General features: G+C 32.8%; 2 protein-coding genes across 3 annotated transcripts; both read left to right on the forward strand.

Annotated features, from left to right (window-relative positions):
* The first annotated feature begins 2,532 nt into the window (after positions 1-2,532).
* Positions 2,533-32,707, forward strand: LOC127704590 (chromodomain-helicase-DNA-binding protein 1-like). Of its 2 annotated transcripts, XM_052208713.1 has the most exons (25): positions 2,533-2,680; positions 7,225-7,340; positions 7,996-8,102; positions 8,935-9,052; positions 10,821-10,934; positions 12,409-12,562; positions 14,206-14,364; positions 16,055-16,159; positions 16,930-17,100; positions 18,368-18,481; positions 18,719-18,833; positions 19,332-19,491; positions 20,153-20,240; positions 20,364-20,440; positions 21,158-21,263; positions 22,038-22,180; positions 23,821-23,900; positions 24,303-24,514; positions 25,087-25,185; positions 25,791-25,861; positions 27,096-27,210; positions 28,192-28,300; positions 29,491-29,561; positions 30,241-30,467; positions 30,707-32,707. In XM_052208713.1, exons 1-25 carry the CDS (start codon positions 2,596-2,598, stop codon positions 30,812-30,814), a joined length of 3,024 nt encoding a protein of 1,007 aa, XP_052064673.1. In that variant the 5' UTR covers positions 2,533-2,595; the 3' UTR covers positions 30,815-32,707. The 2 variants fall into 2 exon arrangements, with proteins under 2 accessions (XP_052064673.1, XP_052064672.1); XM_052208712.1 differs by lacking the exon at positions 20,364-20,440 and having other exon boundaries at positions 20,153-20,317.
* Positions 32,708-42,603: 9,896 nt separating this feature from the next.
* LOC127704966 (WSC domain-containing protein 1-like) lies at positions 42,604-49,186 on the forward strand. Its single transcript, XM_052209206.1, has 3 exons — positions 42,604-43,634; positions 45,069-45,323; positions 47,972-49,186. Exons 1-3 carry the CDS (start codon positions 43,223-43,225, stop codon positions 48,379-48,381), a joined length of 1,077 nt encoding a protein of 358 aa, XP_052065166.1. The 5' UTR covers positions 42,604-43,222; the 3' UTR covers positions 48,382-49,186.
* Positions 49,187-72,089: the final 22,903 nt, after the last annotated feature.

A 72,089-nucleotide genomic window follows, 5' to 3' on the forward strand; every position in this document is an offset into this window, starting at 1 on the left:
CAGCACTTCCACCAGCACCAACTCCAAAGGTGTCGGCTGACACTCAGGTAATTGAAGAGTGGCCTGCTCTTCCAGAGGTATGTTGTCTTGTGTCTTCACTTATTAACACTTCTAATCCTTCACCTGCTCCCATCTTTAACCGATCGCATGATTCCATCTCTCACCGCTCATCTGTTTCCACTGCTAACTGCTCATCTGTTTCCACTGCTAACAGCTCACCTATTTCCACTTCTAACCGCTCACCTTCCGCTCCTAACAGTTCACCTGCTACCACTTCTAATAGTTCACATGCTTTTATTTCTAATTCTCCTTCACGAATTTTAGTAGGTGGTGGTGTGACACTTTACACCGTAACAGAGCAGCTTTATCACAATGACATTGCAAGAAGGATTGAAAGTAACTGTCAATGTGGCAAACCAGATGTTTTTGAGAACATGATAGGATGTGAGGCAAAACGTGGAAGAATCAATTGTGCTAAGTGGGTTCATCAGACATGTTCAGGAGTTTTAGAAGATTGGTACTGTGACGAGCACCGTGTTACTTGAACTTTTTATTGTATTTATAGTAGTATATTGTATCTAACTGTGTTGTAAATTTTGTTGTACATTACCGGTCATGATTTGACACGTTTGATTTACAATTATAAAGTAACAAACAATAGGTGTGAAATAAGCCATAAATAAGTTGATAAATCCAAAATAGTTTGTGATTACAGTAATTAGCATCATATATAGGTTTTTTTAATATTTTAAATTCATATCAGTAAATAGTTATTTCCGTTGACTACTTGAGGTATGCCCGAGCCTTGTGCAGGATATCTTGGTAGTTTTAAATATTTTAATAAACATAAATAAACATTTTCGCGGACTACTTGAGGTATGCCCGAGCCTTGTGCAGGATGTCTTGGTAGTTTTAATATTTTCATAAAAATAAATAAACATTTTCGCGGACTACTTGAGGTATGCCCGAGCCTTGTGCAGGATGTCTTGGTAGTTTTAATATTTTCATAAAAATAAATAAACATTTTCGCGGACTACTTGAGGTATGCCCGAGCCTTGTGCAGGATGTCTTGGTAGTTTAAAATATTTACATAAAAAATAAATAAACATTTTCGCGAACTACTTGAGGTATGCCCGAGCCTTGTGCAGGATATCTTTCATCTTTCTTAGTTTTAAATTTTCCCGAAAGTCTATAAATGTTCGTTTGTAAATATGTTTGATAATAGTTTACATGCATTACCTTTCAGTTATTTTTTAGGTAAGATAATTTCTATCACATAATTTTGATTTAAATGCTTTCAAACATAGACGTAGTTTTTTTTATTGTGATCTATAATTTAAAGTTTTCAGTTTTTATATCTTCTTTTTACAAGTACATTTTTAATTATCTATTTGCATGTGTAATCCTACTTATTTTTTCTTTATTTCAGGGTGGGGTACACTGCTAGCTAGGTCCTCGTCCTGTACCCTGGGATGACTATAAATGTCATGCAGAATGCTAGCAAAACAGTTTAAATATTATTTTACAGAATCAGTATTTAGATTATACACAAATTTGATATAGGAATTAAACTATTCTGGACTTTAGAATTGAATTTAGATTAGTCTGGACATGAAAATAATAAGAACATTGATCAGGAGGATTTTTTTTATAGTTTTTAAATTTGATAAAATGAATGGTTAAAATCTTAATATTTCGAAAAATTTGAAGTAAATACTTTTACATATAGATATGTAATTAGGCATCTTTCCTTGTCATGATAACGGTTAATTATGACACAGTCAACGTAAGTTGGTCAAGTCAAGTTTATTACCCCAAAAAAAAAATGGTTTTTCTGATTATTTAGTAATTTCTTAGTTATTAATGATCAAAATTTAACAATTTTCTAATTTTGTTATTTAAATAACAGAACATTAGGACTTTTCATCGGTCAGGTCATGTCGATATTGGTCAGGTCAATGTCAACGTTGGTCAAGTCACATTTTCGCAAGCTTTAATATTTTTTTTTCTATTTTTTTCTTATATTTATGTATTAAATGTTGAAATCTAATTAAATTTCAAATTTGAAACAAATCCTTCGAGAAATAAAAAAGTTATTAGCATTTTCATTTGGTCCTGTCATTCTCGATATTGGTCCTGTCATTGTCATCGTAGGTCAGGTCACGTTTTCGCAAGCTTTTGAAAAAAAATATAATTTTTTCTTTTTAAATTTATATATTAAATGATGAAATCTTATTATATTTTAAATTTGAAATTAATCCTATGAAAAATAAAAAAGTTATTAGCATTTTTCATTTGGTCCTGTCATTCTCGATATTGGTCCTGTCATTGTCAGCGTAGGTTAGGTCACGTTTTCGCAAGCTTTTGAAAAAAAATATAATTTTTTTTTTAAAATTTATATATTAAATGATGAAATCTTATTATATTTCAAATTTGAAATTAATCCTTTGAAAAATAAAAAAGTAATTAGCATTTTTCATTTGGTCCTGTCATTCGGTCCTGTCATTCGGTCCAGTCATTAGTGTAACCCGGGAAAATGCAAGCTCAACAAAATATAAAATTCTGAACACTAAGAGATATTTGAACACAATCAAGATGGAAATAAGCGACAGCGAGGATGAAAATGTCATAGAGAAATATATTAAATCTAATAAAGATTTGAATGCGATAGGATGGGCAGGTAAATCCAAGACATAACTGATCACCTTTTTAGAGCCTTGCACAAACACGGCACTTGTTTCATGTGTAACTGGAGAGCATGATTCTTATCAGAAAATCACATGGTCTCCTCCGAGACACGAACCCTCTGTATTACAAGTCAGGGCTTTAATTGACTGAGCTAAGAAGTACTTCCATAGGCATAGCTCAACTGCTTACCACCTTACGACAGGCTTAGTAATATACCTTATCGCTATTTGTCCGCCATTACTGGACATCACACAGGTTGCCGTAAAATTTTGACGTCATAATACAAAATAATGACGCCACAATGGAAAAGTGATTGTTGTATGACGTCAATAGTTCAAGCGGGACAGATTCTCGGGTCAGCCAGGAATAGCGATAAGGTGTATAATATCTACTACTCAAGGGAAGCAATCCCGTAACATTTCCTTCACATTAACAGTCATCATACCATTATGACTCTCACAACAAATACCCTGCTAGATATCCTCTCTAACCACCGTTGGTTTTTTAGTTGGTCGTTAAATGTAACCTTGGGAGAGCATGATTCTAATCAGAAAATCACATGGTCTCCTCCATTACAATTTACAAGTCAGCTCTTTAATAGACTGAGCTTAAGAAGTACTTCCCTTGCTCAATGGCTTTAGGCTGCCTAAGAATTTTCTTCCACACATGCTATGGTCTAGGTCCCCTTCCTATTTCATTCTAATGAAACAAGTGCCTGTAACCTTGCAGTACAATGTATCCTTATTTACTTCTTCTGCGGCTGGTGGTTAATATGTTAAATGGCCAAATTAAATAAACCGATTTTCATTCCCAAAGGAATACATGTTCACAAACACACAAACCTGTGATTCACCAAATCCCTGTTTATCTGCCATAACTTGGCATAAGATTACTACATACGTCCCAGACATTCACATTCAGGCCATATGTACTATTCAGTTACAGGGGAGATAAAATGTAAAAACTTAAAATGTTATTTTTTGCAACATCAAAATGTAACATATTGGTAAAAGATAAATTTTTCGACTGATATAAATCATTAGGCCAAATAAAAATATATGTGTGGTTCCAGTTACCCGACTAACCCTAGTTTAAACCCCGTCCCCAGAACTTTTTTTTCATTTCTGAACAATAAATTTTGAACGATCCCACTTTGTGGTATGTGAATTTCAATAATTAAATTCACAGAATTCTATCATCTAAATTTGCATTAGAAGTATCCACTACCAGTCAGGGGACTTATTGAAATAAGTGATTTTTAAATCACTTATTTAAGTAGCAAATTCGAAGTTTTGTCACAAATTGTGATTTTGTAGTTTTACCAAAATTTTAAACACATAGATTTAGATAATATCTTTTCATTAGTAAAATTGAAAAAAATGAACTTTTGCTTCTTTTAAGCAGCAAGGTTTATGCCGTTGATGCAACAATTAGCTGCAAATTCTATTTTAGTTGAAAAAATGCTATAAAAATGGCTTTACATAATGAACTGATACTTTCTTAACAGATTTTTCCCAGCAGTGGGAGTATTTTTCCTGTAAAATTCAAGGTTTCATCTTATAGATTATGTAATAAAATTCTACTGTTCGCGATCAAAATTTCACTGTTTGGGGGTGTTGAAATTTAAGTGGGGGTTATTAAAATAATGATACTTAAAGAAGTGATTTTTTGGAAGGAAATTGAGGTATGATACATAAACAAGTGATTTTTATGTCATTATCCTAGATTTAGTACAAGGTCATCACCTGACATGACCCCGTCATCCTATCAACACAGATGTTGGTTCTGATAATTTTAGCAACATAATTAGTCCCTGGATCAGTTGTATTCTATATTTAAAGCTACAATAAAATTAAATCACTTAGTCTAGTAGTTAATTTGTACTACTTAAATAGGTGATTATTACAGAAAGACAACTCTTACTTCCAACCTTTATGGACATAATGTTACTTGAATCAGTGATTTAGAAAATCACTCATTTAAGTAAGTCCCCTGACTGATTACGGCTATAAATGCAACAAATTCTTAACAGAATGCAACAAAATTAACTAAAACCGTAATGTGTGTTTGTTTACAACCAAACATATAGAAAATGGCGAACTTCTGGTAGGGGCGTGTTTAATACTGGAATCAGAAACGGTGAACATACAATTTTTCTGGATTTTTTCAATCCAAAATAAATTTTTAAAAAAATGCCGTCCTTCTGACCCTATTTTTTCCAGGATGTAACTGGAACCACACATATATTTTTCTCATCACTTGGCGTCCGTCGTCGTTAACTTTTACAAAAATCTTCTCCTCTGAAACTACTTGGCCAAATTTGACCAAACTTGGCCACAATCATCATTGGGGTATCTAGTTTAAAAAATTCGTAAGGGTTCCGCGGAACCCAGTGTCTCGCCTACTTTTGCTGTTAATCACAGGCTCAACAAAAATGAGGAAAAAAATTAATAAAAATATTTCTCTCTATACTATCTTTTGATTGTAAGTAGCTTCTGTCCAAGTTTGGTAAAAATCCAGGATAGTTTATGAATCTAATAAATGTTTTAAAAACTTAAACTGCAGACTGTATGTAATGTTAACTGGAAGAAAAACTAAGTCCATTTATAAGTAAAATACGGAAAAAATGGAACAAAATATTAACTAAATTTCCTTCTAGATACATGTTTGTACTAGCTTTTAATCATAACAAGCTTCTGTCCAAGTTTGGTACAAATCCAGGATAGTTTTAAGAAAGTTGTTAAAATTTTAAAAACTTTAACCACAGAGTGAATGTAATGTTAACTGGCAGAAAAACTAAGTCCATTTATAAGTAAAATACGGAACAAATGGAAATTTTTTTTCACAAAATTTTCTTCTGGATACTATCTTATGATCATAAACAAGCTTCTTTCCAAGTTTGCTAGAAATCCAGGATAGTTTAAGAAAGTTATTAAAATTTAAAAAACTTTAACCACAGAGTGAATATTTGTGGACGCCGCCGTAGACGACGCCGACGGAATGTAGGATCGCTATGTCTCGCTTTTTCGACAAAAGTCGAAGGCTCGACAAAAATGTGTCCGGTGACCCAGCCAACCAACCAAGATGGCCGCCATGGCTAAAAATAGAACATTAGGGTAAAATGTAGATTTTGGCTTATATCTCTGAAACCAAAGCATTTAGAGTAAATCTGACATAGGGTAAAACTGATTATCAGGTCAAGATCTATCTGTCCAGGAATTTTCAGACAACAAATCTGACAACCCGTTGTTGGGTTGCTGCCCCTGAATTGGTAATTTTAAGGAAATTTTGCAGTTTTTGGTTATTTTCTTGAATATTATTATAGATAGAGATAAACTGTAAACAGCAATAATGTTCAGCAAAGTAAGATCTACAAATAAGTCTCATGATCAAACTTGTCAGTCGACCCCTTTAGGAGTTATTGCCCTTTATAGTCAATTTTTAACAATTTTTCGTAAATTTTTGTAATCTTTTACAAAAATCTTCTTCTCTGAAACTACTGAGACAAATTTAACCATACTTGGCCATAATCATTATTGGGGTATCTAGTTTAAAAAGTTTGTCCGATGACCCTGCCTTCCAACCCTCATGGCCGACATGGTTAAAAATAGAACATAGGGGTAATATGCAGTTTTTGGTTTATATCTTTGAAACTAAAGCATTTAGAGCAAATCTGACAGGTGGCAAAAATGTTCATCAGATTTAGATTTATCTGCCCTGAAATTTCCAGACGAATCCGAAAACCCGTTGTTGGGTTGCTGCCCCTGAGTTAGTAATTTTACAGAAATTTTGCAGTTTTTTGTTATTATCTTAGATATCATTATAATATCTAATATCTAATATTATTAATTTTGATTTTAACCTTATTTTACATGATTTCCAAAGCATCAGTAAATACAGGTGAGCGACACAGGCTCTTGAGAGCCTCTAGTTTGTATTTGATTATCAAATTAATGTCTGTAATTTTTCACAAGGAATCGTATAAATGCATATGTCTATGATGTCATGCATGTCCTGTGTCAACATTTATGTATGGAAAAGATCAACAGTAATTTCTACACAAGAAAAGATCTTGCTAGTATTCTAGCTACTATTATTTCTACACAAGAAAATAACAAGAATCATACGAATAAAAAGACCAAAAAAAAAGCTCACTGGACCACCAAAAGAGTAGACATGAAGATATGAGAATAAAATAACCTGCTAGAAAAAACGCCCCCCAAAAAGGAAACCCTTTCACCCATGGACATAAATGAAGATTTTCAAAAGTTGACAGTAAAAATTATCACATATTTCCCAATTGTAAAATAGGTCTATTCTTCTAGTGGGAGACTATATATAATCTTTCTATTTTTGTACCTTCTTCTTTTTCTGATGTGGTATGATTACCAATGAGATAACTTTTCACCAGAGAACAAGTGATATAAAAGTTGTATCCAAGACTCAAATATCATCAGTACACATTCAATGGATTAAGTGTAAAGATCTGATAAACAGTGCATGAATTTGAGTATTTTTGTTTTATAATTTTTGCAGATAGTATTCCCCTGAGAATTTACCAGTTAGCAGGAGTGAACTGGTTGATTGACTGTTACAAGAAGGAGCATGGAGCTATTCTAGGAGATGAAATGGGTCTTGGTAAAACCTGTCAGGTATTAAACACAAACGATCTGCTGACTTAAGTCATTTTATTTTTAATTAAAATTTTAATACATGCCAGCCAGTTGGTTTAAACTAATTTAAAATATGTGTGAGTAAAATCGTCTCTCGCAATAATGACAATATGCTGGTAATTCAAAATGCAACAATTTATAGCTTTATGGGGATGAACATTTGATTTCCAGGGCTATGGGTTGTTTTAGTTGTGTATGAGAATTTTTTATAACTATTGATTTTCACTTGTTGCTAGAAGGACTCATTTGTATAAAATATTCTGTTCATTTTTTTTATTTTGTACACAATTATATTTTGTGGTGCAGAATATTTATTTTCATCCTGTTTTGAGCAAGATTTATTTATATCCAGTTATAACCAAGCAAGTACATGAAGTATACTCATTTCCAAAACTAAAGGGAGTTTCTCTGCTGCAATCTCATATCGAAACAACTCACAACAGGAGAAAATATTCATTCATGACAATTATATGCCAAAATTAGAATTTATTTACTGTCCAAATGTTTATTTCTTGTTAAAATTTTTGGGAAACTAAACCAAAACAATGAGATATCTTTGATTTTCCTCATCCTCATTTGTTGAGTATTTTACTACACATGTTGCACTGTTCACATGAGTTTTATTTTCTTTAAGACCATAGCTTTTATACTGTATAATCAGAGGTCAAAGAAGAAAGCTCAGCCGAGTCTAGTTGTATGTCCACGGTCCGTGTTAGAAAACTGGGATGCAGAAATTAAGAGGTAAATCAAAAATTAAAAAAGTCTAACAATAAAGACAGAGTAGATATTTACACGTTAGACAAGAACCAATGGTAGTAGAAGTTATTAAGTGATGACCTATTTCCTTATAATACATCCATCCATGCATATGATTATAAAATGGTTGTCAGAAGATCCATATGTACTGTTTACCATTTTAACTTTTGTTATTGTTATTAAACATGGTTAATAATAGGACTTTGTTCAATTAAAATAGACATACTCTATAGTTGCTTAAAAAGGTATATAATTGCTAACATCTACATCATTTGTACTCGATTGGATAGTTGCCTCATTGGCATTCATACCAAATCTCCTTATTTTATATTCTCTAATGTCGATTTTCATTTGGAGTTTCTTTCAAATTTCCACAGAGGTTTATGCCTTTTTAAACAAAATATCTGCTTCTTGAAAGTTTTTGATATAATTCAGAGGTTGATTATGAAATTTTTTGTTTTGCATACTTGTTGTCTTCAAAATTCAGTATATGGCAGTAAAATTCTAAAACAGGAAATTAAATAATATCAAACAATTCTTTTGTATCAAATAGAAAATAAACATTCTATATTAAACCTCTTATGTGTTTCTTTTATAGTATAATTAGGTTCTACAGATAAGAATAATAATTGAACATATTATAGTACAATTAGGTTCTACAGATAAGGTTTGAATATACTCTGCCATCAAAATAATTACTTGTCTGAACACCAGTACAGAATCTTATCAGTTGACTGATTGATATTTTCAGTCATTAAACAATTATGTAAAAGATTTATTTCTGAGTATGGCACAGTTGTTTTATTTTATAATGTAGGTTTGCACCAACTTTGAAGGTCCTATGTTATACAGGAGACAAAGAAAAGAGGAACGAGTTAGCTCAGAATATGAAGAATAAATCCCATAATATCAATATACTAGTCACAACATATGAGGTATTATATGACTGTTCAATGTGTTCATATGGCTTGCATTTATAAAAGGTCTTATGACTTTATATAACCATGTATTGATCCTTTTCAAACTACAAATAGATCATACAACATTAAGGGAAACTGAAAACAGAGTTTAAATACATTTACAAGTTATGTTTGGTCATTATGAAAACAAAAATGCATAATGCAGTTATATAAGGGCAGAGGGGAATTGTGTCCTTCTATTTTGGGATAGCTAAGGCATTGTCATACATTGTTTGACTTTTTGGGAAATGATCACAGAGCCAGAGATTAAGTATTTAAAGATACAACATAAAGCACCTGTTGATTAGACCTTATTAACCTGAAATATATTGAATTTTTCTTACAACCATTTAGTCATGTTTGTGTTGAAAGGTTTTTTATGAAGCAATTCAAACATTATTTTGGTTTTTATTTTAATACGTAAGTAAAAACTATAGAAAAAGGAATATATCATTGTTTATTCATAAAATTCTAACAGGCTCCAAGTTCAGGTATTTTTGCTGGTAGTTAAAACAGACCAAAAACTAATATTGTTTTGGTTTAAAAACTATTTTTTATAACACAATTAAATAAATGAATCTTATCTGGAGTAAAATAACAGCATCTGTTGGATAAGCGGAAATGTACTTGCTTCAGGCCAAAAAGAATAAAATCTTGGAATCAGATATTACAAACTTGGTACGTTGGAACCCCAGTAATAATTCAGAGTTGGCACTTTTGACAATGATAAACATGAGAATAGTATTATCATAACTATTTTAATCATTAAAAATAATTCATAAAAAAATCATAACTTTTGATGACTGAAATTCTTCTTTAGAAAAGTTATGTGTTACCTGTAAATATGAATACATTATACTGATTGACATAATAAAGAACCTAAAAGAGGGACGAAAGATACCAGAGGGACAGTCAAACTCATAGATCGAAAACAAACTGACAACGTCATGGCCAAAAATAATAGACAAACAGACAAATAATAGTACAGATGACACAACATAGAAAACTAAAGACTAAGCAACAAGAACCCCACCAAAAACTGGGGGTGATCTCAGGTGCTCCGGAAGGGTAAGCAGATCCTGCTCCACATGTGGCATCGGTCGTGTTGCTTATGTTATTACAAATCCGGTAAATAGTCTTATTTGGTAGGTCACATTCATGAAAAGGGAAGGGTATTGAAGTTACGACATAAGGAACATATCCGATATCATCTGTGAAACGGTTATTCCATAACGGTCAACCAACTCGTGATGGCGTCCATAAAATTTACGAAGGGATGATTTCAACTTCACCATTTGGAACTCTTGGTTTAATAGCTTCCTTGTGAGCAGCAATCCTCTATCAAGGAAATCATGATAGGAAATACAAGCCCGGGAATATCGTATCAATTGGAAGATATATACTCCGTATGCAGGCGCTGCTGGAATGTTGCTACATAGAAATGGAAAGTTCACAATTGGGAATCTGAAATCATCTCTTTTGTCGTAAAGTTTTGTTTTCAACCGACCCTCATTGTCAATTTCTAGATGTAAGTCAAGATATGAGGCAGACTTAATTGTATCTGTAGTATCCTTTATCTCTAGTTCGATGGGATAGATTCGTTCAACATAGTCACCAAATTTTGTATTATTAGTGAGAGAACATCTATATAGCGGGACGTTAACAGTAACAAAAAAAATTCAAACTTCAAAATGCATTTAGACAGACTATAACATTTTGATATGTTGTTTTATACACATTTTAGTTATGTCTGAAAGACAGTGGATTTTTATCGTCTATTCCTTGGACCTGTTTAGTAGTGGATGAAGCTCACAGACTAAAGAACAATGAATCACAACTTCATCTGACACTTAAAGAGGTACGTACCAGCTCATATAAGAATCATGCAAAATTTGATTCATGAGAGGAACGCTTACAAATAAAAAATATTAATATCTGATTTAGGATATATAACTATGTTGAAATTTGTATATAGTTTTTTATATGGACTCTTACAAGGTGAGATATAAATTCTATAGAATGCATTATAAAACTCATGTTGAGGGAGATAACTCCATTAATATCCTATAGAATCTATTGTAAAATGTTTGCCAATTATCTGCTCTTGTAAGTCAGCAAATAGACCATATTACTCATTCCTTTCATCTACACCCATACTACAACTGATTGACAAAAATAAACATTTGTAGTCTTTCATGAAGTGTATCACAAAATTTGGATTTTGCATGATTCTTATATGGACAATACTATTGTAAATTATAAATAGCTCAGTTGATAAGTATATATCTGAAAACAAATGATGAAAAGTAAGATTTCTTTTCTGAGATCTCACTCCTTTTTTGTAAAAAAGCAGACTCTTGTGCAATGCAGGGAGTAAATATGTGGAAATTTCAATTTAGAAAAGATACAAAGTTTGTGAAACAGTAAAAGTGGGATTTGATAACAATAACAAAAATACAAGCTGCAATGATTTCACATATAACCTCTATCAAGTTATGATGTCATGTATGTCCACAGAAAAGATGGCTCCTGCGGCATCAACGATTTGCTAAAATTTGTGAATTTGAGAACCACTAATAGTAAATCAATGGTATTTAGTATGCAGTTGTATATGCATTGGCACATCTCATTTCCATGGAGATGAGTAAGCCCTGCCCCTTCAGTCATGGTCTATTGACTTTGAAACTTTTGCATAGTATACATGTTAAAGTTTGTGATTAGGTTGACAGTTTAAGGGGAACCACTTATGATAAGTCAGTGATATTTGGTATGAAGTTGTACAAGCATTGGAACATCTCATTTGTATGGAGATTATTTGGCTTTGCCCCCGTCAGTCATGGTCTATTGACTTTGTAACTTTTGCATAGTTTAGATGTCAAAGTTGATGATAAGGTCATTTCAAAGGGAACCACCTATGAAAAGGTAATGATATTTGGTATGCAGTTGTACAAGAAGTTGTACATTTCATTTCAATGAAGATGATTTGGCCCTGTAATCTCAGTCATGGTCTGTTGATTTTGAAACTTGAGCTTAGTTTACATGTTAAAGTTTGTGATTAGGTCAATTTAAGGGAAACTTTTGGTATGCAGTTGTTTTAGCATTGGAATATGTTATTTCCACAGAAACTATTTGGCCCTGCACCAGTCATGGTTCATTAACTTTGAATATTTTTCATATTTTACATTTCAAAGTATTGCTATGTAAATTTCAAGATTTGGAATTTTCTATCGAAATAACATACAGGCGAGACATATCTCTGTGTCAGCAGTTTATTATACTTGTTGGGTTTATAATTTACATGTATATTACCATTAAACATTATGCATTTACAGTGGGATATACCACACAGTGTGTTGTTGACAGGTACACCTGTGCAGAACAACCTCCAGGAACTGTATTCACTACTGAGTTTTATAGCTCCAAGAAAATTCAGAAAATCTGGGCAAGACAAATTTGTTGATAAATTCAGTGATATGGATAAGAATGGTAAGTTTGTTGATACTTGCTTATACTGAACGCCTTTAAAAAGTGAAAGTGTTTAAGATTTAACCCTTGATAAAACATAAACTTGGCTAATCTGAACGATAAGTAAACAGATACCTGTCTAATATGGACTATAAGTAAACAGATACCTATCTAAACCAAATTTCTTTGAAAGTGAAACCTATATATGAAATGAAACCCTATAAAACTTTAAAAACAAAAAAACAGATACCTGCCTGTAATGAACACTATAAACAAATCACTGAATTATTTATAGAGAAAATGGTGTCTGATTCATCTATCATCAACTTCCTGTTTACAAATACTTTTCTATTCTAAACATTATGGCGATGTATGAATGTTTGTCATATTTTTCTAAGGAACTACAAATAATTGCTTCCTGAATTTGTTATGAAAGGAGTAGGCCTGGTAAGAACCCTTTTGGCACCAAAATATAGAGCTTTTACAAATTTGTTAAAAATGTAAACTTTTAGTTATTTATTGGAAAGTAGAATACTTTTGTTACATAAAAATGATCTGTCTTTTGACAATACGATAGACATGAATCAGGTACTAGCATCATTAGTTCATGCAAAAATACTGAAATCTTCACAATTTTAGCATTTGTGCTAATTTTAAGACGGTTTTTGTCTAAAATGGAAGTGGCCGCACTTGTGTTCAGTCTTAATATTTATATATATGTTGTATTTAATGATAATACATAACATATACAAATGTTGAGACTGAACACGAATGTGGCCACTTCCATTTTAGACAAAAACAATCTGAAAAGAGACGTTTTATGGCATACTTGATAGATTCTTTATATTTAAGCTTGAATTTGAGCATCTTTTACCAAAATCAGTTCAAATCTTTAACATGAACTAAACCTGTCCGAAGTCAGGGGTCTGTTGTTCAGTGGTTGTCGTTTGTTGGTGTGGTTCATAAGTGTTTCTCGTTTTTTGTATAGATTAGACCGTTGGTTTTCCTGTTTGAATTATTTTACACTAGTCATTTTGGGGCCCTTTATAACTTGCTGTTCGGTGTGAGCCAAGGCTCTGTTTTGAAGGCCCTACTTTGACCTATAATTGTTAACTATTTATACATTGTGACTTGGATGGAGAGTTGCCTCATTGGCACTCATACCACGTCTTCTTATTTATATATAATTGAATCGACTAAAGTAGACACTTGTGTTTAAAAAATGTCAAAAAATTTTCATCAGATGAGCTTCGAATTTTAAGTCGAAATTAGCTCTAACTGGACATTCTCTTTTATTATAAGACTTCATGCCAGCAGGCTATACTGTGTGACATGGTTTCAGATTCATTTCTCATCAACTGCCTCTTTATATTAATTTAACACATACTGGCAATTCTTGAAATATTTATCACATTTTTCTATGGAACTACACACAAGAGCTTCCTGAAGTTTGCTATCAGGCTTCATGTGAACATGTTTACCATGTAATGTGTTTTCAGATTCATTTTTCTTCAACTTCCTTTTTACCGAATACTTAAAGCTGGGGTATCATTAGCAAGCAATAGCTCACAGTTTTATCTGTTAATTAAATATATATATATATGTATATTGTCAGGATAACTTCTTTGTGGAAAATAACATTTTTATCTCAATTACACTTACAGGTATGAAGGAACTTCACAGTCTTTTAAAACCTTATCTGTTAAGGAGAACAAAAGATGAAGTTTTAAAGGATCTTCCTAAAAAGTCAGAGATTGTTATGTTTCATGGAATATCTAAATTACAGAAAAAATTGTATAAGGCAATACTTACCAAAGATATCAGTGAGTCATTTATTGTCCTTAAGCAAATGTCCAGAGATGTCTGTTTATAGAAATATATTGGTAAACAAGATGCAGTATATTAAGATTTTTATCATTAGCATTTTTGTCGAGCCTGCGCAGAAAGCTCGACATAGGGATAGTGATCCGGCGGCTGCGGCGGCGGTGGCGTTAGCTAACTTCTTAAACGCTTTATATTTTAGAGGGTGGAAGATCTGGATGCTTCATGCTTTGTATATGGATGACTCATGTTACGAAGTTTCTGTCAGTCACATGTCCAATGTCCTTGACCTCATTTTCATGGTTCAGTGACTACTTGAAAAAAAAGTTAAGATTTTTTGTAATGTTAAATTCTCTCTTATTATAAGTAATAGGATAACTATATTTGGTATGTGCGTACCTTGCAAGGTCCTCATGCTCGTCAGATAGTTTTCACTTGACCTCGACCTCATTTCATGGATCAGTGAACAAGGTTAAGTTTTGGTGGTCAAGTCCATATCTCAGATACTATAAGCAGTAGGTCTAGTATATTCCGTGTATGGAAGGACTGTAAGGTGTACATGTCAAGCTGGCAGGTGTCATCTGACTTTGACCTCATTTTCATGGTTCAGTGGTTATAGTTAAGTTTTTGTGTTTTGGTCTGGTTTTCTTATACTGTATGCAATAGGTCTACTATATTTGGTGTATGGAATGATTGTAAGGTGTACATGTCTAGCTGGCAGGTTTCATCTGACCTTGACCTCATTTTCATGGTTCAGTGGTCAAAGTTAAGTTTTTGAGTTTTGTTTTTTTTTTCTAACACTGTATGCAATAGGTCTACTATATTTGGTGTATGGAATGATTGTAAGGTGTGCATGTCTAGCTGACAGGTGTCATCTGACCTTGACCTCATTTTCATGGTTCAGTGGTCAAAGTTAAGTTTTGGAGTTTTGGTCTTTTTTTCTAATACTATATGCAATAGGTCTACTATATTTGGTGTATGGAATGATTGTAAGGTGTACATGTCTAGCTGGCAGGTGTCATCTGACCTTGACCTCATTTTTGGTCTTTTTTTCTAATACTTTATGCAATAGTTCAACTATATTGGGTGTATGGAAATATTTTATGATCTATATGTCAGTCACGCAGGTTTTATTTGACCTTGACCTCATTTTCAAGGTTCATTGCTCAGTGTTAAATTTTTGTGTTTTGGTCTGTTTTTCTTAAACTATAAGCAATAGGTCAACTATATTTGTTGTATGGAAGAATTGTTAGCTGTACATGCCTGCCTAGCATGGTTCATCTGACCTTGACCTCATTTTCATGGTTCATTGGTCAATGTTTAGTTTACTTGGTTAATGTTAAGTTTATGTGACAGTTGTAATAAAACTTTATATTTAGGACTATCAACATAATATCAATGATTAGTAAAGAAGGCGAGACATTTCAGCGTGTGCACTCTTGTTATATTACAGTGCATTTTTCAAAGGGGTATCATCCCTTGTGAAAATTTATGGTTTTCAAACCCTCAAATTTTATTCCTGGAGACGTTAATATTTTTCATTAATTTATAAGATACAATTAGCTAATTCAAAAAGTTGTTAAAGAATATAATGTTATCTGAAAAATAAGAAATGCAGGACAGCTTGCTATATAAAAATATTTTTAAAGAACATAACTTCAAATAAAAAATAAGTTTCATCTTTCTTTATAGGTGCGTTTGAAACGGTAAATTATCGTGGAGAAATAAGTGCTCCAAATTTAATGAACATTTTAATGCAGCTAAGAAAATGTGTCAATCATCCTTATCTGTTTGATGGTAAGTTTTTAAAGGTTATGAATATTATAAAAGGAGATGTGGGGTATAAATTCAATGAGACAGCAACCCAACTACACAAATATTTAAAAGACATCTAGTTTTTAAAGTAGCTTTTTTAACAAAATAGACAGCTTTTACTACTGTAAAGTAGTTTTATTTTCACAGTGTTTATTTCATAACTTCTAGGACAAAACCTGTTTTCAGTATTTCATCCTTTTTTCATGCCCTGAGTCCAGCTTCAATCAATCGATCAAAATATCTTTCCTGCGGTTTAAATCACCCTTTCAAATATTAAGCAATCAAAATGCTCTATACTTATTTTATTTACAAAAAAAAAAAATTAAAATTTTTGATGCATGAGCAAACGCCTTTGAAAAACAGAGATGATATCATTATAGCTATAAATAGAAATCTATAAAAGCCCAGAGATGACGAAATGGGAAACAATTCAAATGAGAAACCAATGGCCTGATTTATACCTAAAAAACAAATGCATAAACACTCATGGCAGACAGCAACCAACAACAACCGCTGAGTTACATGCCCGTGACTTGGGACAAGGACACAAAGAATGTGGCCAGTTATAGCATGTTTTCCTATACTTTTATATGTAGAAACTTCATATAATTTGTCTTAATCACAAGGACACCAAGCACAACTATATACACAATTTACTTTCCAATCCTGGAATATATGTTTTGAAGAAGGTATTTCCAACTGATTTTTTACTCTTAGTGTGAAGCCTAGGAATGTCTTTTATCTCTCCTTAGGTGTTGAACCAGAACCTTTTATGATTGGAGATCATTTAATAGATGTGAGTGGAAAACTAGCATTAATGGATAAAATGTTGTCTTATCTGAAGTCAGCGGGACATAAAGTGTTATTGTTCTCACAGATGACCCACATGTTGGACATTCTACAAGATTATCTTGGTTATAGAGGTCAGTATATACAAGGACCATATAAAAATATTTCAAGGTGAACACCAAGTATATAGTTGTAATAGGGTTGAAGACGATATATCATTTCCTTCTTCATTGTTTCAATAAACAACTAAGAGTACTTTGAAAAACAATATTAAATTCAGAACACATAGAATAAAATCCGAAATAGAAAATCCAATTAATAGGGATGAGGAGCCACACAACAGGTCAAAGTTTAATATTCCATTCAACAAAAACGAACTATATAAGGTGCTTAAGACCAAAAAGACAACCGCCCGGTGATGACTGTGTAACATACAAAATGTTTAAACATGTGCCTGATAGTATGATCAATATCGTGTTGCAATTAATCAATAAGGTGTGGGTAACTGGTCAACTACCACACCGCTGGAAACTTGGAAATGTAGTCCTATACTAAAACCTAATAAAAATAAATCTGACCCTAAATCCTACAGACCTATTTCTCTTACGTCTAATTTTTGCAAACTGATGGAAAGCATGATTAATGTAAGGCTTAAATATCTTTTAACCGAAAAAAATATTATAAAAGAAAAACAAAGTGGGTTTCATGAAGGTTGCTCTACAATTAACCACCTATTGCGACTCGAAACAGACTTGAAAAAAGCCAAAGTATGTAAACAATTCCCACTGGCAATATTCCTCAATATTGAAAAAGCATTCGATCTAGTATGGCGTTTTGGTTTATTTAAAAGTGTAAAGATTATGGTATAAATGGTAGATTATTAAATTCATCAAAGATTTTTGCAAGGTAGAAAAATACAAGTAAAAGTAAAAGTAAATCAAGAAACCTCAAACGAATATGACCTCATCTATGGTATCCCACAATGCAGTGTGATATTTATTTTCCAGCTACTTTCTGCTCTCATTATGTTTCATTTTTATTTAAAGTTTTCTGTCAAAAACTCGGATATATGATCCTGAGGAAATTCTAAGTTCTTTTAATATTTTGTATTTCACTTATTGTGAGGTCACACAAAATCTTTACATGTTAATTTTAGAAGTAATTTATTTATTTCTAGAATGAAGGAATAGTTTCAAAGACAGCGCAATGTCCAAGAAAAAGAAATATGAAAGATTATGTTAGGTTTTATACCAATACATTTTGATTCTTAAAAATCAATGGTGATGTAGAGGGGAAATTAAAAATTAAATGTAAAAAGGAGAAAATAGTGAAAACATCCAATAAAAGAAAAACATTATCGTTAATTTAGAGTAGTTTGTAGAGTTTTCTTGTATATTGTAGGTTATAGTTATGAAAGGTTAGATGGATCTGTCAGAGGAGAAGAAAGATTTATTGCTGTTCAGAACTTCAACAAAAATGAAGATACTTTTGTATTTCTGCTTAGTACAAGAGCAGGTAAATAGCTTAACCTTTCTTTTAGCAGGCAAGAATTTGTCACTTTAAAAAAAAATACATATAAATTTTTCTGATAAACTAAAAGGACATTTATTAATTTGTTTGTAATTTATAAAAGTTTTTGTGTTTTACTACCAAAACCTGGTTGTTTTTTTTTTTCATTCTCAGTATTGAAAATGACTTTTTGGTGAATATTGTACATTGCATCATAATTTAAAAAATAAAATTTGTCTTTAGGAGGTCAGGGGTTAAATTTGGTGGCAGCAGACACTGTGATATTTGTAGATAGTGATTTTAACCCACAGAATGATTTACAAGCTGCAGCAAGGGCTCATAGGATTGGTCAAACAAGGTAAGACCCACATACTGAAGCAAGGGCTCAGGATTGGTCAAACAAAGTAAGACACATATATTGAAAGAAGGGCTCATAGGATTGGTCAAACAAAGTAAGACGCATATACTGAAAGAAGGGCTCATAGGATTGGTCAAACAAGGTAAGACACATATACTGAAGCAAGGGCTCATACAATTGGTCAAACAAGGTAAGGATGTAGCAAGGCCTCGTAGGATTGGTCATACAATATAAAGTCCATAGAATAATAAAAATAGTCAATTGGATTGATAAACAAAAGGAATAAGGTCCATATGCTGACACTAGTCTATTGAAAGTAGGCTACCTAAAGGACAATGGGAATCATGATCTATGAAGCAAAAAATTTAAAAAGGCATCTTGAATTTTGTAAACAGTTAATAATAAAACCCTAAGGTGTCAATATATGTAGTTTATTTTACTTTTGGTGTCATTCATTTAGCTACTTCTAATGTGGCTTCATTTTATATTTTATTGTAGACCTGTGAAGATAGTTCGACTTATTGGTAAAAACACAGTGGAGGAAATAATACTGAAGAGAGCTGAGGACAAACTTAAACTGACAGAAAAAGTTATAGAGGAAGGAGAATTCTCACTGGGATTGTCTAAACAGAAATTATTTACTGATGATAAAGTTAAGGTATGTATGGGGCTCCTAAATAATGAACACAATGTTACAACAGTCCATTGTGAAATAATTGGAAACAAACCTAAAAAGTAAAGGTACAATGCCCTCAGGTATGGCTAGCCATAGTTTTTAGCTGTTCTGTATAGATCTGTTTACTTTTAATGTTTGTATTATATTATTTATTTTGATACTAAGATAATTTTTTAACATTTAAAACTTTCTTCCGAATTTCACTAACTTTTCCAATTAGCAGGGAAAAACAAAAATAGTAAGTCCAAGATACAGTATAGCTATAATTTTGGCCATAAGAAGATAGAAGAAAATTATAACAAAACACACACAAATATAGATCAAACAACAAGAACCCCACAAAAACTAAGTCAAATTCAATTTCTCCAGAAAAAATGTATATTATCATGGGACATGGAAGTATTTATCCTGTGGACAAAATGTGGAGAAAAAACCAACTTATAGTATATCAGCAGGAAATGGCTAAAATTTCACCAGAAAAGATCAGCACCTATGAAATTTCTGATACCATATTATTATTTCAGCTGACAATCATACTGAAATTATAGGTTGTTATTGTGTTTCATTTTGTTGTAAGACAAGCTAACACTGAAGTTTAGGGTAAATAGCTTAAGAACTATTTTAATTCTCGCTTTATTTACAGCTGACAGACATACTGAAGTTTGGAGTAGATGATCTGTTGAAAGATGATGACAGTTCTGAGTTGGATCTGGACTTCACAGAACTGTTAGGTCCTACTGTGGGAGGTGAATGGCAGGTCAAGGAAGAAGTTATCGAGGAAGAGAAGGCAGACCAAAGTGAAGAAGAGGTTAGTTAGGGTTGTAGGGGAGGTAACTATTAGGTCCTACTATTAGGTCCTACTGTGGGAGGTGAATGGCAAGTAAAAGAAGAAGGTATCAAGGAAGAGGAGGCAGACCAAAGTGATGAGGAGGTAAGTTAGGGTTGTAGGGGAGGTAACTGTTAGGTCCTACTGTGGGAGGTGAATGGCAAGTCAAGGAAAAAGTTATTGAGGAAGAGCAGGCAGACTAAAGTGAGGAGGAGGTTAGTTAGGGTTGTAGGGGAGGTAACTGTTAGGTTGTACGGTGGGAGGTGAATGGCAATTAAAAGAAGAAGTTATCGAGGAAGAGGAGGCAGACCAAAGTGATGAGGAAGTTAGTTAGGGTTGTAGGTCTTTTTTATGGGCGGTATAATTTGCCAAAAATAACCTGAATTAGACAACACCATGTCCAGAAAAATGCTTTTGTGTAGTAAATATTTTATCATCAGTCCATAATGGCTGAATACCATGTAAATACTTTGATGATTATATATTAGTATGATATATTAGAATGAACAAATTACGATATATAGATTCTGATTGGACAAGAGTGAAACAGGTCATTATATCAAATAAAAGACTGACACTTTTGGAGTATTGTATAACTTATTGGTATCATTTCTAGTTTTTTATGGAGAGGATTTTAACAGTTAATTTCAAAGTTGCCTTAGAAGAATTTTTTTTGTGTTGTTTTTCAGTATTATAAATCATTGCACTTTTTCAGTATAAAACTAGTCTATCAACAATCATGAATATGATTGATACCGAAACATTTGAATACATACGCTAATCTTACACCTACTATTGAAATATTGTATATATTTGTGACAGATGCCAGATGATCATGGACCCCAGAGTATGTATGTATTTGAGGGAACAGATTACTCAAAAGAACCGTCTACTGCTGATCAAAAGGCATTCGAGGAATTAATAGAAGGTATTTTTCAATACAATGAAACAATTTGAATTAAATTCTCTTAGCATTTTGATATAAAAACATTAAATTCAAATTGTTTCATTGGTAAAATAGAACTCCTTCCATTCTACCTATGTTTTTGTAATATCAGATGAAATGTACTTTTTTGGGAGATGTTTAAAATCACATGAAGTTTTTGTTAAAGTATATGAAAAAGGCTTGCCCATAAGAAATACGTGAAATTTGCCAATTACTTTTTTTTTTTAAACAATTAACGTGTGGCTATCTTGATTCCTGTTCTTCAGGTGAAAATTCAGTAATACAGTGCTCCTGTAAAATTGCTATGGTGACATCAATAATAAAAAAGGCAACCATGCCTCATGTCTCACAGAATGGAAATAATTATTGCTAGACCATTGAAAAAAGTGAAATTTTGCCTACATAACATCTACAAATAATAACAGAAACAGATTCTTTCACTGCATCTTGTGGGATATCATATATCTCCACTATTGACCTTTAAATTTCATACATTTGAAATGACTGAAAGGCCTTAGTTTTTGAAATTAAAAAATTTATCTGTCTCTTTTTAATTAATGTTGCATCTAAATCAATACAGTGGTGGCATAATATTCCATGGAGTAGAAAATTCATACGTATTATCTGCACATCCCAGTAAATTTCTGTTTTATTTCAAAAACATTTTGATACCAGCTCTAGAAAAGGGTTAGTGTCAACATTTAACAATTAAAAAATAATAATATAAAGAATAACAAGTATTTGTTGGATTTGCAGCTTCTAGAGTTGTATTAGAGGAAGATTTAGGAGAGAGATCATTGCGGAGAAAAACTTCACTGTTAATGGGACCTCTAGCAGAAGGTGGCAGAAAACCAAGAAAACAACTAACACCTGAAGAGCTGGAGGAGAGAATGAGAAAAGTGGGTTTTTTCGTTTTCACAGATAATTAATTTGGTGTTTAAGCCTTTTCTAGCTGACTTTGCTCTATTTATTCTTTTAATTTCTTGTTGTATTTATATAATAGAAGATCCAAGTGTAAAATCCAAGTGTAACTCATAAGCAACAATTTCTAATCATGTTATTTTTCTATTTTGCAATATCAAATAGATTATGAAAATATGTTGGTTAACAGTAAAGCAGTTAATTTGATATTCTTATGCAATTTTGATTTGACACTGTCATATAATTTTGAGGGGTAAAGTCCTGATTTACCTTCCAGAACTGCATGTGCAGTAACATGTGATGTTTTTGTTAATCTATAAATTCATTCAACAGACACAATTTGGTAATTACTATAGAATAAGAATAATGGTAAATAGGAGATAATTGTATCATGTGTATTGTATTTTAAGCTTAGCCTTCATAAAATGTAGATTAAACTGCTGCGAATTGAGTTAACGTAGCAAAGAGTAGCTTAAAAATACCATAAATTAAAAAGTCAGTGAAACTGAATTATCGTCTTTGGCATCTACATAATGTCATGTCATTGGTATACTCCCTATGTCAAACATATACACTACACTTAATTATACTTTTCATACTCTTCTGAATGGTTAAAATATTGACAAAAAGAAGATTTTGAGGCACAAAATGTAACTTTTTTGTTTATTTTTTTGAGAAATTACACACCAAAAAAAATTTGGAATTCAAAATGGTGGCTTTACTTTTACAACCCTATAAAATTACAGAAAGTAGCATTCAATTCTTATAATTACATTTTTACGCTACATATAAATAAGAAGATGTGGTATGAGTGCCAATGAGATAACTCTCCATCCAAGTCACAATGTGTAAAAAGTAAATAATTATAGGTCAAAGTACAGCCTTCAACACGGAGCCTTGGCTCACACCGAACAGCAAGCTATAAAGGGCCCCAAAATAACTAGTATGAAACAATTCAAACAGGAAAACCAGCAGTCTAATCTATATAAAAAACAAGAAACTAGAAACACTTATGAACCACACCAATAAACGACAACCTCTGAACAACAGGCTGCTGACTTGAAAATTATGATTTTTAGCCAATTTTTTTTATCCATGATTTTGAATATCATGCAGTGTTGTAAGGTCACAAAATTTATTATTTTGGGATATTTGAATTTTTTGATTAGTTATTCTTTATATTACATTGACCATGAACTTTTTATTATGGAATAAAGTAGAAAATACAAGGAACTATATCTTTGTTCTTTGCATTCTTAAATCGTTTTGATGCAGCACCATCGACAATGTCTTGACAACACCCATTGTTGTATGATGTCAGAGGAGTTTAATTATGGGATTAATTTCACAAGGAAATTATTTAATTTAATTGTATTGAGAAATCACGGTATTTCATTGCAACCAATGTAAAATAAAAAGATATTTAAAAGGGCCTAGAATGTTTAGAATTGCAAATACAGTCTCAAGTGCAGAAATATAATATTATACTAAATACATTGATGAAATTTATATAATGTATGAGTAAAAGGAGATATGAGTAAAAGGAGACATGATGATATAGATGAATGCCATATCAAAAGAACAACACAAAAAAACAACACTTTTTTTTCCTTTACAGAAAAAGGAAGCAGCAGAGAAGAGAGCAAAGTTAGCGGAAGAACAGGAAATCAGAAGAGCACAGGAAAGAAGGAAGAAAAAGTAGGGTATTTTCCTATCACTCTAGTATTGCAGCGTAAATAACTGTTTTTTTTCAAATGTGTTTGTTTCATTTTTTGCTAACCTGACCATCACAAGTCAAGTTTTATTATTGTCATCTTCCAAATATTTGAAGGTGAACATTACTCTGTATTAAATTCTCTTGCCTCTTTGTCAGATAGGAACTATCTTAGGCTAAGGATAAGGCTCATTTAGAAGTTACGATTAACTATCTTGTCTTATCAGAAAAGAGCAATGGAAGGGTAACTGTAACACTTCAGTCTGCTTTGATGGCTGTAGTGAAGAGTTATCTTTCCTTCTCAGTGAGAAATTATGGAAGACTAACAGTTACACCTCAATCATTGTAAAAGTTGTTAATTATATTAAGTTATCTGTTCCTTTCAGAGAAGAGCTATGGAAGGACAACAGTTACACCTCGGCCCGTGTAGAGGTCCCTATCGATGAGGAGGATGAGGAAGAGGATCTTTCTCAAATTGACTTTGACCAGGAGGATGACGAGAACAAACCAAAGTCACGGGCAATCCATTACATCAGTGGTGATGTCATGAAACCTGTGGATACTGGGTCATCAGTAAACTTTATAGTACATTGTGCAGGTCAGTTTTTTTTTATCTTTAAGGATATTTTATTTATAAGGGGAAGTCAATCATAGTCACATTAAAGTATCTGTACCATAGTGAGAATATGGCGTTAAGAATTTCATCAGAACGTTATAAAACAAGGAGTTTTGAGCAAATTTTCAAGTTGTACAGAATTATACCATATGTGTGCTGTTTCAGAAAATTGCCAAAGAAGTTAAATGTTAATCAAAATTATGCTACAGTTTTCAACATACAGTATAGTCCTTGTAGCTATCTTCTTGTCAGTTATTTGACATATTCCTTATTTAATTTAGAAAAAGTTTTCATAAGATTTCATCAGAAAAACGAACGACTATTTATATTCTTTAATCTATTGCCTTATTGAAAACCCCTTAACTTGTAGCAGAAAATATATTTCTAATGCAATGGATTATTCAAAATTTTATCTTAATTGCAAAATGGAAGGGGAGGGGGTAGACTTTGCAAAGATTTTTTACTTTACAGTATAGTATTCACCAATCATCAGATGACAGGAAACATTCTTATGCAATTAACTCTTGATTATTAATTAATTAAATCTATTTTAGATGATTCTGGAGGCTGGGGTAAAGGAGGTGTGTTTACAGCAATATCTAAAAGATCTGAGGTTCCAGAAAAACAGTATGAACTGGCTGGTAACTTATTAGGTAGGTTGTACGAACTGGCTGGTAACTTATTAGGTAGGTTGTAGGAACTGGCTGGTAACTTATTAGGTAGGTTTAGAAAGATGGTTCATGATGAAACATTTTTACTAGTGAAACAAAATTATAAGGACATACAACTTTTTATTCTTTAATTTTTTTACTATGAAGTTAAAAATTCATATGTAAAATTTAAAAATCATATCCAGAATTACAAGAGATAAGTACTAAAGCTGTGAATAGGACAAAAAAAAAAAAAAACGGGAAAGAAAACAAGCTGGCATCTAGCTTATATAAACAATAAAAATTCCTAAATGAATAGTAAAACTGATTCTGCTTTTCTCGATCCAAAGCTTACAAATATTACATAATTATCATTGATAAAACTATCAATAGTCTGCAATTTTTATTATACTTTAAGCTTTGCAACTAAATTTTAGAGAAAAAAAAAGACTTATATAGGTTGATCTAGAGTAGATGACGAGCGTACCAAATTTCTAAAAAATTAATTTACTTGAATTGTAGTCTGAAATATATGGTTTGTTTAAACTTGGGACAATTTTTAGAGTTTTTTTATGTTGTTGATTTGACAATGAGGTTTTTATTGTTAGATTTAGCATTAGGAGACTGTCACTTAATACCACTGGATGAAGATATGGATGAAGTTGATACTGAAAACTGGGTAAGATTTATTTCTGTATAAACATCCAAGGAAAGTTTGTCTAAAACTAAAAACTGGGTAAGATTTGTCTCTGAGTAAACATCCAAAGAAAGTTTAAAGAAGTATATTACTTGTTTGGTTGACCTTATATTTCTTTTTAATGATTGGAACTATTGTTCCATTTCTTTCCTAAGGCACCAGCCTCCCAAACAGAATGTAGCCAGATTAGCTACTTAATCTATACACACTGAAATATAATAATAATTCTAATAATTATCATGTCCGTGAACATATGAACATGTGAACTGTAAAACATTTGGGTTATATCTTCAGAGCAATTCATTCAAGTGTTTATGTCTTTATTTTTGACAATTTACTGGCTAGTTTAGAAATTTTTATTAGGTAAGAGTACTGATACAATACCAGTATGATTGACAACTGCCATGATCAGTTAAAATAATTAAAATGTCCAACCCTCTTAAATGTCAATCATTATAGACCAAATTACTTATTAACTTCAATCTTACATGATTAAGTAGACACTTTATTACACAACTAATTACTCAATTATTGACCTCAATAACAAATACACAAATTTATAATGTTGAATGTTTGATATATATAGGAATGATTGATTTGATAATTTAGCTTTTACTTTTAATCTACACTACATAAAGTGATTAAGTCAATTTTGTCTGAAAGATAAAAGATTAAGAATGAATAAGACCTGGGTTTTTTTTCAAAAGAAAAGGTTAAATATCATCCTATTACACAACCTACCTATTGCATTAATTGTTTATTTGTTCTTGCCCTGAACATACTTGCAATATTTTCCACTGGATGTTAAGAAAACAACAATCAATCTATAGATCCAAGTGAAATCTATGAAACTTTGTGTCCATTGGATTTTGTACATTCAGAATTTTAAATGTACATTAATTATTGTGAACCTTTGATAACAGATTAATTGATTGATTGCTTGATATTCGGTGGCAAATAATTCATGCATATTAAGGAAAGGAACAAATTAAAAATTAATACAATGTGTAGGTTTTTCAAAGTTCATAGACTGAGAAGAAGGGCGAACAATTTTAGCTGGGAAAATGAGGATATGTTTGATAAGAACAGAAATCAATTCTTTAGAGAGTTGTTGGATAGGTTTCATTATCATACAGCAAACATGGCACTCTCCCTACACAGGGCGTCAGATTTAAATAATTGGGGATCAATTGATTTCTGTATGTATATTTTACAGCTAGCATTATTGATAGCTCAACATAGAGATAAAAGGAACAACTTATCTGGTATCAAACTGCCTGCCTTAAGGGAAGGACTACAAGCTGTTTACTATGCTGCAAAAACTAGATCAGGTTGGAATATTATTATCTTACTGAGAGATATTATTATGATTCTATTGTGAGGGAAAACATGAATTTATTGCTTTCCACATCTATAATGTTGATGGCCTTTAGTTTTCATCATCTGTCCTTCCAGATTTTATCTATTTGTCCTACAGTATTAAATGCTTTGAGATGCAAATAAGTTTTGCACAGTTGGTGAAAAATAATCATGTTGGTGAAAAATAATCATGTGTTTATCTTTTTTTGACAATTTCTCAAATATTCTACAGATTTACTGGACTTTGATCCACAAAAACTTCAATAATTTTGTAAGCACCAGTTTTTATGTTGTATTTTGACAATTTTTATAGATCCTGCTAGAGACATTGTACTTCAGTTTAAAAAAAACCCATTTTTTTGTGGGCACTAGATCTATCAAAGATTGTTTTGGATGAAATTTTGTAACGCTTTACTTTTACTAAAGTTTGAGAACGGAAACTAATTTTGGAATGTACGAACAAGAGTTTTTTTTCTTTAATCCTTAAAACTCAGAAAAATGTCTACAATCTTTCATTTGGGAACACCATTTCTCCAACAATATGCTTTGAAAAGCAGTGAAATTTTATACATTGTTTACCATGCTAACGTTAACTACGCTCAGATGTATTTTCATTACCAAATGGCTTCCACATAACCTGTATTGGATATATATCCAGGATGTTACTGGTAAATGATGTAATTTTGCTTTTTATTTTCATTTTCCAGCTATTACCTCTTTGCCATGTTTATAAAATGATGCTCCAACACTTTTGTGTATTTTTTAATTTTTCCAGCAAGTGTCCTTTTACCACATATAGAATATCACACTCCAGGATTTAATTGGTTTATAATGTAAATTGTGTGCATTTTTTATTTTTGCATCTAGTGTACATTTACCGCGTATAGGATATGACACTCCAGGATTTAATTGGTTTATGTGTGTAACTTTTTTGTATTTTTTAATTTTTCCAGCTAGTGTCCATTTACCACGTATAGGATATGACACTCCAGGATTTAACTGGTATGGTACAGAAAGGCTGATAAAGAAACATCTAGCATCTAAAGGAATTCCTACATACATGTATCCTTGTCAGAACTATCAGAATATCATCTGTATTGCTTGTGCTTACCATTTTGTACATTTGTCCTTCCAATCTTGTATCTTTATAAAGATTTCAATTAAAAACTTACATAATCTTTTATAATTATATGATATGGTCAGTGTACATTTATCATACAACACTCTTGAAATAGTGGGGGCTATGTTGCAATAACCTTGTCCCTCCATCCATCCATCCATTTTCCATCTTTTCTTCCAAAAGATAACTTGGTCACACTTTTCTCAGGTACTACTGAACAGAATTACTTCAAAGTTGGTCAGGGATGGTCAGATCTGTTAGACAAATACTTCCTTTTTGCAGATAGATTTTAATTTTTATACGCCCATTTACTGGACGTATTGTGGTATACAGATGTTTGTCTGTCCGTCCATCGTCAACATGTGGGACAGTAACTCAAAAACGCTTTAATCAATTTTCATGTAACTTTGTCGAATTGTTTTACTGAATCTACTGACTTTCGATTATTATAAATTTGAGATTTTACAATTTTTATGAAACTTTGTTGAATTGTTTATATATATTTTTTAAAATTTCTGATTTTACATTTTGGACCTTTGTGCTCCCATGCTCATTTTTGTGTATTTTAAAATAACATTTTTCATCTGTGGGGGCATCATTTGTGTCTCCCAGCATAATAATATCTCAAAGAAAGTCCTACATTGACTTTGTTATAATACAGTTACTTCAGAGTGGAGTGCGGGGGAATCACTTTGTCTAGTTTATCTGTAAGTCCCCTTTTTTTTCCAATATGTTATAATAGAAGGGGATATGTTTAGCACAAAAATGTGTGCACATTTATTTTTTATCTAAATCATTTTTAGTATTTCACTGAGTTAAATGTTTTGAGTTTAAAAATATGTAATATGAATAATTTTTTTCGGGTTAAAAAAATGTAATATGAATAAAAGGTGATGTTAGTTAAACTTGAAAGAGACAGCAACCCAACAACAAACACAAATAACATAAAGATATCTAGAATTCAACATAAAAGTAACAATGTCATACATATATCTACTGTTTTCTTGTCTCTGGTGGATATTTGTCTAATTGACAATCATACCACATGTCCTTATTTATATACTTCTGATTGAATACACAGCAATAAAAAAATCTGAGTTTTATCTCCAAATATTTTCCTGAACTAGATAAGTTATTATTACCCAAGAAGACAGACATTATTGAAAAGAAAAACATCACTAGGTACAGACAGTGATACACAAGGTAAATGTAGAAACAAGTTTTTGTTACAAATGTAGAGGGATGTCACTGCACTGTTATACTTTGCTTGAATCCCAACTCTTTTAATATCTCTTGTCCTAAATACCATGTTTTCCTTTCAAACTTTGACATTTGGTAGAGTTTTAGGGTTAGAGAATTTACATATACCAATAGTTTACTATGTTGGTGTTGTCTTAGGCCTAGACAAGAGACATGTACCAATCTACTATTGAATAAGGGTTTATCTTGGATACATCTCATGGACATGTTGTTACGGGAGTAACACACCAGATGTCACTAGTGAAGCAGGAACTGCTGACCTTTCAAGAGCACCTGAGTTCACAATAGATTTTAAATGGGTCACATGTTAGTTTTCTGTTTTGGTGTAAGCTATGGTATTTTTGGTTGTTTTTTTTTACTTATGGTTTTGGTTAAAATTGAGAATGGAAATGGGGAATGTGTCAAAGAGACAACAACCCGACCAAAGAGCAGAAAACAGCCCTCTTGGTATCTTCTCCCATAAATGTCAATGAGACATCAACCAAAAAACAAAAATAATCACTGGTTTTTCTACATTTGTTGATTGATAGCTATATATAATGTAAAGACACGACTATTGCTGCCTACCTGTCTTAAAGTCATATATCTAACATCTCTTATTTTTTCAATAAATATTTTTCAGTCAAGAAACCAAAACATTCTGATCAATCTTCAAATTCGTCAGTGAAGTCCAGTCTGGGTCTGTTGGATTTATTTTCTGATCTATCCTTATATATCCATCCTGACAAGTTTACAGCTGATCAGTTGAAGACTTATAGAAGATATGTCATAGCGTACGATGGTGATATACACCCTGTGATATCTGAAACCACAAAACTTGTATTGATCCATCCTGATGCTGATACAAAAGTAAGTTCTCCTTTATTCTAAACGATACACTGAGCTACAATTTATTTTCACAAAAAAAAAATCATTAAAAGTTCATAGCTTAAGATTATTTTTTCTTGGAATTTTTTTTTCTATTAGTTGTTATTTTCATACTACATACATAGTGACATTTAAATATTATTTTTTAAATATTTTTTTATTATTAGGTTTGCAACATTTATTGATGTTTTGTACTTTGAAATTTGTGTAATTTCTTACAGGGCATCAAACTAGAGAACCTTGATACACAGATAGTAACAGAGAAATGGTTAGAGCAGTGTTTAATACAGAGAACTTGTTTATCTACAGACAAATATAAACTATCATGAAGAATTAGTTGTCATGGTGTAGTGATATAGGATATAGAAACTTATTAATTTTAATAGAGTTTACATAGCAAAATTCTCATAATATTGGGATATGACCAACACAATCATGTAATTAACAAACTATTAGACCTCTAGAGGGTATTATGTTGTCTGGTCTGTTCATCTATTCATTTGTCTGTTTCTTTTAGGGTTAAAGTTCTGGTATAATGTAGTTTACAAATGAGGTTGAATATTTTGAGGTTTAAATCTTAGGGTAAGCAATTTTTTTCATTATTTAAGCACTGTTGTATTTAAGACATGCCTTTAAAGAAAGTCCATTTTTTTATAACTTTGATATAAATGGCAGGAAAATAATTTTTTATACCCCCACTCTGGTTGAGTAGGTATACTGTGTTACTCTTGTCTCTCTCATCAGCCTTTATGTCCCATTAAATATCTGTCACATTTTTCTCAGGAATTACAAATAAAAGCTTCCTGAAATTTGATATAAAGCTTCATGTCAGCATGCTTTACCCTGTGATGCCGTTTCAGATTTATTGCTCATCAACTTCCTGTTTACCGAATAATTAAAGCAGGGGTATCGTTAGTGAGCTATAGCTCATTGTTCTACTTGTTTATTCACAAATGGTTGATCATTTTTATAATGCTCTTATAAGATTATAATTATTTATTTTGTTAGATTTATTTCTTGTTAATTTTGTTATTTTCATGTATAACTGAAGACAAAGATAAGTTAAATGTTCTGCTGGCAAATATGTACTGCTGGCTTTACTAATCATCCTGCTTCTTCAAAGACATACATTAAATTAAAACAAAAATATCATTATAACTAGCAAATAATATTTGAAAAGTATAATATGGTAGTAAAAAAGAAACAGTACATTAGAGATTTGTGTAAATGTTAATGATGATCATTATTTTCAATTTTATCTCAGTACACTATAGCAGTATAAATTTGCTGTTTTAAAATTCATCGTCATGTTTATTATCACAGAAAACAACACCTTTTGTCTGTTAAAAGAATAAATGAACTTGTTTTTACTGTAATTAATTTACATCCTTCAAATAATTTATAGGGAAACAATGTTATAACAGACAAGTACATTTGTCACTGTTGAAGATGACATTAATTTAAATTGAAAATATAAATATCCATATCCTATTGCATGAATAATTATCTTTATCTAATTTGTATTATAAATAGTGTATTTCAACAAAACCAATTTCATAACCATGGTGATGAATGTCATTTGTTTAACTCCTAAAGGGGTTCCATTTTTTTATCAACCTTGATTAATTTTGAGAGGAACAAATTAAGGCTTGAGGTGGTTCTATTTAGGGTCTCACATACAATCGATCCTGTTATAGCCTCCCTCAACTCACTTCCTCTCAATTAGTAGTTAGTCTTTCATTTATTTTTCATAAATATTGTCCATTATATTTGTATCTGACTTCTTATGATATTTTAAAACAAGTATGGCAGCTATTTTTTTTTTGGTCGTTTTTTTTTCTTAGAAAAATTTTAGTCAGAAAGAGTAAAAAAATAATGAATGAGAAAGTTAGTTTAGTCCAATGACACAAGTAAAAACATCGCAGGAGAATGTATTATAAACTATACAACCAAAAGGTTCTCTAAATGATGTTTAATATAAGAAGGAACCTAATGTGATTTCCTACTTGAGAGACAAACATGGAGTTGTCAATCAATGTCTTATCAGGGAACAGAAGTAAGAATCAGAACTATGAAGTAGTTATCTGTAATTACTAGTATTGATTTATAGTACTAAAATATTATCTAGAAGTGTTTGTAACTAAAAAGTAGAAAATTTGTCTGAACTGTTTATGTTAGTGAATTGTGTAAGACTGTGATAATAATAAATGTTTTTAGTTTGATTTCGTGTTTTAATGATTAGATAGATCTACATAGTAATTACCTATTGCATAACACTTCAAAAGTAGACATCTGTTGGACCATTTATGTCCTCTACAATGAGCACTCACCTGAATAACATGTTACCTGTGCTAGTAATAGGTACATGTAATTATACATATACTAAACTTCCATTAATATCCTGAAAATTCATTGTCCCTGTATAGTGAGTAGATTCAGGAAAACATATTTTCCAACAATACTGATGTTGACAGAAGACAACTGACTATAATAGTCCTGATTTGATTCAGACACCTTCAAATGACAGTGGTGGGTTGAATCATGGTGTCATTGTACCTTCAATTTCTTTGATGGTCATTGAAGTTTTAATTACATTTGTTTCTTGGTTAACTACTATTGATTAATTATACACCACACAACAAAGTAGCAATGGTTATATAGTTTTTGACCCATCCTTCAGTCTGTATGTCTGTCAGTCTGTCACATATTTTTCCCTTACAGAAACTTACTCCCAATTTTTTTTAGATCAGATTGCAACCATACTGGTGTATATTGTCAAATATAATATGAGGAAGAACCCTATTGATATTTAGGTCACCATGTCAAAGGTAAAGGTCAATGTTACTTAAATAAGATTTAGATTGTTTAAGAAAATGGTTTTTGGTTGCTAAATCAAATAATACAAATTGGATTGCAAAATTACTTTTATATATGGTCATATAAAATAAGAGACAGAACGCTATTAATTTTAAGGTTGTTACATCTAAGATCAAGGTCATAGTTAGTAGATATTTAGACTAAAATTATGCTGAAATTTGGTTTCTGGAGGCTAAATCAAATACTTATAATGCAGGGGTGGATCCAGCCATTTATAAAAGGGAGGTTCCTAACCCAGGATAAGGGGGGGGGGGGGGGGGGGGTGGGGTTCCAACTATATGTCCACATTCAAATGCATTGATCGTCCCAAAAAAAAGGGGGGTTCCAACCCCCAGACCCCCCCCCCCCCCCCTGGATCTGCCAATGATATGGGATTTTCACCTTACTTGGATATATGGTCGCATATGTTAGGATGAAAATCCCATATTAATATTGAGAGATTTCCACAAAAGCAGCCAATGTCATACTAAAAGATAATTTGTGCAGAAAAGTGGTTTCCAGATTCCAAATCAAATATAATAAGTAAAGAGGAAGATCCCCATTGAATTTTTAAGTCACTAGGTCTATATGGTTAAGGTAATGGTAATTCAAAATAGATATGTGTAACATAACTGTCTGAAATCATAACTGTAAAGAATGATTTCTTAAAGTAAACAGGAAAAACTATGCCACCAGTGCCACCAGGTCAATATAAGCTTTTCCGTTTTATATTGGAGGGTATGGGTATGGGAGCTTGCCCACTCAAGGTACTTTAGTTCATTACTACATCCAGAACAATCAATGGAGATACCATAATGCTTATTACATTGCTTATATAGCAAAATGCTACACACCACACAAAATTAGTATCTAATTCTTTATAGCATAAATGGTTATATTATGTATGAGGGTCTTGATAGGGGTCCTTAATTTTTAGGCCATTTTTCTCTATTCTTTATATTTAGCACCTCATTATTCTCTATTCTTTATTTTTTTGGTCCCTTTTTTCTATTCTTTATTATTTTTGCCCATTATTCTCTATTCTGTAAATCCCCATCCACACTCTTATGTATTGCTTAAAAATAACCCTCTCCAAAGGTCTGGAAATCAGTTTTCAAACTCAGTAGGTGTTTTCCTGTTTGAATTGTTTTACACTAGTCTTTTTGGGGCCCTTTATAGCTTGCTGTTCGATGTGAGCCAAGGCTCCGTGTTGAAGGCCATACTTTGACCTATAATTGTTTACTTTTTACACCTTGTGACTTGGATGGATAGTTGTCTCATTGGCACTCATACCACATCTTCTTATTTATAAAGACTTTAGGTCTTAATACACCTTATCGCTATTTGTCCGCCATTATTGGACATCACACAGGTTCCCGTAAAATTTTGACGTCACAATACAAAATATCTGACGCCACAATGGAAAAGTGATTGTTGTATGACGTCAAAAGTTCAAGCGGGACAGATTCTCGGGTCAGCCGGGAATAGCGATAAGGTGTATATAGCCAATGTGACACTTTTTACACCTTGTGACTTGGAAGGATAGTTGTATCATTGGCACTCATACCACATCTTCTTATTTATAAAGACTTTAGGTCTTAATATAGCCAATGTGACACTGGTTTCTTTATCAATTAATATCAAACCTAAATTCACCACTTCCACGATGAGAGAATGGTTCATTTTCATTTTGAATTGATGATTAAGGTCAAGCTAAAGTATAAGTTCACTAAACATTCTTGCTTCTGGCGTGACATGTGTCCACACTGATTGTGCTGGAAGGACACAAATGTCCATATTTTTATACGACCGCAAAAATTAAAAAATTTTTGGTCGTATATTGGTATGACTTTGGCGTCGTCGTCGTCGTCCGGCGTCGTCCTGCGTTGTCCGAAGACACATTGGTTTTCGCACTCTAACTTTAGTTTAAGTGAATGGATCTCCATGAAATTTTACCATAAGGTTCAATACCACGAAAGGAAGGTTGGGATTGATTTTGGGGGTTATGGTACCAACAATTAAGGAATTAGGGGCCAAAAAGGGGCCAAAAATAAGCATTTTTGTAACTTCCAGACAATAACTTGTGTGTAAGTGTATGGATCTCTCTGACATTGTACCACAAGGTCCCATATCACAAAGGGAAGGCTGTAATTGATTTTGGGGGTAATTGCCTCAAAATTTTAGGAATTAGGGGCCAAAAAAGGGGCAAAAAACAAGCATTTTTCTAGTTTCATGACAATAACTTGTGTGTAAGTGTTTGGATATTTCTGAAATTGTACTACAAGGTTCCACATCACAAAGGGAAAGCTGGAATTGAGTTTGGGTGTAATTGCCCGAAACGTTTAGGAATTGGGGGCCAAAAATAAGAATTTTTCTAGTTTCCAGACAATAACTTGTGTTCAAGTGTATGGATCTCTCTGAAATTGTACTACAAGGTACCATACCACAAAGGGAAGGCTTGGATTGAGTTTAGGGGTAATGAATCATAATGGGGTTCAAAAAATTTGGGGGGGGGATTTTTTTTTTTTTTTTTTCTTTTTTTTTCCTTTTTTTTTTCTTTTAAAATTTTCCATTTTAAGTTGGTTATTTCTGATTTATATTTAAAAGCAAATAATAATGATATGGTAGGAGATACACACCAAACAGGATGTGTAAATTATTATATAATAAGTATTGTGCAATAGCAAGAAATTTTCAATTGCACAGTATTGCACAATAGCAAGAAATCTTCAATTGCACAGTATTGCGCAATAGCAAGAAATCTTCAATTGCACAGTATTGCGCAATAGCAAGAAATATCCAATGGCACAATATTGCACAATAGCAAGAAATTGTCAATTGTACAGTATTGCGCAATAGCAAGAAATATTCAATTGCACAGTATTGTGCAAAAGAAGATACTTCGTATAAATTGCTTATTTCTTGATCAATTTCAATGGGGTTTTATTCTTGAATTCTTGGGTTTTTTTAATATGCTGAATCTAACCGTGTATTAAGTTTTTGGATTTTGGGCCCCGTTTTTAAATTGGTCCACATTGAGGTCCAAAGGGTCCAAAATTTAACTTTGTTTGATTTCATCAAAAATTGAATTATTGGGGTTCTTTGATATGCCGAATCTAACCGTGTATTTAGATTCTTAATTTTTGGTTCCGTTTTCAAATTGGTGTACATTAAGGTCCAAAGGGTCCAAAATTAAACTAAGTTTGATTTTAACAAAAATTGAATTTTTAGGGTTCTTTGATATGCTGAATCTGAACATGTATTTAGATTTTTGATTATGGGCCCAGTTTTCAAGTTGGTCCAAATCGAGGTCCCAAATTAAACTTTGTTTGATTTCAACAAAAATTGAATATATGGGGTTCTTTGATATGCTGAATCTAACCATGTATTTAGATTTTTGATTTATGGGCCCCGTTATCAACTTTTTCCACATTGAGGTCAAAAGGGTCCAAAATTAAACTTTGTTTGATTTCATCAAAAATTGAATTCTTGGGGTTCTTTGATATGCTGAATCTAACCATGTATTTAGATTTTGGATATTGGACCATAATAGGTGATTGTCCTATTTAAAATTTTTAAGTTCTTAGACCACATTCATTCTGTGTCAGAAACCTATGCTGTGTCAAATATTTAATCACAATCCAAATTCAGCGCTGTATCAAGCTTGAATGTTGTGTCCATACTTGCCCCAACTGTTCAGGGTTCCTCCTCTGCGGTCGTATCAAACTGCGCCCTGCGGAGCATTTTATTAATTTATGCAAGCACCTGTTCTTTACTGTATACAATACAATACAATACAATACAATACAATACAATACAATACAATACAATACAATACAATACAATACAATACAATACAATACAATACAATACAATACAAAATACAATACAATACAATACAGCTTTTAAAACCGTCAATAGCATATTAAACATATAATACAATAGTGAATATACGCAATACATTCAATGCATGCAAGACACTTGAAACAATTAAAATTTACATAAAACAAGTTTGAATAGCTAATCTATGTAAGCACAATCAGAAAAAAAAACTCATCATAGATATCACAAAATTTTGTACGCTAGACGTTCGTTTCGTCTTCACAAACTCAGCAGGACGCTTGGATCTAAACAGATAAAACGGCCAAATAAAGAACGAAGTTCCTGAGCAATGAGGACCAGAAGTTTTGCTCAATACAGCTAGGGTAATCTATTCATATACAATTTGTTAGAAAGTCTTCAAATTGTACAGACATCATTACATAAGCATTCAAAGTTGAAGTAGTAACAAACTAATTGAGTATTGTACATCGTTAGTTCACAGCAGGCATTGCAGTGGCACAAGTCACCATACAAAGAATTTATCAAACGTAAATTGCTTGAATATGTCAGTTAAAAATGGTTTGATACCTTGTTCCATACTATAGCACCAGTTCTTATACTTAGTGTACATAATATAGCACCAGTTCTTATATTTAGTGTACATAATATAGCACCAGTTCTTATATTTAGTGTTCATAATATAGCACCAGTTCTAAAATTTAGTGTACATAATATAGCACCAGTTCTTATACTAAGTGTATAACTGCTTAGCTAAATTCTGGTATCTAAAACAATGTTTTTATGCCCCGCCTACGATAGTAGTAGGGGCATTATGTTTTCTGGTCTGTGTGTCCGTCCGTTCGTCTGTCCAGTGTCAGGTTAAAGTTTTTGGTCAAGGTAGATGTTGATGAAGTTGAAGTCCTATCAACTTGAAACTTAGTACAATGTTTCCTATGATATGATCTTTCTAATTTAATGCCAAATTAGAGCTTTGGACCCAATTTCACGGTCCACTGAACATAGAAAATGATAGTGCGAGTGGGGCATCCGTGTACTATGGACACATTCTTGTTTTAATTTAAAATATGTAATGTAAGTATAAAGGGCTTTCTCTCCTTGAATAATTCTATAAACTTCAATATCTATTGTGCAAATACGTCGGTCTGTCAGCATAGGGATTTTCGATTCTAATTATATTTTTTGTATGAGCAACTGCAGTCACCACAGATAAAGCACAAAGCTCTTTCTTGTAATCTTTCGATTTTATCTGTATTTCTTTTGTCAGGATAAATGACAAATATTTGATGAGATAATCGAATGACAAATTGTTAGTTTACACAGTCTGTATAAATATTCACCAATATGAAAATGAGAAGATGCGGTATTATTGACAATGAGACAATTACCTACTGATTAAAAGACTAAACGAAGTACTTTTAAGCAACCAAGTCTTTTTTAAGATATTAAATAGCTGCCTCGAAGCTTTAATGCAAATGTTTGACATAGGAACATTAAATTTTGATTCGAGATCAGCAGATACTCTTATTCAACTTCTTTTTCAAATTTAAATTCGTTCCCACTCAGACTAAAGGAATTATTTTTGTCCATAGTTTTTTTTACCAATGAAATGATTTCGGTTTAAATATAAGTAGATGTGATATGATTGCCAATGAGACAACTCCCCATCAGAGATCAAATGACGTGAAAGTTAGCAACTATAGGATACCGTACGGCCTTCAACAATGAGCAAAACCCATATATCCTACTACAAGCTATAAAAGGCCCGAGATGACAATGTAAAACAATGTAAACCAAAAATCTAACGATTTATGTTCAAAGCAATTAGCGAAAAACAAACATAATACCGTATAGCGGGTTATTTTCGCAGGGTGTAAATTTTCGCGGATAGTACAAAATCGCCAAAATAAATTCCGCCAATTTAAAAGTGTACATGCAAAGGTATCGATAAACGTTTTGAATCCGCCAAAATAATAACCGCCAAAATATTTCGTATACCTTATTCAATGAAAATCGCGAAATTTTACACCCGCGAAAATAACCCGCTATACAACAACAAACGACAACCACTGAATGACAGGCCCCTGAGTTGGCACAGTGACATAAAGAATGTGGCGGGGTTTCGGGGATCTCAACCCTCCCCTAACCTGAGAAAGTGGTGTAACATCATAAACTAATGATTGTATTCATCTGATTGCAAGAAAACCATACAATTGAGGCCATACTTTCCTCTAGTGATCTTACTTACTGTTCTCTTATACTGTGGGCATATTCATAAAATGTATAGTCGGAAATGAAATAAAATTTGTCGTTTAAAATATCATTTAAAGAGGACATGCATTTTCGATTCTACTGATTACACATTTTCGTACTATCTACAGTAACTGCAGTCGTCATAGATAAAACCCAAAGTTATTTCTTGTAGCTTTTCATCTGTATTTCTTTTGATGCAGAAATGTCAGAATGAAGCTTAAGAACAAATATTGAAACTGATGAGATAATTGATTGACAAATTGATATGACTCGCAATACAGTTACTTTAATCAAAAATATTTTATTATTTTGTTAATGAACTTAATTGTGCTTGTCTGGAAAAGAAGAGGTTTTTATGCAGTTAAGCTGCATTATGCTACCACCCTAGATTTGTGTTCTTCCTAATGAATGGTGTAAAAAGTGCTATTGTTTTTATCTAACTGGCTTATATGTTATTTATAACTAATTGGGCACTTTTTTCATACTTTCAATTCTGGAATACAAAAAATATGACCAGAAAAACCTTAAATGATCGTCGAACTACCCAAAATTTTTGAAGTTGCACATAGGAAGTAGTGATCAAAAGAAATCCGTACGTAGTGTATTATCCCATGTGCTTTTGGCTAAGATGTCAAAGAACAATTGTATGAAATATTTCATCGCCGAAAATCTCTAATTACAAGTCGTTTACATTTCCCAAATGGCCAAAGGTGCAGGAATATTGTTCATGTACACCAAATCACTATGATAGAGGAAATAAAGTTGGCGGTAATTTCAACTTACACGAACCGTAAGTTCGTAAGCTAATAAGTATTCTGATGTTATAAAGTAAGTTTTGTTAATCATGATGTTCTTTTCGTTTAACATGTTTAAGAAGATTGTGATTATTTAATTGATTTCAATTAAATGAATGCACATTTAAATTCTTTTCTTTATTATCGAGATCCCCACCCCTACACCACATATATTCTGATATGGGACAATAAATCAAATCAAATCAAATATAGGGGAGTCCACGGGGTCATCCCCACCCCCTTCTTTTTGAAAACTTGTAAACGGTTGAGATCCCCACCACAAAACCATATATATTCTTGTATGGGACAATAAACTAAATCAAAGAAATAAAGAGTGAGTCCCCTGGGGATCACCCCCCCCCCTTTTGAGAACTTGTAAACGGTGAGATACCCACCCCTAAACCATATTTATTCCTGTTCGTCATTTCAAGAAGATTTGAGTGACATACAGGTTTAATCTCCTAGGCGTCACATATGCATATCACTTTACTAGACCTAACCAATTTGTACTGGACTTTGCCCAATGTCAGGCGACCATGGGAATGACGATGTATGGGAGCTCTGTTTGGAAGACTTCGTAACAGCATCCTGTTACAATTATTTCTTGTTTATTATAAAATTTAATTGATGCAAAAATAAGTCTAGGTTAATTGAATTTACTTTATTTATTTTTTTAATTATTTCTGGGCCTATAAAAGTTTTCATTTATGGCTCATTTTAAAGAAGACATATAAATCTTTCAAGCAGTGTAAAGCCCAAGAATGTTTGACCAACTGTTTTAGAATAACCTGTCATTTTATTCCAAACTTGGGATGGAGTGACATCATGGACTTGGTGAAGGTAAGGTTCATTTACATTTACTATGGACAGGTCAATCAGACCTCACCTTTGATCCCTGTAGTAGTAAACCTTCGGCTGATTTGTGTCTCATAACTTTTGTACTGTAGAACCTAAACTCAGTGTTCCTGTCAGGGAAGCAAGTCCATTCATACTATTACAAACTCGTACTACGTCAACTTGTACCACTAAAAGTCAACTGGTACCAACGTTAACTACCAAATAGAACAACTGCAATCATTGCGAACTTGTACCACTGCAAACTCATCATTAAAAATATACATTGATATATGCATTGCTTTTGAAAATCTTGATAAAATATTAATTAATTTGCCTTAATAATCAATTCATTTAATAAACATACATGTACAATATACGAAAGTTTAATGTTTGTTCTTTCAAATCTTTAAAAAAAATGAAGCAACACTGCCACAGTTTTCATAATTACATTTGCCTTGGTTTTTGGTTAACTGCATATAGCGCTCACAGTGCTTTGAATTTTTAGTTTTAGTGATAGGCTTAGAAAATACTGGTTTATGTAATTCCGTCTTGGCATATGATCTTTATTACATTTATTATGTTAATTAATAGTAGCACCCTATAATGAAATCATTTTTTTCTTACGTCACGTGATCATTACGTAGAGTACCGTCAACAACTGAATATATATTTTTACATATTGCCGGGAGCGCTCTATTAATTATGACTCTATATTTAAACTTTTCAACCATACACACAAATACCTCACATTCGCAACGCAACGAATAATTGAAAGGAATTAAAATTGTCTACAAACAATCTTTTTTAAATGCTACTCCATCAAGTTAACTTAGTCATGGGTTCTGTTTTTGAAATGTCGCTCAATCGGACGATTGTAAACGTAATTACTGAAAACGTGTCTAATGAGATTTCGTACACTTGAGAAATCTATCACTGACATTTACATTTACAGTTAACAACAAGTGTTTTGTTACACGTGGTTTATTTATTGGTACTGTCCCATGGTCATACGTGGTTTATTGATTGCTATTGTTCCCTGGTCACATCCGATTGTTTTTTATTTTCGTGTACGGTACATAAGAATGTAAGACTTTCAAAATTTAACATTTATCTAATCAGAGAGATTATACATCTCTGACATGATGTTTAAATTGAGCAAAAAAGGTTAAACGAAATTAAGAGAAATAATAATCATATATATGTAAAAAGTGCATATTTTTTAATATATATTTTTTTTAAATGAGTGTTTCAAGAAAGAATAAAATATATGTAGCGCTTAATCATGTGTGATAACATTTTAATATATCGATAAATCTCTCAATGTTAAAATTGTATATTAAGTGACAAGTTTTACATTTTAAGAATCTTAACTGAGAAAAGCTATAAGCTTGAGATAAATCCGGTTGATCAAATTAAAATAAAACAATGTAAATGTAATACACAATTTGACAATTAGTAGAACTACAATGACAATGATTTGATATAATGCCCCGTAGGTATATTATACTGTACATACTAATGTCAGTCCCATGTCACATGCATTCTCAAGCTGTCGTCTCCTTTATTAATTCATCATGCACCTTAACATACATTGTAAAACTATAAACACGGATTATAACATTATAATATGGATGTTGTGCTTTCATCAAACGGATGGTTGTGAAGTAAATCTTTCTTGAGTATCGTGACATTACGTGTGGACTTCTTCTAATAAGCATACTAGATTTTTGGTAATGTATCAATCAACGTACATAACAGAGCTTACACCATGACTTATTAATTCGACCATATGTTTTGAAATGGAGACTATTAAGGATCAACTTAATTTGACCAAATGGAGATATGGGCATATAAAATATTACAGCTTTATATTTGGATCATTTAGTTTGGTCTGGTTAAATTAGTGAAATTTAGTGTCATAGTTTCAAAGGACTTTCTATTATAGACAAGAAGCCAGCAGAAAGCCCCATTCACAGGACACACTCTTATAGTCTAGGAGTCTTCCAGAGGTAAACTGAATACAAAGAACATATTCTTATAGTCCTGGAGTTGGAAGTCAAAACCCTCCATACGAAGGATATACTTTTATAGCCAGAAGTTTGGAAGCAGTTAGCTCCATACGATACTAAGTATTAGAATCTGTTTTGCGAATACACAATGATAAAATACGAAGAAATAAAATATCATGTACCAAATAAGCTCATGTTTAAAACATGCAGAAAACTTCCAAAAGGACTAGTATTACTGTTAATTGCAGGATGCATAGCCATGGTCATAGTGTTTCTTCGAACTCACGGTGGATTGACGAAACGGTCCTTGTCTAAAACAATTCCTATACAAAATGTTCGGTCTTTCACTGGACGAAAGCCAAAAGTCTATAGGACATCAGATATTGACATGGATCCACTGAGGATAGCATCTCCATATTACAAGATGAAAATTCCACAGAATAGTACATGTAAAGAAAAACGACCAGTGTTGCACAAGTATAATCTTCCATTAACAGCTTTGATTAGTTACCCAGGTTCAGGAAGTACCTGGGTGAGGCATTTAGTTCAACAACTTACAGGTAGGTAGACAAGTTAACATCCACACAAACAGTCAATAACTTACAGGTAGGTATACAAATAAACACACACACAAACAGACAACAACGTACAGATAGATAGACAAGTAAACATGCACACAAACTGTCAACAACTTACAAGTAGGTAGACAAGTAAACATAGACACGAAAGTTAACAACTTACATGGAGATAGACAAGTAAACATGCACACAAACAGACAACAACTTACAGGAAGATAGACAAGTAAACATGCACACAAACAGACAACAACTTGCAGGTAGATAGACAAGTAAACATGCACACAAACATACAACAACTTGCAGGTAGATAGACAAGTAAACATGCACACAAACAGACAACAACTTACAGGTAGGTAGACAAGTAAACATGCACACAAAGAGACAATAACTTACAGATAGATAGACAAGTAAACATGCACACAAACAGACAACAGCTTACAGGTAGATAGACAAGTAAACATGCACACAAACAGACAACAACTTGCAGGTAGATAGACAAGTAAACATGCACACAAACAGACAACAACTTGCAGGTAGATAGACAAGTAAACATGCACACAAACAGACAACAACTTACAGATAGGTAGACAAGTAAACATGCACACAAACAGACAATAACTTACAGGTAGATAGACAAGTAAACATGCACACAAACAGACAACAACTTGCAGGTAGATAGACAAGTAAACATGCACACAAACAGACAACAACTTGCAGGTAGATAGACAAGTAAACATGCACACAAACAGTCAATAACTTACAGGTAGGTAGACAAGTAAACATGCACACAATCAGTCAACAATTAACAGGAAGTTTCCATTCTCAATTCTACTTAAACGGAGGGAACCATACATATGTGTGATGGTCTGGATGGGAGTATTCATTTCTGTATTCTTTAATTTTCAGGCCATTATTTTCTTATGTTTATTTATTATAAATAAGAAGATGTGGTATGAGTGCCAATGAGACAACTCTCCATTCAAGTCACAATGTATAAAAAGTAAACAATTATAGGTCAAAGTACGGCCTTCAACACGGAGCCTTGGCTCATACCGAACTGCAAGCTATAAAGGGCCACAAAATGACTAGTGTAAAACAATTCAAACAGGAAAAACAACGGTCTAATCTATATAAAAACGAGAAACGAGAAACACCTATGAACCAAACCAACAAACGACATTTACAGGGTATGCATTATTCTCTATTCATTAATCTTTAGTATCCCATTATTCTCTATTTTATAGTTTTTGGTCCATTTTTCTATTTTCTATTTTCTTTTTTTTTTCATTACCCCACCCCTTTCCCCTTAACCCCCGAATATTGGTAAATGATTCTCTATCATGTAAACCCCAGTCAGAGCCTGATGCAGGATGCTTTACAATTCTCTCTTATAATCTCTATTATTTCTACTTACAGGTATAGCTACTGGATCTCCTGCTTGTAGAAGGAAGTTGAAGACTTCCAAATCATTCGCAGTAGGGGAATGTGTTAACAACGGCAAGGTCATTGTAATTAACTCGAACGACAGATACAGACACAAAAAGTTTGAGAAAAGATTTGCCAAACTTATTATTTTGTACAGAGACCCTTTTGACACTCTCAGATCAGTTTATAGTTCGAAACATCCGGGACATTCTGAATCTGTTGATTCAGAAATTTTTAATGTCAGAGGTACGTGTATGTAATAAGAATTTCATAGCAACCAATGCTCTAACCACATAAAATATTATATAACTGACCTATGCAAATCTTAATGCTTTCACGACATACGACTTTGTTCTTATCTGGTGTGGTGCTTACGTTTGCATGATTAATGAATTGTTCTGTATTCAAGGCAATGTGCCCCACATAGAATCATATACCAGACAATCATATCACTACTAACCCTCAGTTTAAGGCCTCCATTGAACATTTGAAGGTGCATCCTATATATTGGCTTCCTAAACTTCTTTTCATCTCGGCTTATAAGTCCCCTGCCAACTATTGTACAGATAACTCATATCCAAATATCTTTTCAATTTATTTGTACATGAAATTTTATTACTCAAAAGTAAACTGATCTATACTATAAATACATATACATGGAATTTTCAGATACAATGTACATTGTCTACCTTCATTTAACGATAACTTTGTTAAGACAAATATTTTGAATAACATGAATAAATCACTGATGGAATAATCTTACGAAATTTAACGATTTTGATAACAATATCAAGAACATCATTATTCAATAATTCACAATATTTTAAGACATTTGGTTAATGCAAATAAACTTTGGTAAGAGAGAACTACTTTCATTATAGCAATTTAAATTAAAAAAGATGATGAAATACCTCACCAATACACTAAAGGTGGCATATTTCAAATACTCCATTATTTATGACACACGTACACATAAAGTTTTCCATTTTGAGCGAACGGTAATGTTTACACTACTATTTACATATCATTTATTTTTTGGGTCCTCTACGCGGTCAACATTTAATCATGTCGATTTCTATCAAAACCAAATAAAACAATTTGGAATTAAAAAACTTAACGTGAAAGTGGCAAGGTTAAATTGTAGGATAATAACAATATATGAACATTGTAGGGACGTATAAGATTTGTTTGTACTCGGCTAGCCTCGCATTACGTCCTGTTTCTGAAGCTTGTACAATCACATTTATATTTTTCGATAATGTATAGTCGTAGGATTGGACTAAAAAGTGAAAAGTGGGCAAACTTCTGAAAGCGATTAGCAAACCCCCTCCCCAAAAAACAAAATCAACAATAAAAAAACTTCTATAGTCTAGTAGTTAGTAAGTATCCCCTCTTGCCCTGGCTCCTACGACAATGCAATGCACATATATTGTATATATACATGTAAATAGGGTAATATAATACATAGTTTTGTCCAGCTAATGACAGTGTATATTACTAAATTTGTTTATTGTAGTATGTAAACTTGAGACATAAGTTATAAGATAGAAGAGTTATACAATGAGGAGATGTTTAATTTATAGTCAGTTGATTTTGAATTGATTTTGTTTTCCAGTTATAAGATAGAAGAGTTATACAATGAGGGGATGTTTATAGTCAGTTGATTTTGAATTGATTTTGTTTTCCAGTTATAAGATAGAAGAGTTATACAATGAGGGGATTTTTATAGTCAGTTGATTTTGAATTGATTTTGTTTTCCAGTTATAAGATAGAAGAGTTATACAATGAGGGGATGTTTATAGTCAGTTGATTTTGAAATGATTTTTTTTTCCAGTTATAAGAAAGAAGAGTTATACAATGAGGGGATTTTTATAGTCAGTTGATTTTGAATTGATTTTGTTTTCCAGTTATAAGATAGAAGAGTTATACAATGAGGGGATTTTTATAGTCAGTTGATTTTGAATTGATTTTGTTTTCCAGTTATAAGATAGAAGAGTTATACAATGAGGGGATTTTTATAGTCAGTTGATTTTGAATTGATTTTGTTTTCCAGTTATAAGATAGAAGAGTTATACAATGAGGGGATTTTTATAGTCAGTTGATTTTGAATTGATTTTGTTTTCCAGTTATAAGATAGAAGAGTTATACAATGAGGGGATGTTTATAGTCAGTTGATTTTGAAATGATTTTGTTTTCCAGTTATAAGATAGAAGAGTTATACAATGAGGGGATTTTTATAGTCAGTTGATTTTGAATTGATTTTGTTTTCCAGTTATAAGATAGAAGAGTTATACAATGAGGGGATTTTTATAGTCAGTTGATTTTGAATTGATTTTGTTTTCCAGTTATAAGATAGAAGAGTTATACAATGAGGGGATTTTTATAGTCAGTTGATTTTGAATTGATTTTGTTTTCCAGTTATAAGATAGAAGAGTTATACAATGAGGGGATTTTTATAGTCAGTTGATTTTGAATTGATTTTGTTTTCCAGTTATAAGATAGAAGAGTTATACAATGAGGGGATTTTTATAGTCAGTTGATTTTGAATTGATTTTGTTTTCCAGTTATAAGATAGAAGAGTTATACAATGAGGGGATTTTTATAGTCAGTTGATTTTGAATTGATTTTGTTTTCCAGTTATAAGATAGAAGAGTTATACAATGAGGGGATTTTTATAGTCAGTTGATTTTGAATTGATTTTGTTTTCTAGTTATAAGATAGAAGAGTTATACAATGAGGGGATTTTTATAGTCAGTTGATTTTGAATTGATTTTGTTTTCCAGTTATAAGATAGAAGAGTTATACAATGAGGGGATGTTTATAGTCAGTTGATTTTGAGTTGATTTTGTTTTCTAGTTATAATTATTTGCTTAGATAAACATTTTATTTCACAGGATGGTATGAATTTGTGCGAGACCATACAACACTCTGGGAGCGTTATTACACCGAATGGTTAGAAGCCGAGAGACCCGTGTTTTTACTTTACTATGAGGATTTAAAAACTAATTTACCTGCTACGCTGAAAAAGTTAGCACATTTTCTAGAATGGCGGGTCCACAAAAAGGACATAGACTGTACTGTGGTGACGTCCGAAGGTCATTTTCATCGAAGACATGTGCATAATATTACGAACTCAGAAATATTTGTTGGGAAATTATGGCATAAATTAGAAGATGCCGAACTGAATCTGGCTGAAATAGCAAGTGAGCGGCGCAAAGCAGGGAACTATATAGAATCTGGAACCAGATTAAGGAAAATTTTAGAGAAGGCTGACGAAGAAGATAAAGAGGATACGTCGCTGTAAAATGAATTTAACTTCCGACACTGTCATGGCGCATGTCTGAAATATAAAAGCGCCAGATTAAAACAGGTCTATGTGGTGTCAGTTAAACTGCAATATTTACAATCAAATGTTAGTAATATACCATAACAACACTTAGATTCAGTAATATACCCTAACAACACTTAGATTCAGAATAGGACATATTTCTTTAATGGCATTTTAAGTACTACAATTGCATTTATATATGTTAACTTTAATGTCTTGTGTTTTATAAGTCATGGAATAAGACATTTTGGTTTATACAACACAATCATTAATCTACAATTTATACATGTTATACAGCTAGTGCTAAGCATTCTATATAAGTCACACAGGGAAAAATATAAGTAATAATATGATTTCTCACAGTAAGTATCAGACACATAGTTTGTTTTTGTTTGTGTTAAGTTATTAAGTTACTATATAAATAATATTTTATTGTGATAATAATCAAATCATATTGCAAACAAGAAAGTTAAATAATAATTGTAAAACAATTGAATTATCATTTATAAAAAAATATTGCCCTATAGCTGTACGATACAATAGAAAATGACCTGCATAGGTTACATGTACTTTCTAAAAAAGGGAACACATGTTGATCAAATTCATTATGTACAGTGTTACACAGGAGAAAGTGAATGTATTTGAAGTAGGTGGGAAGTTCGTTATTCGATATAAAGGATCATCGGAAGGTATTGACAAAAAGAGATTCACAATAAGTGAATGACTCCAACATGTAAACCTATATGCTGTAAACATTTGGTTAATAAAGTAATCAATTTCAGCGGTGTTCTAAAAATACTAAACACAATACATATATACTTTGTTATTCATTTTATAAAATTGAGAATGGAAACGGGGAATGTGTCAAAGAGGCAACATGAACTCGTCTATTAATTTAACATGGCGGGTTTTACGAGTGAAGCAGGAACTGCTGACTCTTCCGTGGCACATGCCGTCACTTCTGGTTTTTAGCATGCCGTCACCTCTGGTTTTTAGCATGCCGTCACCTCTGGTATATAGTATGCCGTCACCTCTGGTTTTTAGCATGTCGTCACCTCTGGTTTTTAGCATGCCGTCACCTCTGGTATATAGTATGCCGTCACCTCTGGTTTTTTAGCATGCCGTCACCTCTGGTTTTTAGCATGCCGTCACCTCTGGTATATAGTATGCCGTCACCTCTGGTTTTAAGCATGCCGTCACTTCTGGTTTTTAGCATGCCGTCACCTCTAGTTTTTAGCATGCCGTCGCCTCTGGTATATAGTATGCCGTCACCTCTGTTTTTTTGGCATGCCGTCACCTCTGTTTTTAGCATGCCGTCACCTCTGGTTTTTAGCATGCCGTCACCTCTGGTTTTTAGCATGCCGTCACCTCTGGTATATAGTATGCCGTCACCTCTGGTTTTTAGCATGCCGTCACCTCTGGTTTTTAGCATGCCGTCACCTCTGGTATATAGTATGCCGTCACCTCTGGTTTTTTAGCATGCCGTCACCTCTGGTTTTTAGCATGCCGTCACCTCTGGTATATAGTATGCCGTCACCTCTGGTTTTTAGCATGCCGTCACTTCTGGTTTTTAGCATGCCGTCACCTCTAGTTTTTAGCATACCGTCACCTCTGGTATATAGTATCCCGTCACCTCTGTTTTTTTGGCATGCCGTCACCTCTGTTTTTAGCATGCCGTCACCTCTGGTTTTTAGCATGCCGTCACCTCTGGTATATAGTATGCCGTCACCTCTTGTTTTCTAGCATGCCGTCACCTCTGGTTTTTAGCATGCCGTCACCTCTGGTATATAGTATGCCGTCACCTCTGGTTTTCTAGCATGCCGTCACTTCTGGTTTTTAGCATGCCGTCACCTCTGGTATATACCCCTACTTACTTAAATGCCAATAATTGTTGATAACATTTTCAGAGTTATCTTTTTATACTTCCATTATTATAATGATATGAAGAGTTAGTGCTGAGGCACTCTCTAGTTAAAAAGGGGTGTCAGAAGTTGTATTATAGCAAGCAAAAACTAGTCGAAAGTGTTTTTGTTATATAGTTGACATTATATCAAGGACACTATAAACAATTAAATTAAATCTGAAACCATAGCCAGGTACTATTTAAAGCCTATATAATATCATTCTACATTGCATTTTCTATCTTTAAACAAAAAATTTTAAGATTTGTGTAATTATAAAGATGTCTATTTTGATACGATATTTGGTATTTTTGGAGTTGAGACATGTAGTTTGAGTAATTTTAGAGCTTTGAGCACGATACCAAAGATAATTCATGTACCTATTCCTTATTTTTCTTCTGAAAATAGTAGAACTTACGTTGCATGCATATTAGCAAGGTTATTTAGTGTCTGTGAACTAACCGAAAGTGTTTAATTTCTTTACCTGTGATATCTGATTAAGTGTTGTCATATTTGCAAGGTTATTCAGTGTCTATGAACTAGCCAAAAGTGTTTAATTTCTTTACGTTTGATATCTGATTAAGTGTTGTCATATTTTTAAGTTTATCTAATGTCTATGAACTAGCTGAAAGTGTTTAATTTCTTTACGTGTGATATTTGATTAAGTGTTGTCATCATAGCAAGATTATTTAGTGCCTGTGAACTAGCTGAAAGTGTTTATAATTTCTTTACGTTTGATATCTGATTAAGTGTTGTCATATTTTTAAGTTTATCTAATGTGTATGAACTAGCTGAAAGTGTTTAATTTCTTTACCTGTGATATTTGATTAAGTGTTGTCATAATAGCAAGATTATTTAGTGCCTGTGAACTAGCTGAAAGTGTATAATTTCTTTACGTTTGATATCTGATTAAGTGTTGTCATATTTTTAAATTTATCTAATGTGTATGAACTAGCTGAAAGTGTTTAATTTCTTTACGTGTGATATTTGATTAAGTGTTGTCATAATAGTAAGACTATTTAGTGCCTGTGAACTAGCTGAAAGTGTTTAATTTCTTTACGTTTGATATCTAATTAAGTATTGATATATTTCGAAGGTTATTTAGTGTCAGTGAACTAGCTGAAAGTGTTTAATATTTTTACGTCTTATATCTGATTAAGTGATGTCATATTAGAAATGTAATTTAGTGTCTATGAACTAGCCGAAAGTGTTTAGTTTCTTTACGTTCGATATTTGATTAAGTGCTGTCATATTAGCAAGGTTATTAAGTGAGTGTCTGTGAACTAGCTTAAAGTGTTGAATTTCTTTAAGTGTGTTATCCGATTAAATGTTGTCATATTCTCAAGGTTATTAAGTGTCTGTGAACTAGCTGAAAGTGTTTAATTTCTTTACGTGTGATATCTGATCAAGTGCTATCTTTTAGCAAGGTTATTTAGTGTCTGTGAACTAGCTGGAATTGTTTATGTGTTTGCTTGTGATATCTGATTAAGTGTTGTCATATTAGCGAGGTTATTTACTGTCTGTGAACTAGCCAAAAGTGTTTAGTTTCTTTACGTTTGATATTTGATTAAGTGCTGTCATATTTTTAAGTTTATTTAGTGTCAAAAACTAGCTGAAAGTGTTTAATTTCTTTACGTTTGATATCTAATTCAGTATTGGTATATTTCCAAGGTTATTTAGTGTCAGTGAACTAGCTGAAAGTGTTTAATATTTTTACTTCTTATATCCGATTAAGTGATGTCATATTAGCAATGAAATTTAGTGTCTATGAACTAACCGAAAGTGTTTAGTTTCTTTACGTTTGATATTTGATTAAGTGCTGTCATATTAGCAAGGTTATTAAGTGAGTGTCTGTGAACTAGCTTAAAGTGTTGAATTTCTTCACGTGTGATATCCGATTAAATGTTGTCATATTCTCAAGGTTATTTAGTGTCTGTGAACTAGCTGAAAGTGTTTAATTTTCTTTACGTGTGGTATCTGATTAAGTGCTATCTTTTAGCAAGGTTATTTTGTGTCTGTGAACTAGCTGAAATTTTTTAATTTTTTGCTTGTGATATCTGATTAAGTGTTGTCATATAAGCGAGGTTATTTACTGTCTGTGAACTAGCCGTAAGTGTTAATTTGCTTTACGTGTGATATCTGATTATGTGTTGTCATATTAGCAAGGTTATTTAATGTGTGTGAACTAGCTGACATTGTTTTATTTCTTTACGTGTGTAACTGAATAAGTCCAGTATTTTATGTACACGTTAATTTGAATTTTACTTTTTATCCACTCTCGATGATGCAGAATTAAATGCAAGTACTAGGAACAATTACTCGAAATAACTTTGAAAACTATTTAAGAATCTTGTATCAATTTTTAGTGGTCTCCCGTTTATCGTTAGACAGATCTCAGTCCATGTGATAATTATGTTTCTAACAACATACACAATTGTGGGAGTTATAGGTTATTGAAATGGTTGCCGCATCTCAAAAGGTTATTATTGAAAAAAACTGGGGTCGATCTCAGGTGCCCCAGAAGGGTAAGGAGATCCTGCACTTAACACATATATAGTGTTCTTAAAGGTAGATAGGCAATATTTGTCAAATTACAAGCAAATTTTATTCAGTTATGAAATAACACTTATAATAAAAAAAAAAAAAAAAAATGTGCACTGGACATGAATGAAATTATGGTCGACGCTATTGCTGGTGGAGGTTTCTTCCCCAATGGTATCACCAGCCCAGCAGTCATCACTTATATATTGACATGAATTATCATTGATATGGCCATAATTATGAATTAATGATTTTTCGAAATACTAAGGATTTTCTATCCGAGGAATAGATTACCTTTGCTGTATTTGGCAAAACTTTTCGGATTTGAGTCCTCAATGCTCTTTTAGTTTGTACCTTATTTGGCCTCTTTAACATTTTTGATTCGAGCGTCAATGATGAGCTTATTCATGTTGACGATAGGGTATAGGAACATTTAAAAATAATTAACAGACCTGTCAATAAACAATACATTACAAAATGTATGCTGCTAGTCTCATCCCAGTATTTGTAAATAACTGACATGTGTAGGAAACCTTTGTTTTGTGCTACTTTATAAATGTATTTTTCTAGTTTTTGTATGGCCTGCAATTCCTCCATTGTTATCTTTTCTCGGTCATTTGCATGCCAAATGCATGTAGCCATTAGTTGTAAACTAAAATTTCTCGATAGTGAAATACCTAAATAAACAGGAAATGTCTTATATTAATTACATTACTGTAGGTATAGAATGGGAATGGTTAAGGATGTTTTCTACTGTTTCAAAATAACAAGCTTTTTTAAAGACTGTTATAGATTGATAGTATACAGATAAAGAAACTAGAAAAGCAGAAAACAATGAAGGGTCTGTGTGCTTGTTTTCGAGATATAAGCAATTGAAAATTTGGCGGGAAATAATTCTCTCTAGATTTTTCATACACTTATCATTGGCACCATTATTCTTTCAAAAACGATGAAAAAATAACAAGGATTTTATAAGATTTTTAAAAATGACATTTTAAACTATATGTTATCAAATTATGGAAAGAGAAGTAAGGGCTAATGGGCAAAAGTATTAATGGCACAACATGGATAAAACCAGAGGATTCCTAATATCTGACAAAAACATCCTTAAGAACTAAAATTAGAGGCTACAAATAACCAGTAAATTTGTATACAATTAATACCATGCAACAGGAACGTTTCTGTTGAATGGAAAATGTATGTCAACAAATATTGTCTTGTATTTATGTTGGACTGAGTATCTGTTTCACCATTTTTAAAAGCTTTCAATATAATTATATTGGTCTTTTTCAAACCCACAGTAAAACCTTTGCCAAAGTGGGCCGTCTGTTTGGTCGTATAGGATGTATAAGTCGCAACCACGTTTTGCCAAAAGGGGACGTTAAATCCAATGTCTCGTGTAGGGAGAGTGTCACTCTCTATGCACGTGAAAAAACCTTGCAACAACTCTTTAAGGGGTCCCTAGGTGTCCTGTTGCAAGGGTATATTTCTGTCCCTATTCAATTAATCCCTATTTTCCAGTGGCAGTCCAAATTTCCCGTCTTTCATCCTTGTCGTCCACTATTACAGGACGGACCACTCTATGGTATGTATTGTTAATATGTTCTCGTCCTGAATATGCATAAAATATTTGCCACCGGACGAGAAGAAGCTAAAAATCGATCACTCCATTCAAGATAATTAGCAATACGATTGGTTACAATGGTGATTTTGGGTTAACAATTCCTGTAAGGAGTCGATCGACGATTGCATTCATGTTCATTAATTTTGAGATTACTTAGCATCTTCAGTGTATATTTTTGATTATCAAAATATTAAGTAAAATCAGTAAAACAGGTTAAACATCATTAGTTAAGGACAATTAGTTCTCCTTTAAAGAGGCCAATGGAGATTTTGATTGTTTTTTTCTTATTTGTAGATATTATTTTGCCTCTTTCGCCTTCCAGTACAAAGTTAATCAATTTTCCTTTTACCAGTCTCTGTCCAACTCCTTTTTCATTAATCATGCAAAATTGGGGAAACACAATTGACGGGAAATAATTCGAATACGGACTAATTAGTTGGCCATGTTTACCTAAAAGATCAGAAGAAAGTTGATATTGTGTCTTAAAATCTGATAAACCGCGAAAACCTGTACCTATTAGTAAGTTGAGACACAGACAGACCGAATCCGACAATTCATTTGTTTTGGTCACTATTGAACTATTGTATTGTCGATTTTAGTTTTTTTTTCTCATATCCTTATTCAAATCAGATAAAAGTGTTTTATCATGCGTACACAGTTGGTTTTGTTTAAATCTGTAACATGAAACCTATTTGTATAGGATTATATGCAACATATATTTCAGATGACTTACTTAAAATCAAGTAAAAAGCAAATATTGATATAATAAAATGAAGTGGATTATAATTTATGCAGTATTTTGTGGTATTATTTACTGCAAGAAATTCGTACATGCATCAGACTGCGATATCAGATATAATATTAGAGAAAAAGAGGAAGTAAAAATAGCCGATTGTAAAAACAGAGGACTGACTTATATACCTCAAAATTTACCGGGAGATATCAAAGTTCTAGATATGAGTTCAAATCGGTTAAAAATAATTGGGAACAATTCTTTCGTTAATTATAGATGTCTACAAGAACTTTACCTGAGTCAAAATCGACTTCATTATTTATCTAACAAATCATTTCAAGGATTACACAAACTTGCAATACTGGACATGTCTGAAAATATACTGAATCTATCTAAAGTATATTCAGCAGAACTTTTTCATCCAATAAAAAACTTAACAAAATTGGATATCAGGAGAAATATGCCTCAACCGATAGAGTTTGTTACGGATTATAATTATCCTGATGATGCATTCGGTACTCTGACGGAGTTGTCGTTCTTAGGAATCGATATGATGCCTTTGCCACACTTTGGAAGCGGATTTAGTCAAATGACGACCATAAAAGAATTACACTTCGACTCATGTTATTTAGTTCGTTTGTCGAATGAAACCTTTCAGAGGTTTTCATCTTCTGTAGAACAGCTTACTCTCAGAAATTGTAGGTTACACTTTGTTGCTACAGAAGATAACGCATTGCTACCGTTTCCAAATCTTAATGTGATAGATTTTTCCGGAACGTTCATGCATTTGAAACGGGCATTGCAGCTGTTACATCCATACCGTAAAGCAAATATAACGACACTAAAGTTTGGTCATGTAAGTGACTTAAGTATTGATAGCAAAGATCTCCCGTATGTTCTGACAATAACATCAGACATAATGAAGTACCTGAAAACAATTTGTATAGAATATCTCGATTTATCCGAAAATGGAATAGTAGATTACGAGCCTGGATCTTTATTATCTTTTGATCACCCGGAATGTTTACGACATCTTTCTTTTAAAGGAAACAGGTTTTTGCTTCTAACTGAGAAAAATCAAAATGATCTTAATCTGTTCTTCCATGGAACGGTTAGATTGAAATCATTGGACTATTCATATAATACTGTCAACTATGTTATAAAAAATTCTGTAACTGCCTACTCTGATTATAACTGCTCATTTCACAGTTGTGTGGTTTTACCGAAGTCACTCGAGAAAATAGATATCAGTTACACAATAGCAAATAGTGGCCCCAAAATATTTTTAGTAATTCCTGAAAACAACAGCTTTACATACCTAGATGCATCTTATACAAAGGTAACAACGTTCCTACTTTTTCGTCTATTTCGACTGGAAACATTTATCTGTACTGGTGGAGGCTATGAATTTAGTTGGAATCTATTAACACATTTTCCTCATAACACGCTGAAAACGATTGTATGGAAAAACGGCAACATAGATGGTGGAATAAGACTACACGGAAATCGCTTGTTTAAATATTTATCATCTATCGAATCAATGGATATATCTGAAAATGATATTTGGTATTTTCCGGATGACATGTTTAAGCCGATGCCCAACTTGACATATCTGTCTTTAAGACAGAATTTACTTCAATCTATTCCGGTACAACTGAGTGGTAATACTAAGGTAAAGATGCTTGATGTTAGTAAGAATCTTCTAACAAGTGTAAGTTCAACCATCAGAGTTTGGGCAGATAAGATGCAAGAACTACATGGAATGGCTTTACAACTCAGTGATAATGCATTTGAGTGCAATTGTGACAATATAGACTTTATAAGATGGATTCAGGCTACAAAAGTCAATCTTGACAGCCGATCATATAAATGTAAATTGTCCAACGGCACAGTTATTGATACACTAATTGCATACAACTTTTTATATGACTTGTTTGCGGACTGTAAGAATAAAATGTGGTTAACTTTTGCATCAACATTATTATCTACCTGTGTCACATTCTTATTACTACTTGTAGCCTATAGCAAGAGATGGAAAATCATCTTCTCTATCTATGGAGTAATTCGCCGAGTTGTTGAGCGTAAAGTCCGGAAGTACTACCAATATGACGTGTATATATCATATGAAGGGGATATTGTCATTTGGATAAAAGATGTATTAATACCAAAACTTGAGGAGGAGTGGGGACTGACAATGTGCATAAAAGATCGAGATTTCTTAGTTGGAACGAGTCTTGCGGATACCGAGGTAGAGAGCATACAAAACAGCAGGTCTATTATATTTCTGATCACGCCCGAATTTCTATCGTCACGTGATTGCCTGTTTGAACTCGATAGAGCAAAATATGAGAAAAAAAATCTAGAGCGTATCATTGTCATTACAAAAGATATTACAATAACTGATATTCCAATCGAGTTTTCCTACATTTGGAACTATGCTTATCTCGTACAATGGCCAGAGGATCAAGGTGATTTAAATGATATTTGGAGAAAGCTGAGGATGTTGCTCACAGATGGCTTCGTTGCTAAAAATTGAACAGCTTATAGAGATTATCAAAATCTTTAAAACAGTGTTTAACTTTTGTATAAACTTGTTTTAGATAACAGTTCTGGATACATTTCCTATTCATTGATATGGTAAAAAAAAACCGGTGCAGTGCGTTATTAATGTGACTTACGTCGCATTACACTTACTGTAGCCTTGAACTTGAAACCGTCTCATTTTTATGGACGACGAGAGGCTTACAAAAAAGTGTTGAGTAAAAATACATAACAGATAATGGTGCATACAATTAATCGACATTTTTAGAAACTTAGAAGTATCCAACAAACAGTGAACATACAAGACACAAACATTTTACTGAAAGTTAGTGGAAAGAAAAGGTCGCACAATCACCAAAACTAAGTCGTTTGTAACCTTCAAAGTTGACTATGAACATGAGGATCACATCACTTCAAACGTGTCTAAATTAGAACGATGGACATTTGACCTATTGAGTAGATGGATGCTTACAATACGCACTGACACTGAGAAGTTCCGTAACGATGGGCTACCGGGGCAAACATGTGAGACATATGAAGTCAAAGACAAGAAACACTTTCTAATAAACTGTCCATACTATGATAATCTTTGACACAATTACCTGCTTATAACCGAATTAGACAATCTAAGTGACGAGAGCGAATGACTCATTCATATACTGAAACACTAGCAAATCCCAACCTCAAAATTGTGTAAATTCAGTATTAATTCAATGAAAAAAAGATAAACGTGTAATTCTATTTTACTATTTTGTAAACTCTTACGTTCTGCGGATATGACACACAAATGCTAAAGTGACATAAAGGTCCAATTGACCGGGTGTATATATTTAACAGCTTTGTACATATTTGTATACTTTATGTAATGATACACAAATCACTATAATATATAATTACTTACTTACTATTAAGGCAGTGCAAATAAAATTTCATTGAAATACGATGGTATTTTGACACGACATAACTATATAAATATAATCAGCAACTTTTATATTACGAATTCGACAGATATTGTTCAACATCTTACATCTCTTGATCACGTTAGTTCTATTTGTTATACATTAGTGCCTAATCCCAAAGCCGTTTTCTCTTCAGATTGTTAAGTAATGTATGTGAAGGGCAGGATAGGCGAACATGTCTCCTTTTCTGTTTCATTATCTGAAGTATGCAATGCACTAGTTAAACTAGATATAAACAAGTCAACAGGGCTTGATGAAGTTGAAACGCAGCGACAGGGACCTACTGTTAGTACTGGATAAATTACTGCTAGAAAAATATCGTGAGGTATTGTCAGTCCACTAGCAGCCTCAATGACAAAGTTGTAGAAATATAGTACTACAGTAATGATGACAAGGTAAGCAACTGACATGTAACAGCAGCAACAACGACCCAGTGGAAGTAAAATAAATGTATGGAAAGGTTTAATTCAATAAGGTACATTTAAATTGATTTCAGCGATTCCTAGATCAATATTATAAAGAGTATTTGATTGCAAATGAGACAACTGTCAACCGGAGATCAAATTACGTGAAAGTAAGCAACATAGGTTTACTTTTTACTTATTCAATTTGAATGATATGAAAGAGTGACCCAATGGAAAGGTGTTGGTTAGTTGGTATTTGTTTTTACGACGGGGAAATAAGAAATAATCCCCATTTATAACACCATGTTTTAATGTTGTCAAAATCTTTTTGTATTCTCCTTTGAATATAACCAATATGTTTACCACATAACCATAAAGCACTGTCGTCTAAACATTTGGAAATAGAACAATGATTAATACATGTGGGGATGATTTAACCATAATATTGAAAAATGTCGAGATGATACAACTTCCTTGAGAAATACAATTTTGAATCGTAAGAATACTAGAAAGTGTGTAATTTAATTTAAAATGTATGTTTCTGTTAGTAAGAAAACAATTAACTCATCCTAGCGTTTTACCCTTTATCCCAAATTCGACCATTTTGTTTAATAGTCTATTTTTTTTGTATATCATATCAAATGCTGTCTGGAAGTCAATAAATATTCCAGCTAAACATTCCTTTTCAAAATTGATTTTGTACTTCTACTTTGACGAAATCCACTTTGAATAGGTGAGTAAATTTTTTCTCAAGGTACCATCGCAGCCTGTTGTTAATCATCTTTTCCATAATTTTTACAAAATTAGATGTTATAGTTATTGGTCTATTTGTATGTGGATCACTTGAATCCTTCCCCTTTTAAAACTTGGAATTATGATTCAATGTTTCTAAGTCAGAGAAAGATCTTCTAAGTTGCGAATTCAGTTATACAATCAAAGTAGTACACCAAGTGATTTATCACTAAATATAAAAATAGAAGATGTGATATGATTGCAATGAAACAGCTCTCCACAAGAGACCAAAATGACACAGTAAAAAAAATAGAAAATTGATATAATGGAATATGTAGACAGCTCTCTCACAACCAAAAAACATAACAGTAGCTTTTATCCATACTATAGGTAATTGTATCTTTACCAGGAGATGTGACTGAAGTATCAGCGATATGATCCTGTAATTCATTTACAGTAAATGGTTCGTTCAAACTTTGGGAGTTTACAGAAAAGCATTCATTCAAGTTTTTAGCGTCTTTATTACCTGTAATAGTTTTGTTTTTCACTCGGGGAATGCGTTCTTGAGTACTTGAACGTGTTGCATTATTCTAACTGTCATCACTCAGTGTGTGGGTGTACCGTTGTTTAGCTAGAGTATGATTAAGTTTTCAAGTCTAAGCGACAGAAGTCTTTCATCAGGTACAGTTGCACATACTCATCTGGCCATATAATACAGTATACTACTACTTGCATGAAAAGGATGAAAAGAATAGTATTGATGTGTGTTCGTTGTTTTCCTGTAATGTATATCGTTTTTGGTTCCAGATTCTTAACAACAATATCTTGATATGGTATATTGGTTTTGCTAACTTCCATTGCGAACTTTGAAAGGTCTTCTTTTTAACTGCGAACAAATAATGAAAACGTGAAGATATAGATCCGTATTATCATAAATGTGTGTTTCTCAATCTAAGTTTTTTCAGTATGAAAAATAATTGAAACGTAGCAACGAGCAGATCCAAAGTTACGACGAAGAGTTGAGGGAATAAAATCTGCTCCTAAGATTCCGTTTTTTTTTATGCCGTAATCATGTCCAGTACTCTGTTCGGTGGGTAGATTGAGAATTCCATATAATCTTATATAACGTGTTATCATTGTAAAGAGATTTTTCAGATAATGACCTAGATGTTGAGTTGTAGATTCTGTTCCGTTAGAACTGTGTGTAGTTGAATTTCTATTTTTGGATTATTTTTCATTCGGCAAAACTAAAGATTGAGATACAGGAACCTACACTAATTCCTTGGTGTAATCAGGTGCCCTGCAAGCAGTTACTGCGTCTGCTCTATATGTCCCACCTATCGTCTTTTTCATGTTGGTAAAAGGTAAATTAACAAAAATACCAAACTCCGAGGAAAATTTAAAACGGAAAGCCCTTAATCAAATGGCAAAATCAAAATCTCAAACACATCAAACAAAAAACGAGTTGATTAGTCTTATTTAATCCTTCTTTTAACTAGCATCCATCTAATCAATTATCAAATACTCATAAAAATGAGGTCAAGGTCATATAAACACTGTTCGACAAACATATACACTTCACTCTTATTCTATAATTTTAATGAATTCACCGAACGTATGGCTTGTTAGCTCAACTAGTCTCTATAGGTTAGATATATGTTCTCTGATGCTTTTTTTGGTATTTAATTTACATCTTAAGGCTTACCTTGGTTGCGCAGTTCAAGAACTAGGTTGAGGGTGTGGAGGATTATCCTTATATTATTAGTAAAGATGCTAGGTTGATATATTTTATCACGATCTCTTTCGTAAGTTTTATAATTCATACTCCAGGATAAAATGATGAGGTATTTCTGGTTCTCCACATTTACGGAACTCATTGATGTTTGTTTGGCCTACACTTTTCTGTAGTAGTTTAGTTCTGAATATCCTGTTCTAAGCTGGTCGAATGTAGTGAAGGATCCTTTAGTTGGGTTTTCTGCTCGTGTAGGTCTCTGTCATTGTCCGATAGGTAACATAGTCTTTGCCATTTATGCAGTGTTTGACTGACATCCTGTAAAGGTATGATGTTTTCCTAGTTGTTGTCCTGTGTTGCTGAGTGTCGACCTCATTATAACTACATATGTTGGTATGTCCTGGAGTCTATGATAATATTACCGCTAGACATTTAGCTTAGGATTTGTAGTATATTCTTTCTCAATACATCTTTAACGTTATTAGGCGCAAATGTCAGAGAAAGGGGTCCTACGGCGCTTTGTCTGTCTGAAAAGATCAAGAGTACTTGTATAGTGTTGTGTAGGTTTTTAGAGTGGCAATTTCCAAAGATCATAAGTAAAGCAATTAGTTCTGCCAATAATGGGGGATCCCCTTTGTGCCACAGGTCTATGCAGACGTACTGTAGATATACGACAGTACACCTGTCCATTTGGAGCCAAAATATCTAAGGCAGGATCCATTGTTGTGCTTGCTCTTCATTATGGTCCCCTATTATATCTTTCACGGTTTTCTGACACAGGTGGTGTTGCTCTGTTTCAAATTATATAAGAGTCAAGGCAAACATATGCACCTATAAATAATTTTATTCATCAAAATTAGTTGACTTTTAACAATGATAATAAATAAAAAGGTATTTTTATGATAACTTTACATTGAACAAGGGTTCATAAACTGAGATAACTATTGTCAGGCAAACATATTCACATTACAATAATTCTGTTCAATAAAACAATGATTGTTTACTTACTTTATCAGAAATTTTAATCGAACATTGGGAAATGAACTATAAAAACAGGGATAATGATGGAATAAAATCTGCAAGATGAAAATGTGCACCTTACACAATTCTAAATATCTAATGGGTACGAATAAATCTGTTTTAATGGTCCAGTACACAACATTACCAGTATTTCAACAAATACAGTTTTGTAAACTTTACTGCTATCATTGACAATGTTTCTAGATGAACATGCTAAAACAGTACGTGTTAACAGATACAAAACCTTAAATTATGTACATGTTTTAACATGGATATATGAAAAGGAAAAATATTCTGAAACTAATTGTGTCTTTCTCAAGAATCCACATGTCATTAGATAGCACTAGAGGCAAAATTAGTTCATTGATCTCATAAATCAATTTGTAAGACAAAAACAAAAACTGCGTCAAATACTTGAACTCCAAAGGGAGAAAAACTGGGTATATGGACATGGAAGCCGTCTCTAGCTACGCATCACTCGGTATGTGAATCCACAATCAGCCAAAATGTCACAACCATGAATAGAACATAATCTCTATATGTACAGATCAGACAGTAATTAAGGTCAGTAAAGATCCAGTAAACAGCGAAAACTTTAGATTCGGACAATTAGTTTGTTATGGTGACCATTAAACTTACTTATTGTCGATTCTATTTTATTTTTTTTATAATATATCGTTGTCATGAATGTTTGAGCATACCCTGATTAAAAGTGTTTTTTATTGATGCTTGAATAAATATTAAAACTACTTGAAACTTATCTGTATATGATAAATGCAATTCACAGTACGAATGACTTACTTAACATCTAGCACTTCAAGAACAGTATTTCAGATCTTCATATCACAATATGACGAGGAGTATAGTTTATTCAGTATTTTTAATTATCATTTACTGTAATGAATTCGAACATACATCAGACTGTGATATCAAACATAATTTTAAAGAGAAAGAGGATGTAAAAATAGCCGATTGTGAAAACAAAGGACTGAATGTTATACCTCAAGATTTAAGGGGAGATATTAAAGTTCTAGATATGAGTTCTAATCGGTTACGAATGATTGGGAACAATTCTTTCGTTAATTATAAATACCTACAAGAACTTTTCCTGAGACAAAATCAACTTCAATATTTATCTAACAAATCATTTTTAAGGATTACACAAACTTACAATACTTAACATGTCTGAAAATATACTTAATTTATCTGAAGTATATTCAGCAGAACTATTTCATCAAATTAAAAACTTAACAAAATTGGATATCAGGAGTAAAATGCCTCAACCAATAGAATTTGCTACGGATTATAATTATCCCGATCATGCATTCGGTATTTGGACGGAGTTGTCTTTCGTAGAAATCGATATGATGCATTTGCCACTCTTTGGAAGCAGATTCGGTCAATTGACGACCATAAAACAATTACACTTCGAATCATGCTATTTAGTACACCTGTCGAATAAAACCTTTCAGAGGTTTTCATCTTCTGTAGACCAGCTAACTCTAAGAAATTGTCGGTTACACTTTGTTGTGACAGTACATGTAAATAACGCATTGCAGACGTTTCCAAAACTTCATGTAATAGATTTTTCTGGAACATTGATGCATTTGAAGCACACATTCCAGCTGTTACACCTATACCGTAACACAAATATTACGACAATAAACTTTGGTCATGTAAGTGACGTCAGTATTGACAGGACCGATGTCCCGTATGTTCTGACAATTACAGTCGACTTAATGGTAAACTTGAAAACTATTTGTGTAGAAAATTTAAATTTATCAGAAAATGAAATATTTGATTATGACCCAGGATCTTTGTTCTCCTTTGATCACCCTGAATGTTTACAACATCTTTCTTTTAAAGGAAACAGGTTTTTGCTTGTTAGCGAAAAAAATCTAAATGAGATAAAATATTTTTTTTTATAGAACTGTAAGATCGAAATCGTTTGACTATTCGTTTAATACTGTCAGCTATGTTATACAAAACTCATTTACTTCAAATTCAGATTTAAATTGTTCATTTCACAGTTGTGTGATATTACCAAAGTCACTTGAATAAAATAGATGTCAGTTACACCGTAGCAAATACCTTCCCCGAAATAGTTTTAATAGTTCCTAAAAATAACAGCCTTATATATCTGGATGTATCGTATTCAAGATCAAATGTTGCCATAATTATTCTTCAAATTCGAGTTAAAACATTCATTGCTAACGGTGTAGACTATTTATTTGCATGGAATCAAATACAACGTTCATCTAATAACACCGTAAAAACAATTATATGGAAAAACGCCGAACTGGATATTGCAATTAGACTATTCGGTAATCGGTTTTTCAAGAGTACGAGGTCTGTCGAGTCAATGGATATATCTGAAAATGATATTTGGTATATTCCGGACGATTTATTTAAGCCAATGCCTAACTTGACATATCTTTATTTAAGTAAAAATTCACCTCAGTCTATTCCTGTACAATTGAACGATCATACTAAAGTAAAGATGCTTGATGTAAGGAAGAATCGATTGACAAGTGTAAGTTCAGCTATCAGAGGCTGGGCAGATCAGATGCAAGAACTTCATGGAATGATTTTACACCTCAATAATAATGCATTTGAGTGCAATTGTGACAATATGGACTTCATAAGATGAATACAGATTACGAAAGTTGATCCGGGCAGTCGATCATATAAATGTAAATTGTCCAACGGCACAGTTATTGATACACTTATTGCTTACAACTCTTTATATGACTTGTTTGCGGACTGTAAGAATACTATGTGTTTAACCTTTGCATCAATATTATTATCTACATTTATTACGATCTCACTGGTACTTGTAGCCTATAGCAAGAGATGGAAAATCATAGTCTTTCCACATTAATAGAGATTATCAAAATGTTATATTTTCAATAATCTGGTTTAATTCAATCAAATATTTGTGTGGGTGTGTGGGTGTTGCAGCCTTTAGCTCATTGCCATATTGGGGATGGCCATAGATGGCGCTCTCAGGTGGAATCTGAATTTTGAAATTCCCGTATCGGGCACTTGTTAATTTGCTGTCGACAACAAAGCAGGTGCAGCAGAAATTAGTTAAAGTATTTAAACAAAAAGATGCCCAACAAAAGAAATGCCAGGGGATCGCCATCAAGGGCCATTGGAAAGAAGAGGAGGACGACTAGCAGGAAAGAAGGACAGGGAGTGCGGAACGAAGAAATCACCCAAAAGAAGGACGAAGTTGGACGGAAAAGAATGGTCAGAAAAACACAGGAGGTTGGACACGTGGAGACACAAGGACCAGAAGAAAATGCTGAAATATCATCAGGTAATGAGTCGGAGGAGGATGCACGGGCATTCCCTTCTTTTAGGCACGACCCGTCACACAAAAATTTTGAAATTGCAAATAATTCCATTGATTTCACTCCGACACAAGAGTCTAGCATTCATGACACAGTAGGAGAACACGTGCCTTTTAAAATTAAGGAAAAGATTTGGGAGGGAAAGTTTATAGAGCTTCATTATCTTTTGAGAACGCAAAAAAAAATGGAGGAGGTTGACGAGGGCGATTTGAAATTAAAAAGGGGGAACATTTTTTTGCATTGAAAAAAGATCGTCGGATGTTTATTTGTCCATAAATGAATGGACTTCAGCATTCATGGTTTTTATGAGGGTCTACATTGAGAAATACAGGACACGGGCACAGGAATTGTTAAAATATATGCGCGATATAAGATTAGCGGCAACAAGGTAAGAAAACTGGGCCACCTATGACAAGCAATTTAGGCTAAAAATAGAAAAGAATCCAAATTTATCTTGGGGAAACATACACGGTGAATATTGGCTATTACACATCACATCTCCCACAGTACAAAACAATGTGTCAGTGCAATCACAGGGTTATAGAACAAATACACAAAATCGTGGTCATTATAACTCAAATGCAGCTACACTTTCAAACACAAACACGAGAACACATCATCAATCACAGGTAACTAGTGGAAGTGTAAATATGTCATGTAGATACTATAATAATGGTAATGACTGTCCCAACCCTTGTTGTAGGTTTAAACATGTATGTGAAATATGCAGTGGCAAACACAGAAAGGCCCAATGTAATAACCGGGCCCAAGGAAGAAGTAACAAAAAGTATTAATTTTATTCATTAGGAAATACTCCTGTTAAAGTATCGGTCTTGGAAAATTATTTAGAATTTTACCCACATAACAATGTAGCACATGAAATTATATCTTGTTTCAAATATGGTTTTTCATTAAAATATTTTGGCTCTAGGGAACCAAGGGAGAGTTCCAATTTAAAAAGTGCATTACAGCTACCCAACATTTTTAAAGAAAAATTAATGAAGGAAGTTAAACTTGGTTGCATTGCTAGTCCTTTCAGATATCCGCCTTTTCCCACACTTCAGGTATCACCAATGGGGCTAGTGCCAAAAAAAGGATGGGGATTTTAGACTTATTCAATATTTATCCTATCCTGAGAATAATTTAATAAATGATTTTATTGATAAAGATCATTGTTCAGTGCAGTACAGTTCAGTGGACGAAGCAGCATGTTTGATTAATAGACACAAAACATTTTCCCGTTTAAGTCAGTGTGATGTAAAAGCGGCTTTTCGCTTGTTGCCAATTGCCCCGCAGGATTTTGACTTGTTAGGGATAAAATGTCAGGGTGAATATCATCTTAATAAAACGATGCCAATGGGGGCCTCAATAAGTTGTGCCCTGTGGGAGAAATTTGCAAAAGCTTTGCATTGGATAATACAGCAAAAAAGCGGAAATGATAATATCCTCCATTATTTAGATGATTTTCTTTTTGTCGAGTCGAGCCAAACATCAAAAGTTGTCAATACTTTGAAGATATTCCAAGAGGTATGCGACAAAATAGGTATTCCTCTTGCTAGTGACAAGACTACTTTGCCTACTACATTACTTTTTTGGGTATAGAATTTGATACACAGAATTTAATCATGCGGCTTCCAAATGAAAAACTTGTCAAACTCTCACAAAAAATCAGAGATACCTTAGACAGTTCTAAAATAACTCTTAAAGATATGCAATCTCTTCTTGGGCTCCTGAATTTTGCTTGTAAGGTGGTTGCTCCAGGTCACACCTTCTGTCGCAGACTCATAAATTCAACAATCGGGGTAAGAAAATCATATTACAAAATTCGAGTAAACAAGCAGATGAAAGCAGATTTAAAAGTTTGGTTAGACTTTTTAAAACAATACAATGGTGTCACTCTAATAACCGACAATGTATGGGTTTCAAATGAAAAATTAGAGTTGTTCTCGGATAGTGCAGGGGGGTCCAAAGGTGGGTATGGGATCTATTTTGCAGGTCAGTGGGCCTAAGGCATATGGCCAAAACATTGGATTGAAACTGTAATCACCAGAGCTATGACATTGTTAGAGTTGTTTCCAGTTGTAGCAGCACTTATGTTCTGGGAATCATATTTTGTTAACAAAAAAGTTATTTTTCATGCTGATAATCAGGCGGTTGTTCAAATCATTAATATGAAAACTAGCAAATCAAGTAGAGTTATGACTTTAGTAAGACAAATGGTTTTAATGAACTTAAAAAACAATACGTCAGTTAAGGCAATTTCTATCCCTTCAAAACAAAACCAAATTGCTGATTGTCTTTCTCGTTCTCAGTGGGGAAAGTTCAGAAGCCTAGCTCCAGAAGCAGACCAGTGGCCAACCAAAATTCCAACACAGATCTGGAACATTTAAGTCAGGTGGCGGAGTATATTGTCAATCAAGGTGTGTCCAAAAATACACAAAAATCATCCAATTTGGCTCTGTCAAAACTGTAATTTTAGATCATCTTACAAATTGAAACAGCATTGGCCAGTGCCAGTCAATGATTTGCTAAATTTTATAGCTTTTTTGTCAGTACAAGGTCTTTCTGGGGGTACCATATCATCTTATATATCAGGAGTTTCATACCATCATAAAATACAAGGCATACAGGATACTACAAAATTCTTTATAATTGGCAAGGCATTAGAAGGAATAAAAAGAATTCAAGGAGGGAAACGTAATGACATTAGAGCACCAATTACAGTGCAATCGTTAGCAGATATGCTAGGTTGTTTAGATAAAGTATGTAAGAATAAATATGAAGCTGCCTTATTTTCAGCAGTTTTTTTCAGTTGCCTTCTTTGGTTTGCTAAGGGTAGGGGAAATCACTACTTCAAAAACTAAGTCTGTTATAAATGGCTCCAACTTAACAATTTCTGATATTTTAGTTAAGAAAAAAGTCCTGGAGCTAAGAGTAAGGTGGTCAAAAACTGACCAAAAGGGAAAGTCCGTCGCTTTATTGATACCTGAGAACAGAAAAACGATACGACTCATTAACGAATACTTAAAGGTACGACCTACCTGTAACAATAAAGATTTGTTTATTCATTATAATAGTATGCCTTTAACTAGATACCAATTCAGCAGTATACTGGAAAAGGCTTTACATTTTCTTCATATAAGTAAAGGTAATTTTAGGTCACATAGTTTTAGAATTGGGGGAGCCACGGAACTAGCCAGGCAGGGGGTCTCAGAGGAGGAGGTAATTATGAAATTAGGCAGATGGAAATCGCATGCTTATTCGCGCTATATTAGGTTGCAATTTTTCTAGTTTCAAAAGGCTAACAAGCTACAAGTTTTCACAGGTCCCAAGGTTTTATGGATTGTTGGAAGTTCCCTTGTTCATTGGGCCAATGTAGAGGCGAAGAAATATGGTAGGACCAACCTGGGACTGGAGTCAAAAGGTGTTACAACATACTGGATTGGGCAATCTGGTTTACAGATTAAAGATTTGGACTCCCTACTGGATGCAAAAAGAAAATTTTTACCTTCTCCTAATTTTATTATTATTCACTGTGGAGCTAATGATTTGACAGATTTAGAATTGACAGGGAAGGGTTAAATTGAAAATGTAAAATGTTCTATCCTACGTTACCAGGCTTTATTTAAAAATGTTATTATAATATGGTCTTCAATGCTACAGCGCAGATACTGGCATTTTGCACCCTTGAATGCGGGTGCAATAATCGAACAGAAGAGAAAAAGAGTGAATTCAGTGGTCAAAAACTTTGTAATAGAAAATGGGGGGAAAGCTATTTTACATGAGAACATAAGGGCAAGTGAAGTGTCTTTATACAGAACAGATGGAAGTCATTTATCACAAACTGGAAATCAGGTTTTCTTAAATAATATACAAGAGGGGTTGAGTCTTTCCTACGCACAACAATTTCAACTTTTCCAATGCTTCAATAAGGAAAAAAATAAGGCTCTCATGTGGCGGTCCAGGGAGACTGGTACTGATTGGGGGATTATTTCACTCGGCCCTTGCTCTGGGCCTGACAAGTTCTACAATTTGCAGGTTTGGAAAATATGATTAGTGGTAACGGTGGGGTCTACAGATGGGTAACTCTGGGACCTCCGCCACCTCATCTTATAGAGGGGAGGCCTACACCTGCCAACAGGTGGGGCACTAATAACTGGAGCATTGGTAATACGAGTGTTTTCCCTGGTCACTCCCCATAGTAGGTTGTGGTGTAACCGTGTTTAACTACCAGGGGTTTTATGACACTATGTCAACATAGGTCAGATGATAGCCAGTGTGTATAGGTAATCGGTAGTCACCCTGGCGCCTCAACAAAATATTATAGAATACTCTGTAGCCAAAGTAATGCCACAAAGTAAAAATGTATATTCTAGTCATGAAAATGTAAATACAAGTTGGTGTAATAAAATGTATGTGTAATGATTGTTTTTGTATAAGTTATAAAAGTTAGAAATGAAAAACAGAGGATGGAACCTCTACACAAATGAGTATAATATACAGAAAGTCTGTAGTATTTTAATTTTAGTATTTGTGAACTACAATTAACAACAGACAAAGAGACACAACTGTAGAACAATTTTTAATCACTTTGTGATTAAAGGAAGGACTTCAACATAGTTTAGAACATACGTCAACAACTCTTGATCGTTGTTCTTCATCTCATTGTTATTCGTTCAGTATTACAGTCCCTGTAACGTAAAAGTTAACACTTTTTTCATTCGGGAATCGTACGTACAGCGTTCGGGAATCGTTCGTATAGAGTTCGGTCATCGTTCGTACATCATTCGTATAGCGTCCGTACAACGTTCGGTCAGCGTTCGTTCATCGTTCGTTCATCGTATGGTAAATGTCATCGTTTAGGGTTTTGTGTATCGTATGGTTCATGGTATCGTTAAGCGTTTTATTTGTCGTATGGTACATGGTATGGTTTAGCGTTTAGCGTTTCGTTTATCGTATGGTATATGATATCGTTAAGCGTTTCATCTATCGTATGGTATATCGTTTTGTTAAGCGTCTGATATATGTTAGGCTTTAATTTCAGAAAGTTATTTCAATTATTATTTTAAGTTAAAATAAATTAATATAAAAATATGCGGGATAAAAAAAACAATTATTAGTTTGGATTGATTGAAAGTTTGTTGCGTACTTGTATATCCCAAACAACCAAACGGATGCCCCCACTTTGGCTTTTTTTTTTTACTGCCAGCCGTAAGAAAATCTTTAGTGACCATATTTATATCCTTTTGTCACCCTTTGGACTATATTAGATTGGAAAGATTGGATTGGAAACATTTCACTTGTTAATTAAAGCAAATAAGTTATCTTATTAATTATATATTTTGTTTCATACTAATTGCGTAGTTCTTGATGTCTTTTTGTAATTTTGAATCATTTCAAATTCGATCTTATAAAATGTTAAAAAAAAACTAACCTAAACAATACCCTTAGATAATTGAAACGTGAACTATTTATTTACATAAAACATATTTAGTCGTTAAAATAGTATTGGTTGTAAACGTTTTATCTTGATTGAGAAACGTTTAGCAATGCAATAAACTTACTTTAAATGTACTATAACTTAACGTAGATTTCGAACTGTAAACCATTTCTTACCGATAGAAAAAAAATCTGCAACTAATATCATTATAGAATACCCTGCTATATAAAACGAACGAGAAACATTTCCTTACATCTCATTTTGACATGAATAACATGAGACCAATTTGAAATACCGCGAAATAAGTCTCTCTCTTTCTCTCTCTCTCCTCCACCAAATATTTCCTTGAAACAATAAATTATATATAATGTTCTATAAATGAGGCTTTATATGAGATACACGTTTTATATCTAAATGTATTTGGATTTGTACCAGTGGCACGCGCTGATTACAAAGTCATTTAACTTCAAAATAATAAAATCTATTCACACCAAACTTTATATTTATGAGTTATATACTCATATTTTCTTTTATCCATGTTCTTTGTGGTCTTAAAACATCGTTTTAGTGTCTTTAGTGCTGACACGTTGGACTTAGTACACTAAGAAGTCCTTTGCGGTATTTCTGCACACCGTTTTGATATTTAATTAATAACTGGATTCCCTCCTCCTGGCTATTTACGGGCTAGTTTCTGAGTGCTT

This window comes from Mytilus californianus, unplaced genomic scaffold, assembly GCF_021869535.1.
Source record: "Mytilus californianus isolate M0D057914Y unplaced genomic scaffold, xbMytCali1.0.p SCAF_6, whole genome shotgun sequence".
NCBI classification, from domain to species: domain Eukaryota; kingdom Metazoa; phylum Mollusca; class Bivalvia; order Mytilida; family Mytilidae; genus Mytilus; species Mytilus californianus.

Coding starts and splice junctions, on each gene's coding strand:
- LOC127704590 (XM_052208712.1), top strand. CDS start 2,596: ATGGAAATAAGCGACAGCGAGGATGAAAATGTCATAGAGAAATATATT. Junction 23,901..24,302: donor CAGGAAAGAAGGAAGAAAAA/GTAGGGTATTTT, acceptor TGTTCCTTTCAG/AGAAGAGCTATGGAAGGACA. Junction 29,562..30,240: donor TACAGACAGTGATACACAAG/GTAAATGTAGAA, acceptor AATATTTTTCAG/TCAAGAAACCAAAACATTCT.
- LOC127704966 (XM_052209206.1), top strand. CDS start 43,223: ATGATAAAATACGAAGAAATAAAATATCATGTACCAAATAAGCTCATG. Junction 43,635..45,068: donor TTTAGTTCAACAACTTACAG/GTAGGTAGACAA, acceptor TTCTACTTACAG/GTATAGCTACTGGATCTCCT. Junction 45,324..47,971: donor AGAAATTTTTAATGTCAGAG/GTACGTGTATGT, acceptor TTTATTTCACAG/GATGGTATGAATTTGTGCGA.